Below are 72,089 nucleotides of genomic sequence, written 5' to 3' on the forward strand. Positions count from 1 at the left end.
ACACTTCATATCATAGGGTCTGAGGATAGTCATTGTTTACATGACAATAGCACATTACTTGACAAGAAATGCTCAACATGAACTGACTTACCTTTTGAGCAAACTACTGGTTTTCTGGTCAGGGCAGTATAGCACAATTACACCACGCTTTCTGAACTAACAAATTGATATAGTGTATTGTCACACTGTGCGGTTCTGAAAGAAGGCATGATGATGATGGTGGTGGTGATGATGATGACGACTAAGAGGAGGAGGCTCAAATACAGACACACCAGAAATAAACAGAGGGAGAAAAATTGGATAGAAGTAGGGGAACCCCTCATTCGTATGACAGTCCGATGAGTCACCTCTTGGAATGGTAATAAAAGTTAATTTAGAGCGGTTTTAGTGAAACTCTGATGTGTTTGTGCAGCCAGGGCCACACACTGCAGCAGCACAGCTCAGTCTGCCAAGAGATCACTCCAGAATAGGAAATATTAATAAGAGGCCATGACCTGCCTGTGTGTGCGTGCATGCAAGTATGTTTAAAAGTGTGTGTGCTCGTATGTTTGTGTGTGTTTAGAGCTGTGCGATGTGTTCGGATGTGTGTATGCTACAGCAACAACAAGAGATGTTACTCGGCTGTTGTAGTGGGAGCATGAAGGTCCTGAATGAAGATGAGCTGCGGAGAGTTGTACAAAGACGTAAAGGACAGGTTGTTTATTTTATTTTGCTTTATTACATTTTTCCTGTAGTGGTTCCCTACTTTGGATTCAATCTAGCAGGTTTAATGAAAAAAAAAAGAAAAAAACTGATATGTAATAATTTTTAAGTGTTTGGGTTGTTTTGGTTTGTGTGATTGTGGACAGAGAACACCATGTACACCCTGTCTGAGCTCTTGGAGGGCTTGAGAGAGACTGAAGGCAGAGCAGTGTTTAGCAGTTACAGTAAGTTTCTTTCAGATCTTGGTCACATTTGTTTTCTTTTAATGTGCAGACTCAGTTTGGGTTCTAGGGATGACGATGTGGGTTAATCAGTCGATTAGTCCACCCCTTTGGTCCAGATAATCCAATTGTTAGATGTATTGCCATGAAATTCATTCACTTTCATGGTCCCCAGAGGACAGTCAACTGACTGGTTATCGAATTACCTCCTATCTAGTGGTGCCACCAGGTCAAAGTTTTCAATTATCCAGTCAGGTATCGCCACATATAATAGACATTCAATCTTCCCAGAGGATGAATGCTAGTGACTTAAGTGATCTCTTGACTACACTAACACCACCAAGAGGTCCACATTGGTTTTGGAATGTGTCTCAACCACTAGTGGATGGATTGCGTGTAATTTGTTTCATCCTGTAGCTTTTCCTCGTGTTCTTCATTAGGTCAAAATGTTAATGTGTCTCGCACTATTTGGCAAATCTTAGCATGCTAACATACTAAACTAAGATAGTAAACATTATAGCTGCTAAACATCAGCATGTTAGCATTGTCATGGTGGGCATGTTAGCATCCTGTCGTTAGCATTTAGCTCAAAGCACCACTCAGCATGGCTGTAGACTTGGTTATGTTGCTTGTTAAAATACTTTACTGGTCATCAGAGTAGTTGTGGATTCATTTTCTGTTGATTGTGTACACAATCAGCTATTGCATACACAATCAACTACTAGTTTTAGTTCTAGAGAGGTCCTTCTCTGTTTAACATAAGATTGTGGAGATTTCCCCTCAAGTTGCGTACAGTGACCACTCCATCTATGAAAACGATGCACTTAGTGAATTGTAGCCTTTAACATTTGTGTTTTGTTATATGCTGAGAGAAGCTGACACATGAAGCATGTGAATCTGCACCTTACCATATACCCAGGATCCTGAAAAGTAATTTCATTATTTTCCAGTCTGATGGAGTCTTTCCCAAGAGGGGAAATATTGTTCTAGCACAATGGGTGTGCGTTTGAGTTTGATTTTGAGTGTGGTTTGTCTTGTTGCCTGATAAAATATGCACCGAAACATGGAATTCCTTCCAGTGTCTTTCCTGGTGATAGAGTGAACCCAGAGACCACAGTCAATTCTTGTTGGTCTTATGATAATTCTTGAGACCAAAGCTACAGTTACACTTGTCTTTGCAGTTTGACTTTCGGGCACAGAAATCAGATTTAGCAAAAATGGCTATTGGATCTTAAAAACCAGATGCGTAAGTGGTCAAGCTTGCATTCAACACAGTCTGCATGCAAACCACTGACAGTGCACATAGCAAGCAATAAAAAGACATGGAGATTGAGTAAAAACGTATGTAGAGCAGTTTAAATTCATTCAGTTTGAGATGGCTCAAGCAGAAAGTTATGACTGTAAATTGGAAAATCCACCACAAAACGGGATCACCATGTGTTATTGCTATGATTTTAGACAGTTCTGTCTTGTTGTGTCAATGAGTCAGTCTGTCCCATACTTAAAAACAAGATAAGGATAACTCTGTTGATAAACAAGAATATGATATTACACTGTATGTGGTCATAGAACTGATGTAGTGTATGAAGACTGACAGAGCCAAAATTTGATGGAGATTGTACAAACTCCAAGCCTTTGAAACACACAATTTTCAATCTAAATTAAGAGTGAAATGGGAGAGAAGTTCTTTGTCATATTGTACATTGGCTCACGTGCATGCTTTAATATTTCCCAAAGTGTTCTTGTTTACAAAATGCCATCAGCTATTTGTAAATAGTAGGACAATCAATAAAGGCTAATAACTAATGCGCAAGCCTAATGTTTTTATTTGCTGCCAAATTTTTTTTTCCATCATCTACTCACATCAGTTCTAGATGTTCATTCCAAATTTTTCCGTGTGTGTGTGTTGTAAGGGTACCTCATCTTTGTTTCTGAGCAAAATTGGCGGCGTGTTTTGAAACGTTACCCCTCACACCCTGACATGCACACGGATTGCTCCACATGCCAGCTCATCACCAGGCCGGGAGAATAAGTGTGTGTGTGGCTGAGTGCACACTGATGTGTGGGTGTTCCTTGATTGCCCTGTAGTCTATGAAGGTATAAGGTTAACTACTAGTGCAGCATGGGCTGAAAGACTACCCTGGAAGGTGCATCATCATCATCAAAACTGAGCTGATGACTTCATGATGACAGCACTATGAAATACTGACTTTGTACTTTGACCTGTTTTCATCTGTTTCTGTGCTCTCTCCCACATCCAATGCTGGATGTAATAAAAATTTTAAAAAAAACAAAAACCCAAAAAACCCATATCTATTTATACAAATCTCACAAAGCGATTGTCTATTGGAAATTTTGCCAGAAGATGGACAAACAGGTTTGTAATGCCTACAATGGACAATTTGGCACAAGGTTTTAAGGTTTTTCTTTCCAAATAAGTTTGGCTAACCTGGGGGATTGTTACGATCACCTGAGCACTTGTTGTCTAGAGCAAATGTTTTGTCCGGTCAGACTTTTTATTTCTTGTCACCATGTTTCCAAGTATTGATGGCCAAAACTATGAAAAAAAAAAAAAAAAAGGATAAATCTGGTTATTAAAAACAAAACTGACAGAATGTAGTTTCAGAGAAAACAAGTCCTCAGAGTTCACGCACTAGTTGATCGTTGATTTAATACCAGTGTTCTGATTAGAAGGAGACAGATTCTTAAAAAGAAAAAATCTCTTACCAGGAAATGCTTGAGTATTTAACTAACGTCATGTGTTACTACATTTCCTCCTTCCATTAAGCAACGTCTGTGTTTTTGTGTGTGCAATGTACGGTATGTTTGTGTGAATGGATACAAGAGTGTGTGTTTCCCTGAACAGCTCTACAGAATACCACCTCTAAAACAAATAGAGCAGGCAGAAGGTCACGGTTAAAGATGGGCCAAGAGAGACACCACAAAGAGAAGAGGAGAAAGAGAAATGTCAAATAAACTCGCTGGCCTCCAACATCTTGTTTATCTATCAGAGTTTACTGGTGAGTCACTCTGAATATATTTTTTGTTGCTTGAATGTGTATGTGTTTGCATCTGTGTGTAAGCACAGGCTCACGTTTGCTTGTGCGACACGTGCACATTTGTATGTACATTTGCAATATTTGGTTATTTTCAAGCCTTCTGTGTATGTTGTCAGTGGGTGTCCCCAAATGGAAGTGTTACGAAGTGTACGCGTGCAGCATATCTGTGGTTAACCTGGGGTGGCCTATCTGCCACTGCTGGTATATACAGTATTTCAAAGTGTATGTTTAGGTTTGTTTTCTAGCTTCAGCAACTGCTGCTGCCTGACGTGGTTAAAAAAGAATGTGTCGCTGATGCATTGTCGGTATTCTCTTGGCCTAAGGAGAATAGTGTGGTCTCTTAGACTTCCAAAATCTTTGTGGATAATGGATTTTTTTTCTGAGTCTTTCCTACTTTTTACATTGATTTTATATTTTTATATATCTATATATTTATAATCATAATGTATTATTCAATTGCATACCATGAACACCAAAAAAAAATCACCATAACAACCCATAGTATTAGCTTTAATCTACAACAGTGGTTCCCAACCTTTTTTAGCTAACCACTAAAACTGAAGCAATGTGTATTTGCTTCACTTCATTGTCTGTGATCATTTTTGGAGGCTGCAGTTTGTGGCGCTGTTGAATTGCATTGCGTTATGTTGACGAGTGTTTCTATTACTTTGTGCAACCAATTCAAATCAATGAGGTTAGGCTGTATAAGAACAGCTCTTTTATACTGTTTCAGCACAAACTGAACATGACCTTCATGTAGAAGGATTTATTGTCATATTAGACTGCATTAGTTTCAGGTAGGTGTTCCTATTAAACCACCAACTGAGTGTAAAGTAAATGGATCAGTCCAGTTCCACATGTATTTATATGTGGTGTGAACATCCCAATTGTACAGACTTTGGATATCATGGCTTCTGTAAAACCTATTGGATTTTATACTGACAACGATGATGATTATGAGGAAAATGTCACACTGTGGGTTTGTGATGGTTTCTTCTTCTACTGTAGGTTTTGCTGTAGATACTTTTCTGCTGCCTTCCAGCTTGATCTCTCCTGTCTTTAATTTACATAAGACCTGTTCTCAAAGGTCACGTACTTCAGTGTACCAAACATGTTTTGGGACACTTGAAGCTCATTAGTCATGTGCATGTGTTTCTGAGTGGCACAGAGTTACTTTGGGGTGACTGTGTTAACAAAGGGTGAATCATCCCACCCCTGGCTGGATGTCTCCCCCACCAGGGACTATTGTAAATATTTGAGAGGAACTGTTGACATGAAGATAACACTGACTAATGGATATACAAGCCTGGACTCAGCAACGCACTGATGGCTCTGTGGGAGTGATGGAGAAAAGGATGGGTGGGAGAGATATTGGAAGGGAGATTGAGGGAACGATGGAAATGTTGGAGAGTACAAAGAGTAGAGAAATAGAGAGGGGAGTAGGAAATGTAGAGGGGAGAGGAGCGACATAACGGAGGAGAAATTTGGGGGAAAAAACGGAGTGGAAAAAGATGTGACAAAGCAAAGGCAGGTGGGATAAAAAAAAAAGAGGGAATCACATACACTGAAGAGTGAAATTTGGCACTCGGGGGTGCCTATTGTAAATTTAAAAAACTGAAAAAACAACCAAAATGAATATTGTAGTCTGCTCACCATAGGAAAGTCACATGAACTGAAATCAACTATTTAGATAAATTCTTCCAATAAAAATGAAATTAAAATGAAAACAAAATAGAATTTGTTCAGTTACTGTCTCATTTTCCAAAGTTCTGCCTTTTGAGCGTTCGCTACAGTTTCATTTTGATCAGTCGAAAGGAAGAAGGAAAGGGATAGAAGGAGGCGGGAAGGGGAAAACTTTCCATTCCAGCACTGATGTTTAGTTTGAGATTATATCAATATTGATAAAACTGTCTGTAACACTGATTTCAGGCAGATTACCTTTAATATTCTGAGAAGCGAATAACAGAAAGGAGGTGACTGCTGCTATCTAATACACAACTTAATACTAAGCCTGAAAAAAGTCTGTCTCCTGGATAACAATGCAGAGTCTCATTTGTTTTGATTATGAGATGTAGCAATGTTTGCACTTTTAAATGATAATGATTACAATGACTTCTATTAACAAAAAGGTCAGAGCAGAATTTGGTCTTGAGATTAAGTTAAACATAAACAAATGGGTTTCATCTCTACTTTTTTTTTTTTTTTTTTTTTTTTTTTAGCACAATGTTGGTTTCAGCAGTATTTTTCTGGAAATCGCTTGTGAGAAATGTTTAGATGTTAGTACTGGAGTCAAGTTTCCAGGTGGATTTTTCAAAAGCATATCTGACAGCCTGATTATCTATTTCTGCTGCTGTGCACACGCGTCCACACACTCCATGTTAGACCCCATTCATGCTGTCGTGGTACCAGATAATAAACTGCTGAAAGCCCCTGTAGGATCAATTCAACAAGTCCTCTTCAGGGATGGTTCAGGGAGTTCAGTGAAGCAGCAGGTTCTAGCTCGAAAGTGAAGGAGAATCCACTCTGTCATCTTTGAGCTACAATTATTTGCGTTTCCTCAAGAGAGGCTGTAAAACTCATTTCCTTGCTTCCAGTTTTCTTTTTTTAAAGTATATTTTTTGGGCTTTTTATGCCTTTAATGGACAGTATAGTGGAGAGTGACAGGAAACAGGGAGGCAGAGAGAGGGGGAATGACATGCAGCGAAGGTCCGTCCGATGAGGGATTCGAACCGGGGCTGACTGCAGCGAGGACTATAGCCTCTACACATGGGGCGCCTGCTTAGACCACTACGCTACACGACGCCCCTTGCTTCCAGTTTTCAAACTGAAAAAGTGTTCTGATGAAATGCCAGGCCAAGCACTTGCTGAATGATGCATAAATTGTACATTTAGAAGTGCCTAGTTTGGCACCTCATCAATGAAACCATTCCCTGGTTTTCCTTGATTCATGGCGTTTTTGGCTCAATGGATTCTAGTGCATGTTCTGCAGATTGATGTCCCATAACAAAAACACAGCCTTTGAGATTTAGGATGTCTTCTCCAAGACCAAACAGCAAAGCAAAGTCATTATGTAGTTGGAAACGGGCACAGTGAGCAGCAAAAGAAGAGTCAAAATTTTTCCCTTAAAAGGAGGGAAGAAAAACAGTCTATGCGAAGCAGCATTCTCTTTATCCAAGACTAATATGCGTGACATTTGGATGATGGTGGCTCTCTGTTCTGCATCTTTATTCTTTATGGTGCTGTTTTTGTCCTAGCCTGTTCGTGTTCCTTAATGTCACCGTCTATAACTTGACTATATCCAGGCCTTGATAGAGTATTTGGCTGCCAAGTCTATATTATACTGTCATACACATGCTTTCTTGAAAGTTCAAATCTGTATGTAGCCATACAATTTTGTCGTGCACTGTTAACGTGCATCGATGAAATTGTGTATATCTGCTTTGTATCCTGGTTGAACTAGTAAACTTGCCATCCTTTTCATCCTTTGGCCAATCAATAACAAGATGCAGCATCCCTGTAAGTTTAATCAAAACAGACCAGTGGTCCAGCACCTATGACGATTGTTTTGTTTGTTTTTTTTGCTGTTTTTTTAACGTTTGTCAGGCGAAGAAGCTCGTCAAGATTTCTGTTTTGATCTGTATAGTCATATTCATCAATAAGATTACTAATGGTAAAATCAGCTTATTTAATTATATCATGCCAAAGGGGACAAGACACGCTAGGCTATATTAAATCAGATTTTGTGCCAAATAAGTTCAAACAAGCATGCATTGGCTTTCTCCAACAATGGAAAATACAGTAATTCTCCAATGCTCCAACCATAAAAAGGGCATGTTAAGAATTCAGAATATGAGTAATGCCAAGTTTCAGTCAAATAACCATCATGGCAAAGGGAAACCACAATTCAAGACATGGAATCCCAACAAGCCATGAAGAATGTAGAAAAGTAAGACAGTAAAAAACGTAGACAAAAAGTCTACAAAGAGAAGGAAAGGAATCTTCAGAGGAGGTCTGAAAGGCACTTTGCCCTGTTTTACTCTAAAAACACATATGTTGGTTTAGCAAACTTCTGAGGGAATTGCATTTACTGAGATGTTACTTAATAGCATCTGGGAATTATCCTGACATTTAGCCCAACCAATACCCTAACCAAGGGGTTTTCAAAATCCCACACAGTGGGCCCCCCGAGACAAAATAGAGACAACTGTCCATTGTTTGTTGCATATATGTAAACTGCATATTAGTTTACCTCGTGTCATATTGGCACATCAAAATTATGCAGAATTAGCTATTAGTAGTTCCTGTTTGCTATATAAACATGGATATACAGAAAACTATGAGTCAATTACTTTGATCCTGAAGAAAACTTAAACATGACGATTCTCAGGCAAGTTCTTGACTTATAAGGAGTGTTCTTGGTCTGATTTCGAAGCAGATTTATGGACGTTTATTTACTTAATGAGCTAAAGATATTATGATACCATATTTTTTTTTTATTTCCCCTTCCTTTCGGATACTGATTCAGATACCTGTGTGTATTGGCTGATACAGGGTACCTGGTCCGATACCACAAAAAAGAAAAGGAAAAAAACAGCTGTATTTTACTAACCTTGTATAGATGTGACAATTGTCATCGTTCATATGGGTGCTGGAAATCCTTGAAAATGCTTGAAATTTAATGTGGTGTTTTGAAAAGTGCTTGGACCCGTGTCTACTGCAGAGTTAAGCCCCTTTTCCACTGGTCAAAAAACCAACTAAGACCCACTATCATCGGGCTTTTGTCGGCAATGGATAAGGGTTTAATCGGCATTCACACCCGGGTCAAATGACTCTGCAGTACACGTACAGTATGGGTTTTTATCGGCTCCGGCTCCATTCGGCTTGATTGGGATTGACATAAACACAACACCCAGGTGAACCCGCAAATTTTCACCCCCTTTCTTGCTGTAACAACTTTCAGAGCACAGACACTGTAGACACTGTAGACATACCTGTCACCTGTCCAGGGGCTGTTACAACGGAAACACCACGGCTACACTGCACGGGGATGGAAGAGTGAACGAAGCTTCAAAACAAGTTTTTAAAATAAACAATAACTGATTGAAGGGTCTCACACAGAGGCTTCAACGCTTTTACAGGAGCACCAACCCAGAGATAACGCTTGACAGATCCGTTTTACCAGTTAACACGATGGCTAGCAGGCCCCCCCCCCCCCTTCGTCTGCGTGTGCTCTGCTCCTTGCAGTTGTGTGTTAAAAAAACCTGCTAATTTTGGTGGAAAAGGGGTATCATTTGACCCGGGTGTGAATGCCGGTTAAACCCTTTTCCATTGCCGACGAAAGCCCGATGTTAGCGGGCCTTAGCAGGTTTTTTCACCAGTGCAAAAGGGGCTAAAAGGAGCTTTTTTCGATAAAGAATTTATTGAAAAGTTATTTGTCTAATTATTTTTTTATATTGGCTCGGCCAGGTTTTTATAGGATGCCAAGTCTACTTACAGATGGGTCACTCATTTTGAAACATGAAACTTTGTTTTATTTTTCTTTAATTTGTCACCCTTCTGTGGAATGCAGTTACGAAACAGAAATTTGGTTGTTTATAGCATAATAACATTGGATTTAATGTGAGGAATGAAATAATCATTTTGAGTATATACTATATTTATATAAATATGTAACTTACAACAGCTGTAAGGTGCTTGAAAAGCTTGAAAATGCACCTTGAAATTGCTTGAATTTGACTTTGGAAAAGGTGTAAGAACCCTGATCATTGTTGCGTGGCTCAGGTAATGTCATAGGACCTTACTGTCTAATTTGACTGTCAGTAATAAAGAATAAATAAATAGATAGATAAATCTAGTAAGAAATCCTAACACTAGTGCCGCCCCTCAGAATTAAAGCCGTGCATGCTGTACATGTTTCCAGTTTACTGTTGGGAGTTTCCAGTGTTCAGCGTTCAATTAACGTTACACTATTTACCAGAAATCAATTCTTCTTCGCTGCTTAAAAACACTAGTGGCTGCACAGCGCAACTTCCTGTGTAGGCTACTGTTCTAGAGCGGCGAAGAACTGATTTCTTCGAAAACTGCTTTGATCCGTGTGTGAAACTATAAAGTTTATGAATAGATTATGTGGGGATTGGTGCGTAACTTGGGTACTTGCTGATACCTTATCCACTATTTTAGGCAGTATCGGAGGCGATTCCAATATTTGGAATTGGAACAACTCAATGAGATAATATCATGTCACGCTGAATCTAAGAGTTAGTATCATGTCTGAGATTTGACTGATGGACTGACCCAGAGATGGTGTATATTTTTTGATGCAGATATCAGCAATTGGACGCTAAATGTTTTTAAAATACTTAAGTGCCTCCCATGAGCCTCTGCTGACCCTGCAGTTGGTGGCTGTGTTGATACATGATACAAAGCCAGCAGGCCAGACTACAATAAGTAACTTTGTGTTATTTTCATAACACCAGCATGCACCGTTTTTTTTTTTTTTTTCACCTCACTTTACCTCATATCTCTGTTTTTTACCACATAACACATACATCACAGAAAAACATTTATATAATTGATTAAATCAAGCTCTAGTTGCAGCTAACCAATGGCTGATTTTTAAATCGGTAAAACATACAGTTGCTTCTTCAGTTTCAAACAAACACACACTTTTGGCATGACTTACAAATCATCAGTTCAAGTTCCTGTCAAAGAAAGCTTTGGCACATCATTTTTTTTTTTTTTTTTCACCATGAAATTAAGAATTTTATATGCCTTTCTTGAATTGATCAAGCTCCAAATTTGTTTCAAATCAAAGCAACATTCATGTAATTCACAGTGACTCAGAGAGACGGGGGTTGAGTCAGTGTCTCATTTGCCAATTTAATTGAATACATTGTCTGAGCTGTTGCCCAACTTGTTGTCAGCAAAGTGCCCATGTCTTGTTAAGTGTGTGTGTGTGTGTGTGTGCGCGCGCATGTGCTACATTAAGTGTTCCAGGAATCAAAGTGAAATGAGAGGGGGGGGGGGGAAGCTTGAGCTCCAAAGGACCTTAACTACACCCTGGAGGGCAAGCACCCCCATGTCCTTTCCACATGTACTCACACACAGCAAAATAACCTGTAGCCTGTAGGTGATCCCGTGAAAGAGAAGAGAACAGAGCTGCCAACTGACCTTAAAGCCTGATTGAAAAAGTGAATGAAACACAACGACCCATGCAGAAAAATGGAAGCCATCTTGACTTTCAGTGTAGACCTCAATCAAATATTTTACATGCGGTACTATTATTTTATTATTTTTTGACTGTTTTCCTGACCAGTGGTGAGATGATTGATCAGCTTGCTTTTCAGGAGGGATCTAAATGGTTCATTTCCTCAGCACTACTACACCGTTTGACATTTTGGAAAAAAGCTGTGATAATGTAGGATAAATTAAAGGTGGATGACTTCCTCATGGTAATACTCAGAGGCTTTAAACGTAAACATGAATAATAATGTTGAACATAGTAAGATGTTTCCTGTTGCATAATAAGCAATTATGCAACAAACAGAAGAAAATGACATGAAAACATTTTGTTTTTGTTATTGAATGATTCATTTAACGTGTTGTTCTCCATAACGAAGCATGCGTCAGCAGGTGACATGGACGTCCCTGAAGTCTAATTCAAGATTTCTCCAGGTTTTTTAGTGTTGTGCAGTCGCAAATGTGTGTGTGTGTGTGTGTGTGTGTGTGTGTGTGTGTGTGTGTGTGTGTGTGTGTGTGTGTGTGTGTGGTGTGTGTGTGTGTGTGTGTGTGTGTGTGTGTGTGTGTGTGTGTGTGTGTGTGTGTGTGTGTGTTGTGTGTGTGTGTGTGTGTCTGTCGGTCAAGGTAGGAGTGTGTGAGTCATGCTGTGTACAGCTGTGGTCCAGATGAAGGAGGCCACCTGCTCCCTCCCTTTCCTTCATTTTCTTCTTACCTCCATCATTTACACGTTCTCCCAGACATACAAACAACCTCCAATTAGGCCAACCTTGACTTGCTCTACGCCTGGACTTTACATACACATATGCACACACACTGCCACCTCATATTTGGCATGTGGTCATGTTGATGCAGTTTGTATCTGTATTAGACAGAAAAAGAGGGGCGGGGGGGTTAAAAAGGCAGTGAAGTAAGAAGACATTTGATTCAGTTCATTTGAAAGCGCTACATTCTATTCACTGCTTCATTGTGTTGTTTGACTGAGATTAATCCCAGGACGTCGGGAAAGATACTGCCCAAACTGAAATCCCAGACATAATTCTCCAGAAATCCTCCACACCACCCCGGCTGACACCGTTGTGGTTTTTGGCAGGGCTGGTACTTAAACTTGTGATCCAAGTCATATTAGTACAAACATGCCAAATAGTGGATATCCAACTCGGCAAGGCAGTTGTTTCACTCAGCTGCCCGAAGAGACCTTGTATTTCCAAAAAGTCTGGAACAAAAAAGCAAAAAGATGGAAAAAAAGCTGTTTTTAAAAAAAAAAAAAAAAAAAAAAAAAAAAAAAAGAAAAAAAGATATTCTTGCATTTATGGACAAATATTATGAGGTGTTTTTCGGCTTTATTTTGAGCCGAATTTGAAAGCCTTTGTTACCTACAATATATTATTCTCAAAAACGGTGAAAACTATAAATGCTTGGTACAGTGTTACTACGCAGGATTGAATTTTCTTGCGCACTGCCCCCCGTGTTAAATTTGTGCTCACACACGTTATCCATTCTACCAAATCGACCTTTTGCATGAATATTTTCTCAGTCAGGAATGACTGAATGCTTGTGGTTTGTGTGTTTGTGTCTCATTCAGTCACGGTGGTCGTCGGTTGGACCACACTAGGTGTGTGTATGTTTCTGTGTGTGCGTGAGTTCGGAGGGATGTAATGTGTTGGTGTGTGTTGCTGAGGCAAACAGCCTGTGTACTTGCTTGCGTGCTTACTTGTGTTTGTGTGTGTTGTGTAGCGGAGGACCATGTCAACCAGCCATATCAAATCTGAGGATAAATATCAGGCATCGCTTTGCCTAATTTCACACAACCAACCAATCAACCTGAGTTCAGTCTCTGTCCTGATTGGTGGTGGGGATATGATCTGAAATCCTGTAGTTTATGCTAATTACCCACCATGCTGTTCTATTCATGTTTTATCCTAGAATTGGTGTTCATAGATTGGGTCTGTATTTCAGTCACCTGCTCTGTGTCTTTATGCTCCAATTTAAAAATATTTTGCTTCTCCATGACTTCGGCCATTTTGCTTCCTTCTGCATATTGGATTTAACTAAGAAAGCAGAATGATTTGAGTAAACCTAACAACCCATTTTAACACAGGCAAACATCTACTCCAACTGTCTTCCTGTCCCATCACCTAAGCCATGCATTACCCTTGTCATAGTGTCAGCTCAAAGAACACTGGATAAGTGAAAGAGAAAGTTGTATATTATAAAGTTGTATCATATTGCTCATACTGTTGTAGTTACCCCTTTTCTGTATTTAATCTTCTACATAGTCTTTGCTCTGATTCATTTTATATTTTGTAATATTTGTTTTTATTCCTGTGAGGCTATCATAAATTTCCTCTTAAGAAGTTGTAACACCCTAGATGAAATTATCCATCAGCCATTCCACAAACAACAATAATATTCTTTTGATTATCTGCATAATTGTCTTGTCAGGTTATAGATTGTTGCTGCCATTAACTGAAAAAAACTATGACATGCATTTTTAACAAGATATTTGGAAAGCAAGAGTCGGAGAAAATCTCATGTTCAGAGCTGAATGAAAGTCATAGAAAAGTCATTGCATAATGAAAAAGACCGCCTGGTCTTTTAATCTCGCTCCTGTGGACACAGTTTTTATAAGAGTCTATCAAAATGTCTAGTCTATAAATGGTATTTCTGTGTTTATCCCTGTTCTCCATTTCAGCCTCCATACATTCCAGTCAAATGAGGCCTCCCATTGGACCCAGTCAGTAATCAGCCCACTGGCTGGCTGCTGCTGTTCTGTAATAATATTCTAATAAGCAGTGACTGCTGCTTTGATGAAGGCCTGCTACTCCTACTACTGATCTACTGAACTTACTCCTACTTGGGTAATTAAATATAGCTGAAAACAAGGAAATGGACCACCAACTCTCCTTGTTTCTGCTTTCCCTCTGTCCCTCCCCTTCTTTCACTCATGTTTTTGCGCTCAGTCGTCCTGCTTGTTCTCCAAGTGTGCGCTTTTTATGTGCCTTTTCCTCATGCTTCACTGGTTTCTTATTCTTTCTTCTATCGTCTCTTTCTTCCTCTCTCATCTCTTTAATTTCTTATTTGTTATTGTTTCTCAAGTCTGATAGAAGCCTCGTGCTGAACTGCAGCTCTGATCTCACTCCTACCCAGGCAATTAAATCAAGAGAGGCAACAGTGGGAACATGGACCACCAGTGGGAGGATGGAGACACAGATTTTTCTTTTTTTTTTTCTCTCCCACTTTTTCTTTCACAGTTTGTGTATGATTACCCATTTTCTATAGTTTTTTTTAAATTTATTTTAACAATCTTTTTTTATTTTTTTATTTTTATTTTTTTTTTATCTCTGCTGTCCGCTGCCTTTTGTCTGGTTCACTGTTTTACCCTCTCTTTCTCTCTCTGTCTGTGTGTCTCTTTCTCCCCTCCCCCTCACTCTCTTGATTGACTAGTGTGGGTGAAACAGGCCAATTTGTTCTCTCGGGGTCTAAAATTACCTGCCTGTCTGTTTGGATGTGGCGAAGCACAGATGATTTCTGCTCTCCCATCAGTGACCACGGCTCATGTCGTTCAAATAAAATCAAAATCAGCATTGTTTGTATTGGTCTCTATAAGAGGTCTTTCCCGAGGGTTATTTCCTGAAATGATATCAAAGTTGTTTGCATTAGCTTGTTGCCCCTGAGGCCCAGTTGTACAAATAAGAGCTACAAGAACTGACAGCAAAGATGCCAAAAATGAATTATAAATTTTGACTGTACTGGAAGGATCAGTTAGTGTTTCATAAAATCAATAAAGTATATTTTTGTAGATTGTGTGCTTCCTGATTTGGCATGATTTTGACAGCATTTCACTTGACTACATAATCATCCTCAAAGTGTATTTTGGTCCAGTGAGGTCCCAGTAAAATAGCAGTGAGTGTAATTTGCTCTCTATAATGTGAAGTATGTCCAAATTAAACAGAATATGTAGGTAGGGATGCGTTTGATTGTATTTTTCAAAAGCGGTCTTAGCTCACAGACCACGAGCCTCTGGGGAAGACATTTTGACACAACACAGTAAGAAAAGCACAGGTGTATATAATAAAGAGAATAATGACTGAATTCCATTTAGCTGCTTCAGTTTGCGGCTCCTGGTATTGTGCATGCTGACTCACCGTCACACCACACGGCTTACAGGGATGCTCGAATAGAACAGAGCCATTGTTGATGTTATAAATAGCATGTGTGCTTTTCCTGCTATGACGAATCAAAATGTCTTCCGCTGTGAAAAATGCCTGTCATAGCAATACATGTCCCCTGCTTAGGTTCTTAGATCAGGAGGCGGAGGGCGAAGGAGCAATGAGCAATGAATATATGTCAGAAACCACGCTCTTTTGGAAATGTCAAAGCATTTGTTTAATGATGAATAATTAGATGAATGACATTTTGTGAATGAGGGTTCATTTCTATGAAGTGTTCCGGTAAGCCATGATAGTCAGCCAGCATACACAGTAGCAGGACACTGGCACCAAAAGTGAATGCAGTCCCTTTTTTTTAATGTTATAAATTACACCTGTGCTTTTCCTGCTATGACGTGCCAAATGTCTGCTGTGAAAAAGGGTCTGTTGCGGTTGTATATGATGGGCAGGGTTAGCTAGAATCCCTAAATCACATTGAACTGAATACATGCACCCCCGAGTGCAGGATGAGTCATTGAAAATATTTTATAGATGGAGAATATTAAATTAATGCAGTGAAGCAGGATAAGAAAACTTTTTCTTTTTCTTATTTTTTGGGATATTCTACTGGGTTTTTAAAAACTCTGTTTGTGGGGAAAAAAGAGGGGCCTGTGGACCTGTGCCCAGTGCAAGTACTTAAGGGCACTTCTCCTGAAGAAGGTGAAGTTCTCAAAACCTTGAATGCATTATTAAACAATTTCTTTGGATATAATTTTGCAGAGGGTTTTCTTTTCTCTCTTGGCACCTCATGAGTCATGAGTGTGGTGATCTTCTCGAGTGTGTTTTAGAAGATGTTTTATTTCATACATGAGTAGCTGCTTACTTCTTGATGAGCTTTTTTCCAACAGGGTTGGGCCCGTGTTATCTATCCCTCTTGTGGAAACGTTAAAAGTTTCAAATTATAGTACTAACCTTTTTGTGTGAGACACTGTCTTTTGGCACCAATTACATTTTAATCAAGTCCAAATAATATAGTGTTCTCTCTGATACTGTAAAGGTTACTAGATAATTAATGATTGTTCAAATATTGTCTCTCGTGTCAACATTATCACTTCTGCAGTACAAGGTACGGAGTAAGACCCTAAAACGACCTCTTTTAGTGAGCACCCAGTCCGCGTTCTTCTGTTGAGAGATGGTTTCAAGATTGCTGTAAATATGACAGATGAAGTGCACCTCGGCGGAGGCTTGGGAAGGTGTGAGTGAGTACTTTTTGGTCTCATTCCTGGCAGTGTCTGGCCCTTGTTCAGCTCCTGTTTCACTGTTCTGTCAGCCCTCATACTGGGGGTCTGGAATTAAACAAAACAAAACAAACATAGTACAGATTCCTCTGTGTGTGTGTGTGTGTGTGTGTGTGTGTGTGTGTGTGTGTGTGTGTGTGGTTTTTAAACTTGGCTTTTCAGGGGTCATTTTGGCTGTTCCTAGATGTAATTTTTGCACACACGCAAACACTCACACATACAGATACTCAATATCCAGTTGAAATAACATTGCCTCTGTGTTCTAAGAGGTGTATTAATATTGGACCTGCTGTCTCGGATTCGGAAAAAGACAGCAGATATTTCTAGACAGACGTTCTAATTTTACAACTCTGCATTAAAACTCATCGGGGCAGGTTTTTCTTTTTTCTAGCCTCCAAAGATCAACAGTTATTGTTTTTTGTGTGGTTTTAGAGCCAGGATTTTGTGGCTACATCTTCCAGTCTCCAGCGTGCCTGGCCTTTTGTGCTGATTCTTTGTGTGGGGAATACTTTTCCACCTCACTAGCTGCACTGCTAGCCTGTTTTCCCTTCTCATTCTTTGGATGGAGAGTGTGTTTTCTCTTTGTCAGTGTGAACATTATTTCATTTTTCCCCCGGTCTGCGGAGACTGTGGTGAGATGGGGTGACCTGAACTTCAGTGGAGCAGAGCATGGCTGTGTGTGCTTGTGTTTGTAAGTACATGTGTGCCTATCAGGGTCATCATTTGTTATTCAAAATATGAATTTCCATTCAAACATGACAAAAAAATTAAATATTCGATCTGTAATGATCAGATGGAATTCAACATGTACTCTGTATAAGAGCTGCAGACTGTATGAAGAGTGTTTGTTTTTGATAACACAAAATAGAGGAAACTAGTGACCCTATCCTGAACTGATAACCATCACACCATACCATCATCTGCCAAGTAATGTTGAAGCATTGTCTGTTCAACACCACAGACGGAACAATTATGGATAAAGGTGTGGCTGCCTTAGAGTATAATTACCACGACAACAAATCTGAAATCAAATGTTGGCTTGTTTCGCACCACAAATACACAGAACAGCATCAGCGCTGCAGAGTAGTTTACAATTTGGTTTGTGTTCAAAGTGCCCTATGTATGTGTACAGCGTCCTCACTCAGTAAGAAACTAATAATTATATCTATTTACAATATATCCTTAACCTGACTCTAATCATTGGAAATTATGGTGGACATTCTGGTGTTTCTTTAGTATTTTAGTTACGTGATCATATTGTTTAGATTTCACCTTGTTGAATATCACTTTTGGATGACACTATAACCAGGTATCAGCATTTCATCTCATATCATATTAAGTACTTTATTCATGGTTCTGACAATGTTGTCTCCACCTCTTTCACATGAACGCACTTGTAGCTGAATAGGTAAACTCAGAGTTAACTTACCCAGTTGATAGCCAGCTTCGTAGTACAGGTTATCCAGGACAGCCAATATTAGGTTCAGTTAAGCCCGATAATGAAAAGATAACCTGGGTATGTTGAACTTGCTTCATACTGCAGGACTCTGGTGAAGTGATGAAATGTTCCAGCAGGACTTATCTGAATGGCAAATCCTTGAATTTGAAAACTCTGCAGTCTTCAAAACACAGAGGTTTACAATACTCTCTCTGACTAATGCTTGATAAACACTAGAATCAAGCTCTTGACGTAACAAACTAATCTGCACTCGATGCTTTGTGAGATGATGACGCATTGTATTGTGGCAAAAGTATTGCTGCATCAGCGCCTCTTGTTTACAATAAACTTCGGCTTTCAGCAAAAAACACAACTTTTGAGTTTATAAATAAAGTCTGGTGTAATTGTTGGTGAAACTCCATAAATATGACAATGACGAGCCATAAGTGAGAGTCTGCATCTGTGTGTACGTGTGTGTTTGTCATCCCTCCTGACTCTGCGACACCAGGCAGTCTGATCTCTGTTGTATTCCTCAAGCAAACACCTCCACACATTTCCCCTAAGGTCCCAATAAAGTTGCCCACTAATACACAGTTTATTAGTCCACAGAGCCGCTGCAAACTCAGAATCTTTCACAAGTGACTTGTTATTGTTTTTAAAGCTCTGTTTACTCTGAACAGCCCCTCAAACCAGCCCCTCTCTGGGCTGCGGCCCAAAAGCTTTATTAGCTAGATGAGTGTTGGGTGGCCAGATCTGAAAGCGTGACTGTGTGTGTGTGTGTGCGTGTGTGTGTGTGTGTGTGTGTGTGTTTGTGTGTGTATGGAGCAAGTAACCGAAACAGGGAGTTTATATATTTATATGCTTGCCTGCTTGTGTGTATCATATATATATGTGTGTGTGGGTGTGGGTGTGGGTGTGGGTGTGAGTTGTTTAGACCATTTTTGACCAGCTGTTGTGGTGTGGTTGACTTCACCTCTTAAAATGTTAGTGGGGAGGTGATTATTGCATTATTTGTTTTTTTTTTTTTTTACAGTGTCTGCAGCACAAACAGGTATTTATCTCAGTCAGCTATGTTTTCACCTGCTGACAGGTGCAATGCAGCTTCATTAAAATAGTTAAAACTGTTATTATTAGTGCTTTTGGTTTTTACTTGGTCAGAATAGTAAAAGTATTGCATAACACATGTCTATCACAAGTAGGGTTGGATACCGAAACCCATTGCCGATATGGCACCAGGTCATATACGACCGGTATCGATCTACCAGACTGAATTGCAACACAGATTTCCACTTAAACGCCTGAGCTGTCGATTGAAATATTTGCCCTCTGGTGCTCCAAAAATGGACGTGCCATTGCTAGGTAGCATTATGCTCTGATTGCAGTAGGTAGCTGACCGTTAGCTAGTAGCTAGTGTTAGCTAGCACAGTTTAAAATGCCTAAAGCTGGGCTGTGACCAAATTGGTGGTGAATGGATCTTATTTTTTTTTCCACTGTGCAATCTCCACTGCTCAAATTAAAAAATTAAAGTCATGTGTAGTGCAACAGTTACTGTGCACTACACCAGTCATGGCCACATTAAGCAGAAAGTGCTAAACACCAAAGTTGTGTATGGGTGGCAGACGAAATAAATGACGCCCTGGAGGAAATCCAGATAAACACTTAAGTTTTAGTTGCCACTGTACACAAAGCCAGCAGTATGAAGGTCGCACTGAAGAATCTGACGTTTTTAAAGATGGGGTTCTTCACACATACACCTAAACCAGGCAGCACAGAAGGTTTACAACAGTGCTGTTACAAAGTGATGTGCCAGACTTGGAGCTGTTGAGGTGTAGCTGAAGAGGACTGCCATGGCCAAAGCTGTCCTGCCAGAGAAACAGCGACTTTTCGGTACGTAGCATATCCCTATAAATCTCAAAGTTTTTCAAAAAGCCTTAGCAATGTAGATCCATTTTGTAATTCAAAATGTGTATTTGTGTTCCAGATCTGCCAGTACACAACATGATTCTGGATGAAAATATTCAGAACTCCCTCCAGGAGGCCACTTTGATGCCCCATCGCTTCAAAGGCAAACTTGGATGTGCTGTTGTTGATACCAGGGAGAGGTTGGAGAAAGCAGCACTTGGCAGTGCAACAGAACAGGTATTTTATGCTCATTCTTTTTTCCCATGTGTGCCATGCTACAGTTTTTGTTATGAAGTATTGCTATTTATATGTGCAAAATTGTGCCTATAGCTTCCAATGAATGAATCATGAGGAGGGCAAGGCAGAGGAACATGTAAGTTAATAATCGTGGAATATTTCAAATAATACTTTCATTCGTCTAAACACTACTTTTATGTGTTTTTCAGCCTCCATCTCACAAGAATTGTGCCAAGAAATCAGCTCTAGTGGAGCCGTTTGAGGATGAGGACCGAGAACTTAATTCAATGCTTCTTCCTAATGTGAAATTACTGTAGACTTATTAATGTAAGGTAATAAGTTAGAGTATACTTTGAACTGTTAACAATCAATGTATTGTTAAATTTCAAGTTCAAATTTGTCTTAAGAAAAAGATTAAAGATGTTCTTTATCTTGCCGACCATCATTGTGTTTTCTTTTTTTGTTTATCTGAAATATTAATTCAGGCACTATTTCAGCACGATATCATTTCAAAAGTATCGTATTTGTATCTGTATCGCAAAAAAACCCAAAAGATACCCAACACTAATCACAAGAGTGCACACATAGGAGGAGGAGACAAAAAAATTTAAAAAATGCAATGTTTTTGTTGAGTCAGAAGATCATGGAGCCATCTTTAAGTTCACATATTCCCCATTCCTCCCTCTTTTTTTTCTTTTTTTTTTTGTATATATATTTTTAATTTTTTGTAAACACAGACAACAACAGGACAACCACAGCTTGCTGGCCTGTTAGCATTTTAATGGGTTTTGATGGAGAGGGTATAGTATTACTGCACAGTTTCTGTGTTGGCCAAAATCCCTGAAAGCCATCCCCGAGAACGGTCATTTCAACACTTTTTCAGTATGGCACAACGAAAACTTATGTTGCCTTTTTAAAATCACACATCACATCACATTTTTTTCAGGAGTTTATATAGTCAGATCATCAAGTGTGATTATTTGATTATATTGTTGATAAAATAAATCATAGAATTAGGGGAAGGTGATGATTACAACATGTTTAGCCATGATGTTTGATGGATATCAGCCATTCATGTCAATGGAAGATTAATCATCTCTGGAGAACGTTTCAAATTTAAATACAGCCAACCTAAAATAGGCTGGTGTGCAGCAACTTTACAGTGGCATTATTTTACTGTGAGCTCTACATTCTAAGGTTTCCCTTCTTGAGCTGTTTGCCAGTTAAACATCAACACACCCAGCCTTGCTGCTGGCTGAGGGGAGGACGTCCAGTCTTCTCGATGAGAATAACGTGTCTACTCTGACACATTCCTGCTGTCTCGCAGAGCCGTCGAAACTGATTAATTTTTATCCTCCCTGAACAGTTTGAGAGTGAGCTCAGAGGACATTCTTACATAACTTGTATGGATGGATATATACAGAGATAAGGAGAGAGGTGGATAGGGCTTGTTGGATTTGAGAGATTATTTTGTTTATGGTCTTATCATGATCTCACCTGCAACTTTATTCTTTCATGACTCTGTTTCCGACCACACAGGACCAGTGGACCCCGTTTTTAAAGCTTTATTGCATTTATTGCATTGATGCTTCTTCCTTAACTTCCTTAATTACTTGAGTAACTTTTCATGCACACAAAATAATTATTCGGGGCTTCATCTCAAGCATTGGGTGATTTTTAATGTATGCATAATGAAGGAGTGATTCAGAATTTTAATTGTCACATATAGTGTGAAAGGTTTAGGAAAATACTGATCATCTGCATTCTAGAAGAGACGGTTTCACCTTTTTTTTTATTTTATTTTTTTTTGTAAATTTAATGATAAGGAGATAAAGTAATTAAAAAAATAAAATTCAGTATAATAACAATAGTAATTGCTTAAAAAAATCTCAACTAAAGATTCAATTTCCCAGGCTTTTCAACCACAAGATTTTATTTTCCCAGGTCAAGAATGACCTTTCACACCGTATTCCTTTACTTGCAAACGTGGAATATGAACTAGCAGTTGATCAGAAAAAAAACATGGTTGAGATTTGTTCCCAAATTCTTCACTCTGACTCGTGAACAGCAAGCTGTAGCTTTTCTTCACGTAGACTTTCCAGACAGAGGTTAAACACACTAAAATCAAATTCCCACAAACCTGCTTTGTTTAATTTTAAGTCAAGACTTGCAGACTTTAACTTACAAAGCCAATAGTTGCTCCTTTGACCGATAATGAAAAACTGATTTTACAGGCACTGACAGTACTGAGGGAAATTTTATGGGGATATGGGCACATTCTCTGGTTCAGAGATGTCAATACCACAGTGAAATAAAGGATGCAAAGTAAAGTTCAATCACACAAACACTCGGCCTTCAGTTCTTCCTTAATTTCTCTGGTTTCAAGTTTTGGGAGAGACTTATTCCTGTTCACAATGATTATCTGAGCCATGTACGAGCTGCAGAATAACACATGGCAATTCTGTTTAGACTGGCTTTTCTCTGCAGTATGGAGCTTGTCAAGAGTGATTAAACTGACATCACTTCCGTCCAACAGCTGTTGAGGGATGAGTCTATATGCACCGATTCATTTTTCTTGTTTTATTTGTTGATATTTCAGTGTCAAGTATTTGAGGAAATAAAGCATTCAGTGAAGTATTTTAATGTTATCCGTGAGCAGTCACACACGGTTGTTGTTTTCTACTGTAGTAAGTCACTTCAGCTGTGAGCGTCTTTGTTGCACTTTCAACTTCCTAACTCTACCTCTTTCTCATGTATCTCACCTTCCCTCCATCTTTCCATCTCCCTCTCTGTCTCTCTCTCCCCCTCCCTCTCTCTCTCTCGCTCTCTCTCTCTCTCTCTCTGTGTCTGTTTAGTAGGTCAACATGTCCTACCTCCTCTCCACATTAGTTGTTGTCTTGCTGTATCACGCAACCATTCACAGCTGGGACTCATTAGACCTGTGTCTGTGTTTGTTTGAGTGTGTGTGTGTGTGTGTGTGTGTGTGTGTGTGTGTGTGTGTGTGTGTGTGTGTGTGTGTGTGTGTGTGTGTGTGTGTGTGTGTATGGGTGTGTGTTCATCAGGCCAGGGTAATTCCCCCTCTGTCTTTGATGAGCAGGTTGGTCCAAGGCTCCGGGCTGAGTACTGTAAGATGCTTCACACTTGGACGTTACACTGGTGTTTGTAGTTTTCCACGCATTGCTTCTGTCTCTCATGTGTCATGTCCAAAGAGGGACTGCGAAAATACAGAGAACTTGAGGGAACACGAATGTATGGTTGCTTGGAGACCTGTGGTACATGTACTGGTTGCAGTATGACATTTGTCTCTTTTTCGCTATTTCCTCTACAACTACACTGCATAGTACATAAAAGGGCTGAATGTCTTACTAAACTATCATAGGCGTGCATACACTCACGTACCCACCGATTCCCGATCCAGGATTTTTGACAGTATCAGAGGCATTTCCGATACTGGTGTTGAAATTTGATCAACTCTATTAAAAGAAATTAGTTAGTTGCAGCCCTGCATTAATGGAGAGAATAACAGTAACATGCAGTACAGCTAACCCAGAGCTAGCTCGGGAAATAGCATGTTACTTGCTCTCTCTAACACGAAATATCCCGATTTAACTTGTATTTTTATTTAAAGATTATATTTTGCCAATGTTATCAGTCATTATTATTATTACATGTTATTTTGTCCTAAGGTCCAGTCAAAATTTTGCAGAGCCAAGACCATAGCCATCTAAATGAAACACAACACAGAAACACTCAAGGGGTCAGGTCTCTTCTGTGAACACATGAAATGTAAAGGCTGGGAATACAGCTCCGAAGATCCCTTTTATTTTTCCAAGCAGTTTTAATGCAACCTGAAGGAAAGCAATATATGAAAATACAGCGGAATATCATTCACATTAGAGCTCATGATATCCTTTGGAATAACAGATGTTATTTATCCAACTTAAACACATAAAACAGCATTGTCAGAATTACACAATATTTTCACCGTCTCCCATTTTTACGAAGACCTGTTGCCAAACCCTCCCTTTCATTCCAGCATGCGTACAGGACGAGCCATTACTTGATATTAGATATAAAGTTTCATTTAAACCCACGCAGGTGTACTTGGACACACGCACAAACAGATGCATGAGGTGAATCATCATCACAAAAACAAATATTCTTGGCATCTACCAATTAGGATGACATTGGCCAGCTGGTTCTCTACATTTGCATATTACCACTGCTATATTCAGCCAACAAACATCCCTGTTTAACTATTACAGTCTGCAGAAGTGCATGTGTGTGTTGCTTGGTGCATTAGAGAGGATTTGGGTTCCAAAGTTCTTTAATCAGGCTCCTGGCTCTCATTATTCACATGTGGATGAATATGTTGTAAAACCCTTTTTTAATAATTTTACTGTGCTTGCAGCTGTATGTCAAATATCTACAGATCTAAGATGGTATTTGTAGTCTGTCTGTTATTGTTTAATTGTATCAGTGTTTTATCTTGATGAAGCTTTTAGCGCAGGTTAAGGCAGGAAGACAACTGTCAGCCAGCCTCATCACTCTTTCCCCACTTTTATCTTCCTCATTTGCTGGACCAGATGTGAGACACAACTCTGGTCAGCTAAGAGAAGGTGTAGATGAAAGACGAGTATCAGCCTGCCAGACCCACACACTGCCTTCTCTACTTTCAAATTAGGCTTATAGGACAAGCTGCAATCACTGCTGCTTTATCTGTCCAAGTACAAATTTACTTACAACCCAAGTCATACCTCAAACTGCGCTGCTCTCCATCCACTTGTACAACTGCATGCATTACAGAAAGATGTCCATATGTGACTTGTTGAAATATAGCATGTCATTGAGCAGCAGAATCTGAATGGGAATGTGACAAATCTGTATAAGCCACATGGTGTAAATAGGTTTCTTACTTGTGGAAACAAATGAACTTGCCAGTCTAAGTCTTAGTCTAATCCAATGCCAAACAGTCAGTGGTGCATCAACCTTGAGCGCAAGATAGGAATCAAATTTCAACACTGAATCCATACGACTGCATTCCTTATGGCAGCGTGTGGTACAACCGCGGTGCAGTATGTAAGCTGCAACAGTCACTGTGGGATTCATCCATTACTCCCGTTTTCAGCTTTGCTTCCATTCAGAACAACTTTTAGCTTTTGTTCAAACAGGAATTGGGAACAAGACCACATCACAACCCTGTGGGGGGTGGGGGTTCAGTGTGGCAGTGGTGCTTGGACCATTCATTCACCCAGCTTTGTTTAATTATAGGTCAATTATAGGCTTGTGACCACATACATGTAACAGTCCAACGGGGGAAACCCTCCCAGAGGGTACCTCCCTTATTGTTAATAACACGATCCTACAATTTTTCCCCGGCTGTCTTTTTGCATCGATTTATGGAGCACTGCAGTGATCCATAAATAGTTATGCTGGTGGAGTGTTTTGTTAAAGCACACTTGTACAGACTAATTTAATGGACACCAGGTATCAGGTTATGATGCATCACTCAAAGGCATTTCACAACAGCTTCTGAGAGCCAGCAAATTCCCTCTTTAGTCAGCGTATCATTACTGTCTCCAGTATTTACCAATCAAACAGAAATATGTCTACTGTGTGTCAAGGCATGCTGTTTTCAAATATAGTCAGTTTCGTGTCAGTGTAGTCCTGGTTTTAGTGCGCTGTACGGTGTCATCCAGGTGCTTTCATACATGCTATTGCTTTCGAAATGCACAAACACACACTCATGCAAATCATTTTCTTCTTCGTGCATCTGTGCAGTATTTCCAAAGTGAAGTTGATAATTAATTCTTGACAGTGATAGCTTGACAGTGTAGAGTTGCATCATTGCAGTGTGCACACACATGAAAATAAATGTATCCTCATCATTTGGTGCTCAGTCCATCTCTCCTTCTCTCCCTGAGGTCCCTCATCCCCTTCTTTTGAAGTTTGTTCTCAGTCCCTAACTCTTTTTAATCATGTGAAGGACCTGAGTTTTAAAGCCAAGGTAAGATAAACTCTGACTGTAGAGTACATCTGGCTAAGAGAGCTCCGCTAATAAAACAACGGGAGAGAGAAAGAGGAGATGTCAGGGTGAGGGCAGCTGCAGGCAGAGCAGGATGAGCGAGACGGGAAAGCAATGGAATGGTAGAGAGATGAGGAGCTCGATGTAAAAAAGGCAAGAAAGCAAGATTGAAGGCTTGAAATTTAAACTGGAAAGAGTTTATAAATGTACGTACCATACTGTAGCTTCTGAGAACATGGCCTGATGGCTGCAATCAAAATAAGTCAAAGCAGGGAAGGATAACAGAAACGAACTGTGGGAGGGCCAATGTGGTATCCTCATGAGATAATTGCCATTATCTTTGTAAACCTCTCACAGTTCATCTTGCGGCCTCTATCCCAGTGAGATGAGAAACAGAGCCTTCATGTTTTCTGCTCTTGCTAATTCAGGCTGCCTGCAAAAGTGTCAGTAAATTTTAAGTGGTGAAATACAGGTGAATGCTTTTTTTTTTTTTTTTTTTTTTTTTTTTTTTTCATTTCTGATCTTTATATTGTTTAAGAGAACTATCTGAACTGAGAATTAAAACAAGGCTTTTAAACTCATATCATAGCAAGGAGCATTTCTGTGTGGTGTGGTACAGAAGAGTCATTAGATGATAAACATGGGCAGTTGGATGTAAGACACAGTGAGGTCTACCTTATCAAAGACACATGGACATGAGCACATTGGGGACAAACCTGTAGTAAGCATTGGTCGGTGGGTGTATGTGTGTGTAAAGTCTGTGAATGTACATTTGTTATGTGCGTGTGTGTGCACATATGAAGAGTACAGATATTATGCATGTCTGTATTACTGGTAGTTGGATATAAGCAAATCAATAAGTGTGTGTGTGTGTGTGTGTGTGACGGGAAAACTGTGGAAAAAGCTTGGGCCGTGATCAGTTCTATCCGATCCATTTCATGCAAGAAAAAGCACAACATCTTAACGCCCGCCATATGGAGGTTGTTACTATGGAAAGCAAAGCAAAAGAGGCTGCTTGTGAATGCAGGTCGCACAGACTGGACTCTGCAGGAGAAGTCAGTCACACACACACACACACACACACACACACACACACACACACACACACACATACTGAGGATATTGGACAGTTACCAGGGAGAATCAGAGATAAGGAAATTGAAGAGTCTCTTTCCCCTGTCTCATTCGGCTTGTTTTCTCTCTAAACAAACAGCCGGCAGCAGCACAGCATTTAGGAACCCTTTATGAAATAGTCTGACATCCTTTATTGGACACACACACACACACACACACACACACACACACACACACACATACATTCACAAGTTCTTACAAGCACAACAACAGAGGTTAACTAATTCCAGCAAAATTTCGCTTCCCGCCAAATTCAGCAGCTGCAGACTCAAAACACTTTGAACTGCTGGAGGTCTCCACCAGACGCCACCAGAGTCACTGTAGGTTACAAGCTATCTCACATCTGGATCTGTAGGTGACCTGAGGGGATAGACAAAGAATGCCCGTCTAAACCACCACTGTCCTCACGCAGTCTCTATGCTATAGTGATCAGATGGTGCGGTGGTTAGTTGACGGGTGAGAGACAAAACACACGCATGCACACATACTGTAGATGGTCACAGATGGACAGGCAGCTCAGGCACTTTTACAACACATACAAATGTCTTTTCACACGCACACGCACGCACACACACACACATAGTCTGGGCACAGTGCTGTGAGTGACATTGTGGTTGCCGGTCCTAGTCTCGTTCTGCCATAACCACTGTTCTCTCCACAGTAAAAAAAAAGACTGTGAGGCGGACTGCATTAGACTCAGGCCACAAAGTCTCCAGCGACCTGCGGTTCCTATTAGCGGGCCATCATTTTTGACAGTCTAATAAAGCCAAATCTTTTCAGGAAGGTCTTTTCCTTTTGTTTTCTCTCGTTTTGAGTTTTAGTTTTGAAGTTAATGTCTGGTGCTATTGTCCGCAGTGTCTAGAAAAATATGGGCAAGAATGTACTGTGGAACGGTTTGTCTTTAGTTTTATTTGTTAAAGCTGTAGCAGTGATGATTTGTGTGTCCATGTGTGAACCGGGGTGCCAGACGGTGGGGACACTCTCAGGGCACTAGCCAGCCGGTGTCTGCTAAGGACACAATACTGTGGCAGCAAGCATGCTAACTATAGAGGACGTTCCATGGAAAAATATAGAGTCATTGTTTATTTGTATGTACAAGTCAATATCTGACTGCTTTTAAAAAAGAAAAAACTATTAAACTATTAAGATCAAATTTAAATAGTTTATGTTGGTGGGGAATATGGCATTATTGAGCTCTATAAACTATAAAAAACAATATCCAATATCAGAAAATGAAATTATAATATTGCATTTCGTTTCTCAACTTAAGCCAGTATGGCAGTATGACAATCAACAACTTCTGACAATCATATAATAGAAAAATCAACTCATTACTAAGATTACACTAAGCTTTCACACATGACTCTGATTAGGATTTCAGGCTGCGTGATTAATGGCGAATGATTGTGTGTCGTATAACCTTAGGGGCTTGAAAGCACCATATACTAAATAATTTAATGCAATAAATGTGTTTTGGGCAGTCATCATTGCTATTATCTACGCTCGCCCTGTATGATGGCAGGAATTGAGGACATGGGGCCAGAAGCTGTTTATTGCTTTCATATGGAGCCAACATGTGTTTCACATTTGCCAGGAGAGTTTTTTTTTTTTTTTCTTAACTGTAATATGTACACTCATGGTGCTCTTACCACTGAGACATCATCACCACTGCCTCTAGTGCACAGCTATCATTTGTTAGCAAAACTAAAAGTAAGAGATGAAAACATAAGCCTGTTAAATTTTCTGCACTCTCCGTTTTGTGTTGCTACATTATAAATGGATTACACGGTTTTCTTTAGTAATGAATTGGTGCAGATCAGCTTTTGATACATGCACAGTAAAATCTAAACTGTAACTAAAGAGTACAATTACAATATACTGTGCTGCTCACCTGCACGAAGACGGGCTGTGGTATGTTTATAATTCATCAAATAAATTTATTTGGCTGCTTTTGATTACCATTTGATTATCATTTCAGAATAAACAAATCCAGCACAAGATTTGAAAATAGCCAAAACATTCTTTCCTTGTGAATTACTGATTTGGATGCTTACAAAAGGCCCCTTAAGTGCCGCTGCCCCTCTAAGCATCTTGAACCTGCACCATAATGGAAATCAGTTGAAAATCCAGTCCAGTGATGATAGACTGGCACGGAGCACTCGCAGAATATGACATCAATGGGACGTCTTCTATTGTGCTGAAAGGCAAAATGCATCATTGAAAACCTCATCACTGTTCCTGTGGGCTCTGTGCTGTAGGGACCACATCATCCATGCGCGCACAAACCTTCACAGTACTCATCTTCCACATGATTACCCTCCTGTGAGGCCCAGCAGGAGCATGCTTGGTTGAAATCAGATGGCATTGTATTAGAACTGAAAATATTAGCTCTAATACCTGATATCTGCGATTAGAATCAATGTGTTGTCCTGGCAGTGTATAACTATTCTGAAGCAGAGAAGGGAGCAAGAGAGGAGGGGAGAGAAATAGGTGTAATTATTTTGTCAGGTCCATGTCCTCTTAACCACGGGAGATCAGTGGATTGGCAACTTAATCTTAGGCTTCTAAGGTTTCATCCTAAAACAGATCATATAATCATGGGATACAAGCAGATTAGGATGCCAGGGCATTAAGCAACTTTAATGAAGTTAAGAAGAAGAAATTAATTGACAATATGGAAAACGTTTTATGCAAAGGACTGAAGACATCTCCAATAGATACAACCATATCCAATGGAATAAAAAGTATCCCCAAAGATAGGATAGGATTACTCAGAAAAATACATCAAGACATCCGCCTGCGTAGGAATATTGCTAAAAGTTTCATAGATTCATTTGATATTTTTTCAGTTTTTAATACTGACAGAATACCCACTGTATACATTGCTTTTGTTGTGTAGTCTTCAAAATAAAAGCACCACTTTCCCTGGAATGAAAGTAGTTTTTTTTTTTGTTTTGTTTGGTTTTTTTTATAAACAGTCTGTCAATTTTGGATTATCACCAGGGGTTAAATTGGGATTCATAAGGAGGCAAAGATGTGGGATTAGGAGCAACCTGTTTCTGTTTTAGCTCCTAGTTTCTATGCCAAAGGGATTACTGTATTGCTACAATGCAATATGTATTAATTTTGAACCGAGGCTAAAAAAAAAAAAAAGAAGAAAAATGATCTTTTCTTCAGTGTCAATCTGTGTTGACTGTAAAATTTCATGATAATCTTTGTAATAATTTGTTTTCAGGGATTGTCGCTGTTTTGTCACCACAACTCCAGGCTGTAGGCTGCCACTGTGTGGTGCACCCACACTGACCCCTCTCAGTGCAAAATCACATATTGCTTATTACCACACAGTCTCAGACTGTATATGATATACATAGCAGGATATTTTTCCACCGATTCCAAACTCGACTGACACATTATGAACATCGTGCTGAATCTAAGATCGAGGGGCACTTGGACATCACAGTCTGTGAAAATGACCATGTACAGTGCATTGAGAAAGTGTTCAAACACCTCTACTGTCTCAGCTTTTGTTATATTGCAGCCTTATGCTAGAATTCAGTCATTTTCCCTCATCAACCAAAGCTACACTCAGTACCCCATAATGATGAAGCAAAAACAGAATTATTAAGATTTATTAAAAAGCCTTTTCTCTTGAACATCTTTAAGATGTTTCTACACCTTGATTGGAGTCCACATGTGGTATATTCAGCTGATTGGACATGATTTAGGAATGCACACACCTGTCTATATAAGGTCTCATAGCTGACAATACATATCAGAGCAAACACCAAGCCATGAGGAGGAAGGAGCTGCCTGCAAAGCTCAGAGACAGGATTGTGTCAAAGCACAGATCTGGGCAAGGCTACAAAAAGTTCTGCTGCATTGAACATTCTCAAGAGCACAGTGACCTCCATCATTCTTAAATGGAAGAAGTTTGGAACAACCAGGACTATTGGCAAGAGAGATGACCAAGAACCTGATGGGCACTGACTGAGCTCCAGCAATCCTGTGTGCAAATGGGAGAAATATCCAGAAGGACAACCATCACTGCAGCACTCCACCAATCTGGGCGTTATGGCAGACGGGTCAGACAAAGCCTCTCCTCTGTGAGAGTTGTCAAAAAAAAAAAAAAAAGAAAAGCACCTAAAGGACTCAGACTGTGAGAAAGCAGGTTCTCTGGTCTGATGAAAACAAGATTGAACTGTTTTGCCTCAATCCTGTGGCTAGAGATATCTTTAATGAAATCCTGGTCCAGAATGCTCAGGACATCAGAATGGACTGGAGATTCAGTTTCCAACAGGACAATGACCCTAAGCACACTACCAACACGATGCAGCAGTGGCTCGAGCCCTGACCTGAACTCAGTCTAACATCTCTGGAAAGACCTGAAAATGGCTGTCGACCAACAGTCCCAGCAATCCAACCTGACAGAGCCCGAGAGGATTTGCAGAGAAGAAAAGAAGAAAATCCACTAATCCAGGTGTTGTTGTGTCAGACCCAAGAAGACTGGAGGCCGTAATCGCTGCCAAACGCACTTCAACTAAGTACTGAGTAAAGGGTCTGAATACTTCACTCATTGTGATATTTCATTTTTAATACATTTGAAAAAAAATTTAAATTCTGTTTTGCTTTGTCATTTTTGGAGTAGTGAGTGTAGATGGATGAGGATAAAAAAGTAGCTTAAATGATTTTAGCATGAAGCTGAAGCATAACAAATGTTGAAAAGGGTGAAGGGGTCTGAATACTTTCTGAATGCACTGTATGACGAGACCTGTTGTGCTTGAACCTCTCTTTTTCAAATTTGTTGATTTTCTTGGCGCGTGTGTCGAGAAGTATTCAAAGAGTCTCTCCAAGAATGAGCTCAATTGTAGCAACAGCCATTGGGAGGTCAGCTCAAGGGGGGGAGTAAATGAGAACACACAGAGAAAAGAAATCACTTTAATAACACTCACAGATACATTAGTGAGTAGTAGAGATTCCCAAGTAAATAATATAATTATTAGCAAAATATATGATGTGCAACCTAAAACATTACATTTCATTTTTGGTCAGACGCCAGAATATTAACTGGAACAGGGTTCAACGCGACCTAGAGACTTCCCTGAGTATCGTTTATAGTGTGTGGCAATGAGGCTTGAAACACGCGTACGGCACTTCCTACTGAAGAGATTTATTAAAACAAACCTAATGAGAGAATGTGCGTACCTGTACAGAAACTCTGACCCATGCGCACAAACATTTTCGAGACTGAGGAAATTGGCGACAGAAATGATGAAGCAGTGAATTGAAGCCAGATTTTATGTCGATCTTTTCATGGATTTAATTTCTCTTCATATTAAATGAACAATAATACGTTATATCCACAACGTGATAAACATTAAGGCCAGCTGTGTTATATTGTGTTTGTCCTTTTAAGACACTAATTATTCCATACGCACCGCTATGTTTTAAAAGACACAGACCAACTCAACTCTTAACCATTCTCATCTGATTCATTATTAAACTACTGAGTTCCCATCACTGACTTCACATTCCCAAACCCTTAAGAGCTCAGAGGAGACCGCTGGGCCATATGATACTTGTACTCGGCACCGCTTGGAACTGAAATGCCATGAATGATACTAGGATGCAATATTATCTCTGAATTTCCTTATTTATTCTCAAATAATGATAATGATAATAATGAAATAATGATCAAATTGCATCAAATTTCCCACAATTTGAATTAGTTTTCAGTAGTTTTTTTGTACTGAATAGCTTCAGTGAAGACATGACCGTGCTGTCAGGGGCACCAGGCGTTCAGAGCGCACTGGAGACATCGTGGAGCTGCCCGACACACTCTGCCGTCTTTAAAGTGTTTAAGGCATCCACCTCCATGTCTGACCACTTTGTTTAATTTCGGGGATTTTTCCTGTTTGTTGCTTGAACAGTAGTGAACTGAAGTCCTCAGCATCGAAAGCTTTGTTTTGTTTGACACACTGCCTCCATTCTTTACAGGAGCGATATCAATATTCTTGAGTTCATGGTAAATTGGGGCAGTGTTTTGGGCAGAATATGAGGCTCGCCAAAGTGCAAACATTTTCAAGTTAATTGTGATTTATAAAGTGAAATTTGCATAGTGTGTGTGCATAATTTTTTCCAATCTGATTATTGTGTTCGCATTTAAACTTTTTGTGTGGACCCTATGCACAGTTTTATAAATGAGGCACCAAGACAGCAAAAGCATTTGTTCAGGATGCCGAGGAGAAGTGGATGGGGGAATTTCTGAAAAAGACAAGACTGAATGTTCGGCCTGTGCAAGCAAGTTAAATGAAAATAGATGGCCTAAAGTCATGTTACAAAGTGCAGAATGTTTAAAACTCACTTTTCTCAGATATTTCCATTAAACAGTTGTAAACTTTGTAAGACCAACTCCATTTGATGTAGAGTAAGCCAGTTCCAGCACACACACAAACACAAACACACACACAGTCACTTATCCCCCTTAAAATTGCACACTCCCGCCACAACCCTCTTGTAGGCCTGTACCACAGCAATCTCCCCACACTACCACAAAAAAACCCACTCACTCCTTTTGCCACCTTACCTCGTGTTGAGCACATTCAGACTGTTCTTACTTTACACACTCTCACCACACATAACACACAACCCTCAGCCATACCCACTCACATTTGCCAAGAATCTGACCAGAAAAATTGTATGAGTTGCCATAATTCTCACAACTACATGTGTTATAGGAAAAAATCTAATCGGAGCAAACAAGCTTGAAAGAACTTGAAAGCCGTCACAGAACACACATTTCCACCAAGCCTGCACAACTCTAGTTTATAGTGTAAAATATTTAGAGGTTATTGTTTTGGAACCGCATAAAAGTACAGTGAAATATTTTCCAGAGGAAACATAAATGCGTGATGATGCACATGAGAATGATGGTGCACATTTTCAGACAGGCTAAGGCTTTAATTTTGTTGCACTCAGTTGTAAACACGAAAGCTTGGGAGAGACGTTTTAGCCTTGACAATTTTGTTGGAATTTCTGGGGCAAGGTCTTCTCTTGCGGCATCCTGGCCCAATTACAGTTCAGGGGTTTTGAATAAAACCTTCTTAAATGATCATGTGCTGTTGGCGCTATGCTCACCAAAATCAGTTTTTCCTAAAGTCTTTCATTTAAGTCTGTTTAGTAACTTTTGAGCTAACTAATAAATGTTCTGAAAACAACCTCTTTGGCGACACTAACATGTTTAGCCCTTGGAAAGAAAGTTTGAACCATGAAGTGCTTTTGTTTGATAATGTGGCACATGATGAAGAACAGAGACCACTCCACAAATACAGTGACCTTGTATAAGCTTGCCATTATCACTTTGTGAGTGTATGGTAGTTTTGGTTCACAGCAGTGATGTCTAACTGGATTTAATCCATGCTGCAAACACCTTCACATCAAGTTTGGTGGTCGGAGCAATTAAAGAAGCCCTTAGGGAGAGTGATACTCTGATTTTAATCTTTTTGATAACACTCTTCTACATGAAAATACACATGAATCAATAGCAGATGGTAAAGGTATTCTCTATCATAACAGCTTCTTGTGCTTTGTATCAAACTCGGTACCCTGCAATGTAAACATGACATTCAACCAAAATCCTCCTCAGTTTTTTTGTTTTTTTTTTAATCAGCAAATGCCTTCAAAAAAAAAAATAAAAAATGGTTCATGGTTGGCAGCCATGCTGTCTAAGTTAGATAAATAAGATATTCACAAAAAACACATAACTCTCCAAAATCGCTCAAGTTTCAAATAGTTTTTATGTTAATACCAGTAATGAATGATAATAATGCAAGAGTCACCCCTGGCAGACTGTGATATGTTGCAATCCTGTGTCTATTTGAATCAGTTGCCTGTCCGTCAAATGTTATAAAAATGTATTACAAAAAAATGTTTTTGCTCTGCAGTAAAAAATAACTGCCCCTCACGTTCATCTACTCAGTTCATTTATTCATTTCAGCTAATTTAATTATTACAAAACAAAACCAGGAAAGGGAATGGTTAATGTGGTTTTACTATGTACAGGCACCCAATAAATTAGCCTTTATTTGATCCCATGTCAGGCCCTAATGCCCTGCATGTTGACTCCGCTGTCAGGCAGCCAGTGATCAAGGACTAATAGAGGCTTTCTGCTGCCATAGCTGCTTCCAGCGACCCAGGGTCTAAGGCTAAATCACGCCAGTGGAGTTAGAGGAGAGAAGGCCAACAAAAACAACAAATATATTTTCATTTAGACTGCAGGCATATTCCTCCAGAGAGTAGGGGGGTGGAGGAGTAAATGTGAGGAAAGGAGAGGAGAGGTAAGGCAGAGCAGAGGAGAGAAAGGAGAAACAAAATGAATTAAGTGAGGCAGATATGAGTTTATTTAAAAAAATAAAAAAATTCGATTGGTGGAGGGAAGACGTCAAGAGACTAATTTTGGGGTTCTGGCCCTGCTCTGGCTCAGGCTCTGGAAAATGTTTCATAGGTTTATCAAAGCCTTGACTAAAATATTAGTACAAAATACATGTTTACATTCTTGTTTCTATCTCCATGAAGCAAATGCATTAAGATTAAACACACACTACTTGAGTGACTCACATTTTAGAACACTTGTGTCACAGTGATCTTTCCGAATATTTCTCTCTCCTGCCGACACGCTTTAACTTTATCAGAGGGAGATTTTTTTCCTCTTTATTTCTGTCTTTCCCTCCCTTCCCCGACTCTCTTCCCTCTTTCCGAATCGATAAACAGAGGCCTCACCTCAGTGCAGGCCAAGGCAAATGTTTGAGCCACCTGTTGCAGGAAACTTGAAGCCCTCAGGAGATGTGAAGATGGAGCTGGAGCTAAAGGCTGCGCTCCAGGTACAGGTCGCCTCTGAAACAGGACAGAAGGGGAGATGGAAAACGCAGAGCAGCAGTGTGTGTGTTTGTGTCAAGGGGCAGGCAGGAGGGGGTGGACTACTTGATGTGATAGTGGTTACTAACGGTGTGCGCCCAGAATTCAGGCTTACTTGTGATTCCCGGAGTCTCCAAAAGCACACTGGCAGGGCTCTCCTATGGAACCATCAACCATTTTGGGTCCAGGAGGCAGATACCCCCTCCACGTTTAAGAGAGGGCTTAAAACTTTCCTTTTTGATGAAGCTTTTAGTCAGGGCTGGCTCTGGCTTTCTCTCATCGCCCTTTCCATTTGTATGCATTCATATCCAATTAATGCATGTTATTAACTCGGCATCTTTTATCTCCCAGCGTTCCATGCTTTCTCGTCTCTCTTTTTGTTTCTACAGCTGTAGAGTTTAGATCTGTGATTGCAAACCACCTATTAGTATTAATGTTATCATAATTGTTAATATACATCTCTATGTGGATCTTTCTTTGCACTATGTCGCACTATGCGTTGTTATGGCCCAGTTCGCGGTTAGGGGGAAAAGGGAAGCAACATAAAACCAGGTGTTTTAGGTAAAGCAAAATTTATTAAGTAACCGTGGAGGGTTTAAAAAAAAAAAACAAAAAAAAAAAACTGAAGTACAAACAAGGTGAGAGGACAACTAAAGTAGGGGAACAGGGCAAAACGGATGCTGGTCAACTCAAAAACGAAATATAACAAAAAGAGGACTCATCATTAAAGAGTTGCAAACTCGATTTCTAACTAAAAAGGAAAATGAACCAAAGGAGCCCGAGTACGCTTATTCTGACAAACCAAAAAATACACAAAAAGCAGCACCCCTGTTCCTAATGTGACTTTTCTAATGGTGTGATGCACAATCAGTGTTTAGTTCTAACCCAGTCCACATTAATGGTTACTGGTACCTTCAACAAAATCACAAGCAAAGTTCATAACAAAGAGGTACAGAGGCGAGCTGTCTGACAACACCAGCCACCACTAATGATGTGCAGGCCGTGCTCTTAAACTCTTCATCTTCTTCTCGTTCGAATGGCTGCAGCTGTGGGTCGCACTGGCGGAGTAATTGCCGCACCAATAGGAGAAGCCGACCGACTGCTCTGACCCATCCAATCATGGAGTCCGCGCAGCCTGATTAACATCCTGACACATTAAGCACATGGGGGGCGGATGCAGGGCGCAGGCTGCGACCATAACACTGATACTTGTAGCAATCTACATATTATTTTTTGTCATTTTTAATCTTGAAGTCTTCTGACTCCAGAAACACTGACTCAAATGACATAATTTGAGGCAATTTTTCAGACTGTGTGCTGCTCCCTCTGGAGCTTTATAAGTTTTTCACATTCTCCCCTTGATTCATGTCTTTAATGGTTTACTGTTATATGATTTTTGGCCAGTAGGGGGCAGAGGAACTCTAAAACAAGCTGTCAGACACATAGCTATAAGACGTGTAATTGTTAGGGCTAATATGGTAGCAAACAGTTCTCGATCAACATTACCATCCAACTGGAGTCATGTGTCAGGCTAAGTAATGACTCACTCTTCTTTTAGCTTACTTTTGGTCTCCACCAACTTCTAAGGAAAATATCAGGCTCCTTAGCTGCTAAATGTTTGACTTTCTTCAGCAGCTAATTGCTGCCTCTTTTGTATAATGGGCAAGGTCATTAGCAGACAGTGGCTTTATCAGAGCTTTTTTTGGTGGTAGTGGCTGTTTGCATTTGTCTAAAACAGTGTTTGTTAGAGCTGTGAGACTGAACCATTGAGTAACTGTGTGGTAAACGTTTTACGATAGTTCTCTGTGGGTTTTTAGTACAACTAACCCCATTTCGCTTTACACAGTCATCTGCAGCATTGTTAATATCCAAAATATTGATTAGCTCCACTTTAAAGCAAGTTGTCATGTAGTTAGGTGTCAGTGAAGATAACAGGGACAATGACAGGTAGTTGGGCCGTGGAGGACTAAATGGTGAAAAAAAAAAAAATTAAGTAAAGTACTGAACATGAGAGGAGGAGGAGGAGGAGGAGGACTCCCGGTTCACCTCCTGGGTTCCAGGAACTCCCTTGGTCTGCTTCCAATGATTGCCCCCAAGCCCCTTTGCCCCCCCAACCCTCTTTACCTCTGCAAATACCTCTTTAAACCACCCCCCACCCCCACCCTCCAACCCCAAATTTTCTGGCAACTCCTTTAATCGCCCCCATCACCCCTTCTTCCTCCCAACCACTCACCCCCTCCTCTCACCCTTTGGCATCCCATCCAAACTGCTGCCCTCTCAGCAAACATCCCCCCACCCCCCACCCCCACCCCCTGACTGCTGTAAATGCCCCCAGGACTGTAGTTCTTTCAGTTATTCACCTCTCCTCCAAACCCACACGTCTTTCTCTGATTCAAAGCTCGCAACCTCTCTCTCTCTCCCTCTCTCTCTCTCTCTCCCTCTCTCTCTCTCACTCTCTCCCCCCTTCCCTGGCTTTCTCTCCCCCCTCTCCCCGGGATGTAAAATATTCACAGCTGCTGCTGCGGTCAGGTCGCACGGCCACAAGACTCTCTGAGCAAACAGAGGAGCTGTGAACGTGTGAAGCCGATGGTGTATGTTTCATTTGAGGTCCGACACAGGTCCGATAGATCCTGATGTAGTCAAAACAGAAACCGCATACTGAGCCTCGCCACATGCCTCAACAAACCAAACACTAACCAAACATACCCAAGCACAACACTAAAAAATGACATTGGCAAACAGTTTTTAGAAACATGTTAGGCACACTGTAGAAATGGGAGAAACGATGTGTGGCTTGGTGCCGCTGAACAGACTAACTCAGATGTCATTGGGGTTGATAATCAGTGTGAAACATCTGTCTTGAATAAATGCCCCGCTTTTAAAGTCTGGCCTTGTTATGTATTACGGGTAAAAGCAAGAGCACATTAACTCATGTTAAAGTTGCAATAAAAATACATCCAGCTATTCCAAGAGGTCCACTCGTGATATATATGCAGACTTGATTCCAAGTTTTCTGAATGAACAAGTGGATGAATTTGTATCTAAGTTTGAATCCAGAGCTCCATGCTCTAATAGGGACTTAAATGGGAGGTTTTACATATGTAGATCTCTGAAGTAGTACCACCAAATAATAAAGACATCTTGGCTTAGGAATGCCAGCCCTTGAACTTTATGAGGTAGGGAGAGGGGGAGGTGGGGGGTGGATCAGTTTCTTGAACACATTTCAAAGTAATTGTACTTGATATGTCGTTTACAGAACACCCAAGTAATCATATAAACAAAGGACTAGATGCCCTGGGAGGATGAAAGGAAATTTGAATATCCCCCTGATGCATCATACTTACTCACGTTTTGACGTGAGTGTGAGACACCGAGGATTCCTGAGCACAAAAAGAGGATCAAGGACCTTTTTGTAATAAACACAGCAGGATGGACCAACTCTGGTGGGTTCCATCATACTCGGAAATGAATTTACACTCTCACACACACACACACACACACACACACACACACACACACACACACACACACACACACACATACATACAGAAACAGATGGCAGAGAGTTGAAAGTGATGTATGCAAAGAGCAAATTACAACTGTTGCAGCCCTGGGCATAGGGATGTTTGTGTGTGTGTGTGTGTCTGTGTTGTGTGATAACCTTGCTCTAGGTCTGATCCCGCTAATTTCTGGAATCTGTCTGAACTTTACCACGACATGACAAAAAAATTGAAAAACAGTGGGGGGGAGGGGTGAGCAAAATCGCAGGACCTGGACAGCAACAACACGAGTGAATGAGTGTTTTTTTTTTTTTTTTTTTTTTTTTTTTTAAAAAGGGAAAGCAAGAGAGGAATAAAGAAAACATGACATCATAGTTAATTAGAATCAGGTGATAAACAAGGGAGTGATATTTACGTTATACCATATGCCCTGCTCCATGTGTCTCTCTGTCTCGGGGGGCACAGCAACAGGTTTCAGACAAGTAAGGTCAAGGAGGAGGCTTTTCCCAGCTGCTAGACCACACTGATGCACACACCTCTTTACCCAGCCGCCCAAGTGTGTGCGCGCACGTGTTTGTGTGTGTGTGTGTGTGTGTGTGTGTGTGTGTGTGTGTGTGTGTGTGTGTGTGTGTGTGTGTGTCGGCCATTTCTAAAGCCTGTTTCGTCTTTGTTGTTATCACATAAAAGACAGTGTTTATCCTCAAGGAAGCCATGTTTGCCATGTGTACATGTAAGGGAGAGGTTTTTGCAGTGAGAAATGAAAACCCCTGAAATCATCAAGCAGGCTGACTGCTGGGCTTCTTTCAAAAGGCTAATCTCTTGCAGATTCCTGATCCATGTCTTGGTTTTATAAAGGTACTCCACTGACTCACTCACAGTTTGGTATAAACCCTGATTACTTTGATAAAGGCAGTTGTGGTGCTTTTTGGTTTCCAATATATTTGAATGCTTGCGCATAAAAAAACATTCTTGACATTTTGAAATAGTACTTTGGCAAAATAATCTTTTCCACATACTAGCTCAGTGGCTTTCAACCACACAGTATCCATCATTGAATAATTCTTCTCCATCGAGGCAAAATATAAAATAGTCTATCAATATAATCAGTATTTGTCTTCTACCCTTCCCATACAGTGCTTACGGCGTTTGAATCCAAAGTCTTTTCTCCATAAAATGTGTGTGTTTGTTCATAATGATATACATTATTGCGGGTCTTTGGTCAGTTGATTGACGAACTCCTTTGAATGTTTTATCAATATATGAATTTATTTCTCTCTTTTGCTGTGTATTTACAGTGTGAGCAACCAGTAATTGAACCATGAAAATCTCAACAACAAAAAAAAGATTCAAAGTCAGTCAAACAAGTTAAAGACAAATATATTTTTTATATTTATTCAGGTTTAAATGATTAGTATTCAAAAAGAAAAGCATAAATGGTAAAAAAAAAAGACAAGACTTTGTCTTTTTTGTGTTTTGGTTTTTTTTTTTGTTAAATATTACACAAAATAAATAAATTTAAAGAAAAAAACAGACTTGCTGCTGTGTTGGTGCTCTTTTGACTGAATCCTTTCGACTGCCATTTTTATCTCTCTTGCTTTTTTCTGCCTTTTCTTCTTCTCTTCTTCTCTTCTGTCAGTCAGCTTTCCATCAGTACTTCCTCCTCTTTCTTCTCCTCTTGCATCTTTGCCTTCTGTCATTTCGTTTCATTTTCATTTCTCCTTAGTCAAGCACTTCACATGTACACAAGTCTAGAAATGTGAGTTACTAAATCACATTTTGGCACAGAAGTCGTTTCTTTTCATATTTTCTACTGTGCCTACGTATTTTATAACTTAAAACAGAAAATAATATATACATTGTATAGCAATATATCTTATTTCTTTCTTTAAAAATAGAATTGTCTTTATCCATCAGAGATAAATGTCTCTAGGTTTCCATTCTTGTCCTTCTCAGTGCATCATTCAGATCCCATTCAGATCTGTCCAATGTAGCCATCACTGTAACTCCAAAAAAAAGTCTGATACCCTGCAGTCTGCAGTGTTCTCCCATGGCTGACGTGTCCAATCATCGTGGTTGTACCACAATGGGCAGGAAGTGAGTGGCTGTGTTTTTCCTCCGTGTCTTCCTCCCCTTCATTGGCTTTCCGTTGGCGTTCAGTCCCACAAACATGTGCTTCTTCTTGTTGCGCCACTCTGCTGAAGCGTAGGTGTTGTACTTGTTCTCCTCAATGCGCTCAATCAGACGACAGTCCGGACCAAAGTCCCTCTGTGGAAGAGGAACAAGGAGTGTAAATGGGAGCACAGAGCTGATAGGTCATATTTAGTGTCTGGCATGGCTTAATATCCCTGATGAAGAAAAAAAAAAAGTATGACCAAAAGTTTATCAGACAGTGCGTCTGATAACGTAATTTGTTAAAACATGAATCATCCACACAAGTCTGAAGGCTGATATACTTCTGTGGTTCGTAGTTTACAGACATGAAAGTAAATAATAAATAATGTCAGTAGATTCTTTTCTTCTAATGGAGCAGCAGTCTTCCTGTGGGTTCCTTTTAATCTTTCAGTTTCATTATTACTATCCTAAATAGTGATTATTGATTGACTGGTGACTGGAAGATTACATATTTCCATGCTTGCTTCCATGTTGAGGTTGTTCTTCCGAACCTCGTCTGAGCTCAGAAACAACATGTTGATATTTTCATTGTTGTGATCAACAAATGGTCAGCCGCTGCTTAAGAACACTCCCCCGGGTGATGATGGGGGCAGGGAGGTTAGCGTGAGATTTGACGTCTTAGAGGTTCGGGCTCGTCGCCAGCAAAGAGCATCGTGACACCATGTTTGTGGTTTACATTACCACAGTGACCACCCACTGGTAAATGAAGAGAAAATGATCTGAGAGAGTAACATTTGTCAGTTTACTGGAAGCTGCCCTTGTGCTTAAGGCTAACGTCGCTTAAACAGCCAGTTAACTGGATGCAGTCGATATTCACGAGCAAAAATGTACTTGCCCCCACACACACACACACACACACACACACACACACACATACACACACACACACACACACACACACACACACACACACAAGACACACAACACACACACACACACACACACACACACACACACACACACACACACATGCACAATATAACTCAGTCTCTCTCTCTCTCTGTATCTGGCCACAGCTGTTCAAATTGGTTCCAGAAGTAAAACTGAATGTTCCCAAAGCAAAATGAGAATATTTTACAGACACTGTGCAGCTTTTTTACTAATGCTGGTGCTCGGTACAACCAAACAGCGTGTGTGAGCTGGCTGCCTTTCAATTAAAATGATTAGTTAAGCAGATTTAAAAAAAAAAAAAAAAAAAAAAGATCATAAATTAGATCAAATTATAGCAATGAATCATGAAAAATAATAATGTCAGGAACGTTTGAGTAAGTGACTTACTGCTCAGATCTTAAAAAGTAAAAAGAATATTACTGTTAAATTAAGAGATATGTACAGTGTTATAACCCGGACCACACACTGAATTTGTCATCCATCCTCGGTTTTCTTTGAGAATTTTATACAAATTGAATCACGGTAAAACCTAAAGGCAGTCATAATCCTTACATGTATTAATCTGGTGATAAAATGAAACAATGATTTCATTTGATTACCACTGGATAAAGAAGTCACTGTGTAAACCCATCAAGTGTAATCGAACGCCAGCCCTTCACCACCGTGCTACTGTGGTTTGTGTTGCACCGAGCAGAAGACGTCATGGGAATTCAGTTTCAGGCCATGCAACAGAATGCCTCTTTTTCTTTCTTTTCTACCGTGTGTCATTTCATCTGTGGTGTGGCTCCAGAGAGACACGCTGAAAGTTTGGGTCCTTTCAAAGTAAGGGAAAGAGGAAAAAAAAAAAAAGGGAGGGAGAGAATGAGATGAAGAAAAGGAGGGAGGGAGAGAAAACGGATGAAACAAGGGCCGCTCTCCCCAGAGGGACTGAAGCAGAATAGAGAAACTGCAGGATTGTGTTTCCTGTTTCTGAATGGAGTGGAGAGGAGAGGTAGATAGCAGAGAGGAGAGCTCACATTGACTAACTGCGGTTCCTATTTCTGGAATAGAGTCTTGCAGCCTTGTCCATTGTTTTAAAAGGCATTCAAGAAAAGCCGCAGTCAAAACTTGAAAGAAAAGTGTCTCTTTTGCAAGACTTTGAGTCACTTAGATTGACAACATCATCAGATGAATTCAACCGTCATGAGAATGAAAAAGTGTTTGTTTTAAAAGTAGAGGAGATTTAGGATGAAAAAGTACAAGATACCACACACACGAAAAAAAAAGAAGCGTAGATCGCTGTGAAACTGCTACTCACCGCTCCGTATAGCACTCCCTTCTTGCTGATCGCCAGGTAGTGGTTACTGCTGAGGCCCCTGATGGCCACCACCCCCACATCCACTGACTTGATCTCCAAAATACCTGGTGCAGCAGGGACAGAGAGACAAAGGTGTCAAAACTTTGTGTGGATCATTTCCTCAGATACAGCTGCGTTCATGTACGTTGTGGGTTTCTTTCTGTTTTGCTGTCATTTACATTTTTTCTCATACCAGACAAAATATTTACGCTCCTCAAGAGAGCTAACCATTTGTTGCAAGTGTTAGCGTTGTTACCAAGAAAACATTGCTAATCCTTCTCAGAGACTGTGGGATCTGACACACCATAGAAATAGTATTTGATTGTGTTAGCATTAGCTTAAAATGTGAGCAGGTAAATCTTGGAATGTGAGGGTTTACAAAATGGCTTAAAATTACCAAAATACTGCAGGAGAAACCTGCAGTTCCTTCTTCACAACTGAACTCCAGTCTTGTCTCCCTTTTTTTTTTTTTTTTTGTGACTGTCAGACCTCAGACCGGCCTCTTGCCCCCTGTTCATTTGCTGGTTAGCTTGTGGGCTGCATGCCCTGGGATCGAGGTGTAAGCCAGGAAAAAACATTTCTCCGTTCAGTGTTTGTTTTTCTGACCAGGGGAGCTCAGGCAGGCAGTGCAGGCAGGCAGGCACACGGACAGGACGGAGAGAGGCTTTCTGGCTGCCAGACTGGCAAGAGGTCAAGGCGTCCGTATCAGTTTTCAAGCCTGAACCAATTACTGGTTTAAGCTGTGGTCGCCGGCCCTTTCTTCTCTCATCCTAAAGTCGGTTACACCAAGCCATAAAACTATCAAGGGTTTTGAGAGGCTTAGCTAAAGGGGCCGGTAGGAAGTGGAACCTGGTTGCAGGAGTAGTCAGAAGGATGAAGTGAGAAACAGAGAGAGTAAATCCAAAGAATCTCTAGAGGTCTATTATTGTCATTCTTGAGCTTTTCTTAGACAGTTTCCCGTTTGAGTAATGAGTGATAGACTGCCTTATGACAAGCTGCATTGCTAAAAAACAAACAAATAAACAAACAAACAAATGCACATAGTTGTAGGTTTACCTAAAAAAAAAAAAAGAAAAAAGAAAATATGGAACAAATGGTGATGAGGAGAAGCAAGGGAATGTTTAAAGATCACGCAATGAGTTCGTTCTTTAAGCTTCAGATTCTCATATAAATTATACCTGTCTTTTGACCAGATGCCCCTTCCCTGCCTTTTTTCAAACTCTCTCATCCTTAGACAGATTTGCAACATCCTGCAGCCCTGGTGTGAGTTCTGTGAAGATGAAGGTTGGGGAGCCTTGTTGTAGCTACAGATGGAGACATCCGTGAGCATCTGCATGCTGCCTGCTGTGTTGTACAGCTGTAAATCCTAATTCTGAACCTTTTTATATATTCAGATATATTTCTTTCTTGGACTGTCTCTCTCGCTGCATTTACATATATATCACCACGAAACTGCAAGTGTCACTGTTGTCTCCTAGTATCTGCACTGAGAAAACATTGAGAAATAAGCAAAAGGAGACAGTCTTGCATTTGTTTTGCGGAGCATAAAATTAATTTGTTTTGCACTAACAATTTTCCATCTTGTCTGTGTTGTTGTTTTGGTTTTTTTTTTTTTTTTAAATAGTTTTAGGCCTTGTTTCTTTTTGTTAAATGTTGGTCTTGGCTGAAGAACACTGGCATTAATCTATCCCCTCAGTTCCCTTATTTGGTCAATAAAAGCTTGCTCAACCTCTAAAATTGAAGAAGATTTCCGTGGCTCACAGTGCATCATGTTGGCTCGTTATATTAAGTTCATTACTCACACAGACGTGTAGCACAACACTGATCTATCAAAATAAGATCTGTCTGTGCTGCACTAAAGGCCGGTCCACCTGTTCAAACCCTTTTTCCCTCCTCCCGTTTGATGTGGTTTGTGAAAAACCAAAAGCACAGGGCTCTTTTATGGCCCCTTTACCAGTTACCAGAAGCAGCCCGTCTGCCTGCGAGTTAAAAGGCCAGGCTGCAACAAAAGGCTTAGATTGCAACAACACAGTTTATGGCAACGGAGACGGAGAAAAACAGGACCTGAGCTTGTATCACTGCAGACGCTCACATCAGGACACGGATGCAGTCATGCGAACACATTTAAACAATAAGGTTCGGTCTCTGGTACTGGGCCCACATTGCACTTAGAGCTTTATTATTTTACTCTCTAATTCAACACCTTGTCTTATTGGTATCTTGAGTCTGTTAATGTATTTTTCTCTTTTCTCACTTTTTCCTAAAAAAAAGAAAAAAAGAAAAAGGGAACACTCTGTTTTTCTCCCTCCGTGTGGCCCCTGGATCTCAGCCCAGCATATTAATTATGAATATATGTTTTTGAGTGCAAAGAGAAAAAGTTTTATGACCTAACACTGAAAGCACAAATAGCACAGGGTTCACTTAATATAAAAGGCATGGACATTTTCCGCTATCAACAACCGACCAAGGGCAAACACCTGTGTGTAACAGGGCAACACTACAACTAACATAAAAACAAGCCAAAAGGCGTCTTTGCCAGTCAAACCCCAACCATAACACTGACAGAGCTACAAGTACAAATAAACACAGCCTGGCTTTCTAACAGTAAGAAACTGTTCATTGACCACTTCATAAAGACCACTACGTTGTTTCATGGGTTTTGTAATGAAAGTCCATTGCCTTTTAAAAGTACATTGCAAATCAGACACACACCGTAAGCAGAAGGTAGAGACACAACAGCAGCTTTCATAAATTTGAGCCAGTTTGCAAGATAATTCACTCAGCCTCACTAACCAGCTCTCCATCTAAATGTAGCAAAATTTAACCAAAAAAAAATGCTGAAAGAAAAGAGCAACAAGATGATGTAATTGGAAAGAAAAAAAAAATGCCAGTCAAACCTCAAATGGAGAAAAACAGTGTAGAAAACCAGCTGGAAATATGTTTGTGTTTGTTTTTTGTATTGATTTGTGGAACGTTAGAGCATCTTCATCAGCTCACACAGACCTGAAGTTTTCTTCTGCAGTTGCTTTTCATCTCTTCAGTGGATGTTGAAGCCGCATGTCTCATGTACGTCATGATGTATTTGCTGAGTCTTTCTTTTGAACTTTTGCGCATTTATCTTTTATCAATATGCCGACTTGCCCACCTCTGCCAAGTATAACAGATATTTTGTGATATATCAAGGCGTTTCCACTTAGGCTTTTTTTTTTTGGACAATGTGCAGAGAAACACACTTAGACTTACTGTCTCTCATATCTCTCTCTTGCTTCATCTCCACTGTCTCCTTTGATTTTTTTCTCTCTCTCTCTCTTCCTCACATCAGTGCTAGTTTGGCCTCCATCTTTATTCCTTTTCTTGACGCTCTTATCTTCACTCTTTTTTCCCTCTTGGTTAACCCCACAATTTTTCTCCCTCTTCCCTGTAGACCTCAGTCTTTTAATGTGACTGACGACTGACTGTGTCTCATCATCCCAATAAGATCTGTCGCTTGACAACGTACCGGCAGGAGTTTGAGTTTTGTATAAAACATGGTTGGAGGAGTCTACGGTTCTTCAGTTTGACATGAAGCTCACTTCAGTTCTTTGAGAAATATTTCTCTTTTATTAAAGTATGTTTTGGGGTTTTCTATGCCTTTTTTATTAGAGAGTCAAAAGTAGTGAGATGACAGGAAGTGAGAGAAGAGAGAGGAGGAAAGAGACGCAGTCAGAATCACACCCTAGTCCACCCCACGTTGAAAAATGTTTCTGATGAAGAAGACTGTCACCACTTCAGACACCATCGGGATTGGTCAGTAGGGTAACTAAACGTAACTAAAAGCTTCTCAGAGAGGCTTTCTAAAGAGCTGCTTTTATACTTTTGCTTGGGTGGTTCTCAACACTTACTCAGTCGTGTTACACTGTTTCTACTGGAGCAGCATGTTCTGCTACTCTCTCGATCTCTACAAGTGTGTCGTCAATCCACCATCTGTTCAGTCCACTATCCTTCAGTTGCACCATGCGTTTATTGATATGCTACATTATTTCCTGAATGTAGGTAACTCTAAGACTATACCATACTTTAAAAAGAGCCACAAGTTTCGAACTGTTGCTGACAAGCAGTACATTGAAATTGGATGTGCTTTCCCCCCCAATACTATTCCACAGAAGCATTAAAACATGAATTTTTGTTCAATATGTTCAAAGTGTAACAAACGCAATTTAGGATTAAAACAACTGATCAGTTTTGAGAAAAATGTACAGCTGTGAACAGTAGACGTTGGCTTTGGTAACTCAATTATTTTTCCAGTGACCACACACACAATCGCACGTATATACGTATATACGCACACACAAGAACACCCACGCACACACACACACACACACACACACGCGCAGACCTCCTGTCGACCCCCGGCTGGCCCCTCTGGAAACATGGGCAGTGAGACTCCAGCTGAACCTAAAGGTTAAGGGAGGTTGTGAAAATGTTTCCACTGTTTATCCAGGGGCTTTTTTGAAGATTATACTGCGGTTGTTCACATTGTGACCTCGACGCGGTGACCAGCTGTGAGTGGGTCTACTGCGTGCCTGCAGCCCGGAGAGGTCTCACTCTGCACTGTGAAATATTGTCACTTGCGGACTAGTTTGTGTCATGAACTCCCCTCAGTGCGAGGAATGGAAATGGTTTGGGTTCTTTTATTCTACGTCCAAAGCTCAGATATTTGGATGAACCCTTGACTTTTCCGGTTGTTTTTCTGCAGCGACTAATTCTCTCGCTTTTTTTTTTTTAATGTGAAATATAAATGCGACGTTCAAAAAAACAAAATTTTCACGAAGCAAAAGTGGAAGCACTATTATGTATTGTTTTTAAGATTTAATATCTGATATGCATCAGTTGAGGTCTAAACACTAAGATCATTTTTTTTCTTTGAAACTATGCAACAGACTGACAACATGCTGTATTCACTGCGACATGAGAGTTTGCATCCATGCAACCGCCAAAATCCCTGCCAGAAAAAAATAGATAAATAAATAAAAGATACAAAAGAAGAATAGAGGAATAAGAGACCACCAATGTGTTTAAATCAGATACGAACTGAAAATATTAAACTATTCTGCTCTATTTGACCATATAAATACAAAACACAATGAGCAAAATGCATTTTTTTAAAAAAAGGTATCTCGACCGCTGCTGTATTTGAGACCACTTGTGGTTTTATCATATTTCCTTTGCATTATTTTTTCTTTCATGGAGTTTGGTTGAATATTTCTTTGAAGTCTGAGAGAAAACAAACATTTCTCACTTGTGCAGTTTGCTTGGCGAGTGCCGGTGAAGATATTGGGTTGGAGTAGAAACTGCTGTGTTGTGAGGAGCGTTGAGGTATTGGTTTGGACTGATGTGGTTGACAACAGTATCATCCTGTGCTAAGTGGCCACATCAAAGCGCGCCTGGCCGACAGTTTTGACTGAAGCTGAGAAAACAGAGGCCTGTTTCTGATTTGCAATATGGCCAAAATTGTTTTACAAATACAGTTCTTGGTAAATTGTTTTTTTTTTTCATAATTTGTTTTGGATGTCTTAAATTTCAGGATTCTAAATCCTATTAAGTCGATAATAGTATGCTCTTTAAATAGTTTTTCCATTAGTAAAAAATTGCTCTATTTGACCTGCACTCACTTTATTATTTAGCTTATTCTTGCCCCCATATTGGTTTTATTTCCATCCCTGATGGTAACACTCACATCACTGTCTTCCTCAAAAATAGCCATTTCCGCACAGTGTTCAAGCTGTGTGCGATTTCAGGCCTCGTTTATCTGAAGTGCCAAAAGAAAAACAAACCCAGATTATTCCGAAATCGCACAAAGCGGATCACCTGAGTGAAAACCCTGTTTAAAATACCAGAGGTTTCAGCCGCCGATAGCATTAAATTTCATCTGCGCGGCTCGTCATTCCAGTAGGCATAATTCGAGATCACTTTACCGAGCGCAGCAAGACCCAAGCAAGTTATGTCACACACGTTTAAGAGCAGCTGGGAGGAAACCAACAGAAATTCACAGTGATGTTAATGGTGATTTGAGCGAAAGGTGAAAAAAAAAAACGTAACCACCTGAGATATTGTGATGCCTTTCACACAGTTGACTTTGTAACATGATAAAGTGCCAAAGCTGCCAGTTTCTGTCAAAACATTTCACAGGCCTGACACGGCAGGAGTTATGTTTTCAGGCAAAGTGCTGTGACGGTTGTCTGCATTTCGCACATTTTTCATTTACAGTTCAGCTGCCAGTGCGATGTTTCCCAACTGTTGTGGTTTGCATTGTTGGCATTGGACTTTGAGCTTCAGAAATCTTGTTATTTTACACCACAAATATTATGCACCGACATGTACAAGTATTATTCAGTTTGTCACATGCAGCTTTCTCTCTTTGTAGCATCTTTACTTTCTTTGTCTTTCCTCACTTACAGTACACGCACACACACACACGCACACACACACACACACACACACACACACACACACAGAGAGAGTAATTAGCTGGCATTCCTGCCTTCTCTGTTCAAACGGCCAGGCTGTCCAGATGCCTCTCTGGACTCTACTCTGAGCTCTCAGCTTTACCTTTGATGACTCCATTAAGAGCCTCACTTTCATGGTGTGTGTGTGTGTGTGTCATGGTGTGTGTGTGTGTGTGTGTGTGTGTGTGTGTGTGTATGTGTGTGTGTGTAGCAGGGTTGGGGGGAGTGAGAGAGTATGGAGGAGAGCAGGAACATGAGGTGTGTGTGTGTGCACATGGTCTATCTATATGGCAGCAGCCCTGGATGTTATCTGTCACAGATGCTGTTCTTCACCTCCCACTGCTTTACTGACCATGAATTCTGTCTGTTCACATGCACCAGGCCAAAATGACACTTTCAGTATTAGGCTTCCAATGCATTTTTCAGCATCGCTACTGGAAGACACAAACATTTGATGTTCGTTGTTTTTAGGTTTGTAAAAGACGTAAATGGAAAAGGGCTTCGGTGGCAGCTATTATTTTCTTGATTAATTGATTGGTCAGTTTAAAAATGTGAAAGTGAAAATGCCTGTTAGTTTCCCATGGCTCAAGGTGGCACTCTCAAATGTTGTCCTTTTGTCTGATCAACTGTCCAAAATCAAAAATTTACAATGATGTAAAATATTAAGGTTTTATATAAAATGTGACTTTCACCTCGGTAAAAAGTTGCCGTTTGTTTTTCTTCTGCAGGAGCCCAGTTTAAAGTATAAAGGGTTGTGTCATGGACTGCTTGGATAAAGCTTTAAAGAACATAGAGAGGAAACCTGAAACGGCCTCTGATAATGTTGGAGGTGAAGCAGTTAAACTACAGAATGTTTGCATCATACATTTTTTTTTTTTATGAGTTTAATATTTATTATACATTTATTTTTGCTTAAGTTTCTATCAGAGATTTTCTTTACATTCACAATGAAATAATCTGTAGAACAAAGCCGTACTGTCTCCACTCTTGGCTGACTACACAGTATTACAACATTAAGCCGCGGAGATGAGTGTACTGCTGACATGGCAAATACTGCACTTTCCAGTTCGTAACTGTAAATGATGCTAACAACTTTCCTGTCACTGTTTACACCAGAGTGAACATTGCTGTGATTCTGTTTTGCAGTTTGTTGTCAGATGTAATCACTTGTTATTTAGACAACAGCAAACTGTTGGATTATTGTTAGGGACATCCCAGAGATGAGCCAAGAACTGGGCTGAATGGGCAACATTTCGGCTTTCATACAGTAAATACCTCTCTATGTTAATAATATGGACTCTGCAGGCTTGTGTAAAACCTCAGGAATATGACTCCGTACTCCCAGATATTTCATTGAGATGATGATTCACACTAAAGCTTGATAGCTGATAGTTTAGTATCTCCTCCTGTTCTCTCGTTTTCTCCCCCGCTCTCCTGGATCCGTATGATTGTACTCTGCAAGAATCCTCCACATAACATAAACAATGAAAAAGGCCGTCCATCAAAACAAAGATGTCCAACTCAAGATTCTTTGCGGATAGTAATCGACTCTTGATGTCTGGAGCCATTTTCTCTTCAGAGAGCCGGAGCGCTCCAGAGCGGCGGAGGATCTTACGGAAACATGATTTGCTGCTGAAAGACTTTTGTTTAAGGTGGTGCCTGAGTGGTGGGGTTTGTGGCAGGGCTGCCTTGGTCTGCCTACAGAAATCTGGCTCCTATTTCAGTCTTGTTGTAGCTGACACATTAATGGACAGGGGAGTGAATTGATGGGAAAATATCAAGCGGCGATGACATGAAATATGTAAACAGTGATGGAAAAATGAGACGGATCCTGTCATTGTCCTCAGTGACTCCTGGCAAAAACACAAACATGGCTTTCAAAAGTCTAGAAACTGCACTTTAGCAAGGGAGAAATATCTTCAGCAAATGTCTTGATGGGAAAACTGTGGATGGTTGTTCTGACTAATTCTAGCTCTGCATGTGTCTTCCTAACACATCCAAAGCATAAACACACACGTGCTCTATGAATGACCCTGTAAGGGGCTGTAATGGGGTCAAAGGGCACTCATACATCTGGACCTCTAGACCTTCACACTCACCCCTGTGTGTCAGATGGAAAATAGTGCTGACGAAGAAGTGCAGGGAGAGGCGAGAAGTAGAAATCATTGTCTGTCCATTTTGGAGATCAATTATTTTAGCTAATCATTTTTGCGAGGATTACGTTTTTATTATTACAGTTATTTACAATAACATATAGACCATCGATGAAATAAACTTAGCAGTCTCGAGATGAAAATGCCAAAGTTAAATGAGCCCAGAGAATTTGTGTAACAACTCAAACTGGAGACTTAGAACGTTTCTGATTTTGTGTTGTTTTTTTTTTTTTTTTATCAAAGACAACAAGTTGATAATTGTGACAGCAGAAAAAACAGAGGAGTGCTTCCTCACTTGTATCATCTGTTTTAGGGTGTAACCGCCACCTCGACACATGTATGTTTCCTCGGTGCAAAGGCCTGATTTCTGGGACTCGCATTAAGTTTTGTCCCAAACTGAGAATTCCAGACTCGAGGCATCAAAGATCCCGCAATAGCTTATGTGAAAGCTTGCAGTTCGTTATTGATGCTTTGGCTTGGTTTATTTCTAAATGTATGGGGCAAAGCTATCTGTCATTTACAGTAAAATACAATTGCTCTTATGTAAGATGATCAATATTATGTAATGTTTCTGCTGATCCTAGACAGCTCTGTTTGCTCCGTAGATTCCAGTAAAGAGAGTCGTGAATCAGAGCTGACATGATTTGATCCAGACTCCTGCTGCACTTCAGATATGAACAAAACATCACCATGAAGAGTGTTGTATGTAATGAAATATGTTTTATCTGAATTCATCAAAGCTGTTCCCCCCATATGGGCAGATTGTTGCCTATTAGATGATTGATTTCTCTTTACAACTCATCAGGGCTACTTCCTGTTTGTTTCAACCACAAGCAGAGTTAATGTTAGTGTGATCACAGGAAAGTTCACAGAAGATCAAATATAGGAAGTGTGCAGGTAGTATATGTGTGTTGTATTGTTGTATCCAGAGTACAGCTGAATGTAATAGTTGATGTTAAACTTGGTTCTGGCGGCTTCGGGAGTGCTCGACGATAAGTTCAGCATTTCCTGAACAAGCTTGTGCAGTGAAATTTGCTCACCACTTTTATTTACGGCCGTTGGAGATGGGGAGTCCATGAAGATGTCAAAATAACTTTGAATGAAAAGCAACACTGACACTAACCTCTGGTGCATCCAGTACCTCCTCATAACTCTCTTTTATGGGCCACACTGTTACCTTTTCCCACGAGAACCCTAAACGCGCTCATCAAGGAAAGAAACGGGGAGAGTAAGGCAGCAAAGTAAAGAGATCTAGGAACAAAAAAGGGGGAAAAGACTGGGAGTAATTTCAATAAAATATAAAAAAAAAAATCCGAAAAGGCGAGCACTTGCTATATTTTTGGTTTTTTTGTGTATTTTTGAGTCAATCTTGCTGAGTCACTGGAGGTTTATAAAGGGAGAGGAGAAAGATGAAGAACTGGTTGTGGTTCTGAAAACATAATTCAGATGTTTCAGAAAGACAAATACATGTATTAGAAGACAAAGCGACTGACATTGACATTTCTTTTTGCTTTTTTTGTTATTTGGAGTGTAACTTAACTCTAAGTTGGTATTTCTTTTTGTCCTAATAGTCCAGTTTTCTCAAAACAAGTAGAAAAATCTGTCAGTTGAGTGAAATAATTTTAACATTTCCAATACAAATCAACTCTTTCCTTAAATTTTGTAGAAACAAGGGTAATTTGTCTGTAATTTAGAGCAGTGATCTGCCTTCTTTTGTTTTGTTTCAAGATTTTGGCGCACACCAAACTGATCTTGTATTGGAAAGAGGCTGAAACAATCTTGCTGAACTGAAAGATTTATTTCTCTTGTTTTAAAGAAAAAAAAAAGTTGTATTTATTGGAAATACAAATGTATTTTTTCATACAAGAATTATTAATCAGAAATGTCGACGTTAAAGAATGTGAAATTTGTATCCACAAGCTACATCACATAGCGAGCAGTGGCAGAGTAACAGAAGAAACAGCCAAAAGTGATGCACTATGTGTAGTGCTGACCTTTCCATCAACAAAGCTTCCTGACTTGGGTCAATAGGTAGAGGTCAAAGTAGAGGGGGCAGACCTGTGTAATTAGCCTGGACATGGAAAACCTGCACTAAATCAGAATAACGTCCCATGTATTAGACTATCCATAAATTGTGGAGTGTTTGATTCATTCACGTGAGTGGGTAACGTGTTCACTGTGATTAATGGTAACAATAAGTATGTGTGGCAGCTTTTACAATCCAGGTGGCCACAATGAGAATCAAAGCTCCTACTATAGTCAAGTTGGCACCGTTCATTACTAATTGAGCTGCGCACCACCACAAGTCTGTGGTCCAACTGCAAACACATGTCCATTTCTTTCATTGCTTTATTCATTTGTTTGTAAACACGATGTGACAGTCTGTGGAAAACACGGAGGAAAGAAAACAAGGACAGTTTTGTTGCTTATGGTCAGTGGCAGGATCAATGCTAATCACGTGACAGCCCAGCAGGATTTCCATATTTAGACTCGGAGCGCCTCATCTTGAAGGACTTATGATGTGAGATGGATAGATGGGCACTGATCACACAAATAGACAAACACTGGCACGCTAGCGAGCACAGATTCACAACTCAGGCCCTAAACCTAAACTCGGAGTGACGCGCCGCCCGCAGCTTTGACAACATGATTAGAATGGCTCGGCTGTGAGGAGAACCTCGACCCCAGAGCCGGACCTAAAACTTCTTCATCACCTCTGACACCATCTAATGACACTCATTTGCAATCTGACCTCCTGAACATTACCAGACTACTAGACCATGACAACCACACTAATAACTGCTCCCTCACTTTTTTTTCCTTCAATTTATTGCTTTCCTAAAACATTTCTGAAGAGCTGTTTAGCCACATTCTACATATGCAACTCCTGAGTTCGCTTTGACACACTGGAGCAATTCTAGCACCCTGCAGTATGAAGGTATAGAATATGGATATTGCAAGCTAGCTATGCTTTATCTCAAAAGAGCCTTGTGTCTCTGATAAGCACATAAAGGCCTGAAACCTGCATCAGAGAACTAATCTGTGCAGTTGTTTCCGTTGTAACACTGTTAATCCTATACAGGATAAATGACCAATGGTTGTAATCTGTAGCATATAAGAATAATCCAAAAAGCACATTGAAAATTAAGACATTTACAAACACATCAGGCGCCTGAGCAGGAATGGTCATGCAGGGAAAAAAAAAAACATGATGTCAAATACCACATCAGTGTTCTCAGTTAGGGGAGGAGAATTTAATTATGTTCCGGTTGGTTTAGTTTGAAGGGTAGAATTTGTTCTCTGCTGATTTTAAAGCGCATGCAAAATAGCAGGAGGTGGCGCATTAGTATACGCATACAAACTGCTGTACATGCAAGCTTGTGCACAGATGCAGACACTACAAATGCAGGATGTGGGCTATAGTGCGATGGTGTGCGGACACACATGATTTAATCATTGTTTCATCAGAGTTTGGCTCTGATGAAACAATGACCAAATATCACCAAATTTCCTCCCATCTTTTAATCTGACACATGTTTTACATCTGCACTTGCTGTCAGGTAGATGCAGCTTGATGAAATGTCTGCTAAACATGCTGCCAGGCTAAACTATGGCCTGAAAGGTTTGGCTTCCATGGCCGAGTCCTCATACTTAAGATTTTTTTTTTTTCCTCTAGAAAGTTCTTACCTATTTCCCACAACAATCACGTGGCCAGAGCTGTTGAAATTGATGGATTGTGCCTCTAATGCCATGACCTGATGCCATTATAGTTAGTGACACGTTGCACCCTAATGGTTGAACTCTTTATATGCATGTGTGTAAAAGTGTGCGCGCATGTGTGTGTATGTGTGTGTGTGTGTGTGTGTGTGTGTGTGTGTGTGTGTGTGTGTGTCAGAGAGGACTGCAGGCAAGGGGAGGGAGGAAGAGACGCTAATTGAAATTCCTTCAGCCATGTCTGGCAGAGCCTTGGTGTCTGAGTGGCACACACACACACACACAAGCGCACGCACACACGCGCGCACACACACACACACACACACACACACACACACACACACACACACACATATTCACACTGGCCCTGGCCCTAATAAAAGTGGGCTTTGCCATATGGAGGCCATGTGCAAGACTGGCCTCTCTGTGCTCAAGCGTGTGTGTGCGTGCGTGTGTGTGCATGCTCTCAGCAGGAGAGGCTTGTACAGCACCACAGACCCACAGACAGATGCATACAAACCTACGACATGTGTATGAAGGTGTGTGAGTGATAAAGATCCATTTATGAAGATTACATTCCCAGACGCTCATGCAAATTAAAACACATGCAGTAGACATAATGCAGCAGGAGCCTGTTGTATAATCTGAAAGAAATTAGTTCGTGTTTTGGACGTCACCCATCTCATTCTGTGAACTGGGAAACTCTGGGCAGGTAAATGTGGGAGTAATGTTCTGTTCTCCCTCAACAACTACTGTCAACGTGCCCTTAGGCGATGCAGCTACTCTGAGCTGCTCTGAGGCCAGAGGACTGTGGCAGTCCTGGAGAACTTCCAGATGTGTTTAACTAGAAGATAAAGATGTGGACTACAGAATGATAACAGCTGATTTTCTGTTCTGGATCAGTCATAAATGATTACGATGACCCTTACAAGCCCTTAAACATATTTGCCAGTTGTTTGCGAGTGTACAGATTGGATTCTTTGTTGAGGTTTGCATGCTATCATGCAGCATGCTCCACAAATTTATATTGATGCATGTTCAAAATCTGCATTATAAGTCCATATGCCTTATAAAAGATTTTGCAAAATGTGTGCTTGTTGCATTCATTCATGTAGAAATATTCTTCTCTCCCTCAAAAACTACAGTTCAGGTAGCTCCAGGTGCTTTAAAGGTACCAGTGGAGTCTCTTAGTACTCAGCGGTGGAAGACTAAGCTGGGAGTCTACCCAGTGTGAAAGAGTGTAACTGTGTGAATGTAAGGCTGAGTGGTGCTGACAAAAGAGCATGTGTACTAAGTGACCTTTCTCAGGATAAATAAAGGTTAAAATCATATTTCCCAGCCCGCAAAATGCACGACCAGAAAAAGGAGCCGGAATCGCATGCTTATTACTTTACATCTGAGTCCGTATAACCTCACACTTAGCATATGCCCACTGCTATTATAGCTGCAGCACAATAGCAGCAAGGAGTAAGTCTACTTGTCATTCTCCCCAGGGGTTTGGTAATAGCTATGTTTTAGATATTTCCTCAAAGAGGAAGAACCTTCTCTGGGCAATTTCTAATTGGTTCCAGTAGATCATCTCTCTTTTTTTTTTATCTGCCTGGCTTACTCATTTTGTTTTCTCCTCTCCTCTCCTCTCCCACTCTCCTACTGTCATGCTGCCTTTTCCCAAACTCTGTAGTCTGGCAAATATGCCTGCTTCTACACATGGTGTAAAGGCTGAAAAGCACGCAGCTTTGTTTTTTGTTCTTTTGCCCAGTCACCTGTCTTAATGTGCACTGTTGCCTAGGTGGGCAAAACAGAAACATTACTCTCCGCAGATTAACACATGAGCCGGGATGGGAGGCTGAGGTGTGTTTTCCTTTACAGATATGGGCATAAAGATATTTAAACCCAGTAGAGTGGACTTCCCTTTGCGTTTAACTGCTCTCCTAACAATTTTTAGTGCAACTAGATACCCAGTAATAGCCTGCTTTCTCGTTCTCATAAATTGCTGCCCTTTTTTAAATTTGTAGAACAAATGAAACGCATTCAAACACATAACAAGGTTGACTTACTGTATGGATCGTCCTCACTTTTGGTGCCATTAACTGTTCCTTTCTTGTCAATGCGAAGGAAGAATTTCTGGTAGGAGAACAGTTTCCTCTGGCGCACATCTCCTTGTAGATGGTTGTAGCTGCTCCGCACGTGGCGCCCGACGACTGTCGCCGAGGACGATGATACGTTGGTCGCCCGTGGCAACCTCGCAGAGGATGCGTGCAGAGGTGCGAGCGATGAGGAAGGTGACGGGTGTGGAACGAAGAACTGAGGAGGCGTCCCTCCCGGTGCATTGTGGTTCTTTCCAGAGACTGACGGCGATGATGAAGCGGACAGGGGCGAGGACGAGGAGGGTCCGAGCAGGAGAAGCAGGAGAAGGAAGGTGAGGGAGAGAAGGAGTGAAGGAGGTCTGCGGCAGGGGCAGGAGGAGAACCAGGCGACCGGTGCACCTTGTGTCACTGTCCATCTACACATGGTAGTGGAGCTGGGAGAGCTGTGGAGGTGCTCAGGGGCTGGGGCATGCTGAGCTGGGTGCGGGGAGAGGGAAAGAGAGTGGGAGAAACTCCCCCGACCGACCGACTACACCTCCTCTGTCTGGGGACCCACAACCTCACCGGGACTGTGGTATGAAAACCTGTAGAACGGCTGGGTCGGAGGCTGACAAGGTTGTGGCAGATGTGATCAGAGATTCTTGGTAGCAGATGTAGAGTTGTCAGTAATGTTAATGGTGATGGATGCTGTTGCTGGTGGTGGGGAAGCCCGCAGTGTTGTGGCTGACTCTGCTGTGGTCCCCGGTGCTGGTTATTCCTCAGAAGCGCAGCAGGAATGCGTCAACATCCATAACTCAGATCACCTCGCAATGGGAACAACCAGGGGCTTGCCTCAAAGACCTCTCGCCTCCTCCTCTCTCTCCTCCTTAGACCGCCGCTTTTTGCTCCTGGTTCACACACACACACTTGCGCACACACACACACTCTCACACTAAAAATCCCTTTTTTTGAGTCCTAATGTACACCTACAATCTCGCATCCAAAGACACACACAGTGAAAATGTCAGTTCATTCATATATGCTACTAAAATCTACTCCACACACATGTCCCTAACCATGTATCTCCTCCAGTCCTGGGAGGGGGATAACAGGAAGGCGGAGGAGGTCTGGATAAAAGATGCCAAGTGTGTTGAGTACAAAATGAATAAATAAAAACAGGAAGTCAAAAAAAAAAAAAAAGGATTAATGCTGCTTCTCATAAAATGTCCAATGTGAGAAATCCACGCAAGGAGGGCCACAAAAAGAGTCAGAATCCAGACTTTCTTCTCTTCTTCTCTGTCTTTCTCTTTGTTTCTCTTGTTTTGTCGGAGCTGGTTTGAAGTCACTTGAGTGTGTAACTGAGCCCGGGAGCTCTCGTCTTTCTGCCCTCTCTTGTTGTGCGTCTGTCAGTGAGCTGAGCTCCCTATCTCTCCTCTGTCCTTGCCTCTCGGAGTCTGAGCGCTGGAGCAGTGCGTTGCCTCTCTTCTTTCCTTCTGTGTGGCTCCCTCTCCTTTGGCCCCCTCCCTCTTGCCTTTGCCTCTCCCTCTCTCCTATCTCTATCAGCAGTGCTCCCTCTGGTTATCTGGTTAGTTTCTCTGAGGTGACTGAATCTTGTCTTTCCTTTCACCTTATTTATCTGCTGCAGTTCGCCAGATGTCATCTCTTAGTGTAATTGGATGTCTGTGAAAACCACTTGGCTTTGAAGAGCTGTGTGCATTTATGTGTGCGTGCATGTGTGTCTGCACATGTACGTGTGTGTGTGTGTGTGTGTGTGTGTGTGTGTGTGTGTGTGCGCGTGTGTGTGTGTGTGTGTGTGCGCGCGCGTGTGTGTGCGCGCAGGGTTGGGGGGGGGGGGGCTGTCCCACCCCATTTTCTCTTTCCCTCCCTCCCCGTCGTTTCTCTGTCTCCTCCCCTTTCCAGACCAAACCCCACCAGTTGAGCAGAGCAGGTCCAAAAGAAGGAGAGAGAGTCTTTCCTTCATACCTCCCTCCTGTTGCAGTACTGTTTGGCCATTCTTTCTCATGTTTTGTCTTCTTGACTAGGGCTGGGTATTTTTTGAATTGTTTCAATACTAGTGCTGATAATATACCTGATTTTTGGATCTTCTGTTACCAATATAATACTTTGTGTCTATTCACAAAATACCTTTTTGATTTAACAAAAGAAGCCAAAATTGTGAAATGTTACATTTTTAAACTCAAGCACATAAAATCAAGAACGCTGCAGAAATATGATGATACTCACAAAAATTCATTTGAAATCAGGAGCTATTTGAAGAGGAGGATGAGTAAATAAGATTGACTGTGACCATCCATTTAATGACACCTTTGGTGCTTGACAGTTTTCTATATGCAGATGGGCAACAAAATTATATTAAACCCAGCCCTGCTTATTGTAAGATGTTTATCTTTGTCTCTGCTACTGCTTCAGCACATATGAATTCCCTAACTTAAATGAACTGCATGAAGTTCGCCTCACCTTAGCATTCGTTGATGAGCTGATTGGCAGCAGCTGCTTTATTCATTCAGCTCCACATTCACTCAGCTGTGCGGCTACCAGCTGACAAGTAACATCCAGTGATATTCCTGTAGGTGTACAGCATGGCTTTTTTAAACCGACACGACTGACTATTGCTCCCCTGATATGTCTGTGCTGACACCCTCCACCACCATGGCAACCGTCCTGAGCTTTTGGCATTGTTTATTTAACTAAGATTTCATATTCGTGTATGTGTTAAGGAGGATTCAGTCTCTCAGCAGAGTCTTTTCTGTCCAGATCTTAACTGTAAAACCATTTGCTATAAACTGTCAGTTAATTTTTGGAAGTGTCTCTCACTGAATTACAGTCAAATAAACAACATTCCTGTCATTTTTTTTTTTTTTTTTTGTGATAACCAAACACTAAATCAACTAAATCAATTCCCTGATTACTGTTGGCCGCTTTTTCTGAGGGTATGTTCATCAGTGAAATTGCCCTCTGTAGTGTTAAGGAGTGAAACTACTGACTCTCTGCCATCCTTGCCTATCCCAAGAGTTTCTTTTATGCACAGATGCAGAGAGTAGTTTTGAGCTGAGGCGAGTTCCCTGCGGCTGTTTTGACAGATATTATCTAGCGATTTCTTTACCTGTATCGTTAGAGCTTAATGTTTAGATAAACATCTTTCTGTGTTTGGATGAAAGAAGTTGTACCTTACGTGTTTTGCTGCGTTTCAACCTTCAAGAATCTAGGTCTACTGTCTGGTTTCAGCATTGTTTAATTTCCTTTTCACATTGTCAGACAACAGCCATATCTCCGCCGCTGCCTCATCTCTTCTCTTCTCTTCTCATTAGTTTTTCAGTTATTACTGGAACTACTGAATCCTGTCCAAGTTATGCTGCAGACAGATGTGAGTTATGATGTTCTACTGTGTTTCTTTCTGCATTTAGTTCCTCACTGTGAATCCATCATGCATTAGTACCTTTTGGATTTTCAAACTATTCCTTTTGGGGATTCATCAACTGCACAGAAATAACCATATAAAAAGAGAGAGCTGTGCACCTACAGTCAGCTTGAATTTCCCCTCTGAGGTGGTTAACATAGTGAGATTTTACAGATGTTGGATGCTGCCAACAATCTGTCATTCACATCAGCTTTACAGCCATCTGTTTCCTGCTGGGGGCCTGGCTTTGCAGATGGCAAAGATTGATTTGATGGGGAGTATTGGTGAAAGACCAACCACTGTGCAGAATGTCATGATGAAATGATGATCAATGCATAATTTTCTGCAAAAAAATACTGAGTGCTTTTTTTTTTTTCTCTGGTCTCAATATCTCTAGGGCTCTGGGACTCTCAATGAATCGATGAGTCATTTGATCCATACATGTCAGAAAATTGTGAAACATGTCAGTAACTATTACCTAAAGCTCAGGATAATGTCTTTATGTCTTATTCAGTTCACATTTGGAATTTCTGTGCGACAAAATGACTTATAATCATGAATTTATTATCAAAATAGTTGATTTACTGTCTACACGCTGTATGTTCATATATTCAGGTAGCAGAGGACCATTTACATGTCAACACCTGCTGATAAAATTCAGCACCACGGACAGCACTTTACGATGTGGTTCTTCAACATGCCGAAACTGAAGGTCCTCGGCTTGGAAATCGTAAATATTTCTTTGCATCTTGACGAGTTCTTTGTCATGCTTTATACTCAGTCTTGTTTGAGGAGAATCTCTGAGGCAGACATGTACAGTACATGTACAGACAAGATCCTCTCTGAAGAAGAGCTAGCAATGTTGATACACTGTGACCCATGAATGCATCAGGGTAGAACAAACCCCAGCAGTGTGGCATTTTTAGGTGTGATTTAGAGCTCATTAAACGTATGCGAGATGATATCACTCTATTGCAATGAAACAAAAAACATTCTTTTGTTCATTGTTATTCTTGTAGAAAATTAGACACAAAAATAATCAGCAATGTTTTAGATAATCAACAAATACTTATAGTTAGTCATAGTTATTATTGCCAAACATTCATGGGTTCTAACTTTTAAAATGTGGATATTTGTTGCTTTTTTTACATTACGACACATTATTTTGTTGATGTTAATAAAACGAGATTTGAATACATCACCATCACCTTTTTCAAGATTCTGGCACTTTATAAAGAAAAATATGAATTTTAATCAGGAAAAGGATCTGCAGAATTATCAATAATGGAAATACTCAGTGGCAGCCTTAAAGTTTTGTACTTTTGCGATCTTTCTTGGTCATATTTTAGAAGTCATTCTATACTTTTAGCGGGTCTTCAGGATTGTGTTGATCACAGCGGGTTATCGATGAGCGTACTTTGCTAAGTGTAGGTACAAAGGCAGAACTCCGGCAAAGTGGATAAAGAAATGGGAACTTGCAAAGCAATAAAAAGGGAAAGTCTAAGGAGTGAGAAGAAGAGACAGAAAAATGCCAAGAGATAGAGTGAGAAGGAGCAAGAGAGAAAAAACATCTGGTCAGTGGCTCTGTGGCTTGAATTTGGGGTGTAGAATGACAACCCACATGACACACACCCGCACACATGCACAAACACACAAACAAATACATATAGTATGTATCTGACCCTCTTTTTATTGCACTGAAATTTTTTAAAAAAAGGTTTAATCATGGCTGTCTTGTACTAGTAAACACGAATCACTATTGAAGTAATTATCAGTTACTGATCAATTACTGACTGATCTCTTCATTGCCTCGCCCCGCGGTCTTGTTGTTCTGGGTAACAGTCCTAACAAGACTCAGATGTTGGAAGTCAGTCGTCCAAGAGGGAAAAAATGTTTCGTCACACCAGAAAACAATTTGTTGGATGCAGTGAAGCACCACATATTGGGTTTTTTTTTCTTTCTTTGAACTACTTAGGAAGGCTGTAGGGGCTTCCCTCTCTGGAAAGGATTGTCACTCAGATGGTATTGGCTTTATGTTATATAACACTTGATTTTAAAAATTTGTTTATGATTCACTACAGTTCATTTTATAGCCACTGAACAAATATTTTGGAAATGTTACACCATAGATAACATGAATTAATAAAAAAAAAAAGAAAAAGATTTACCTTAATTACGCTGATATTAATGCATTGTTACAGTTGTAAGGTGTTTCTTATATTTAAGCCGTGATGTAAAAGTTGTACCTCGCTAATAATGAATGTTTTTTTTTATATTTTTTTTTTAGATGTGACCATTTTTCTCAGCCACTCCCCCCCTCTTGTAGGAAAGAAATGAGTCAGTCTCATTGTCTCGTGGTTTTGGCTTAAACTGCCGATGCAATCTGAGGCCATACTTCAAAGTCCCGCAGAGTGGTAGTGCTGATCTAGGATCAGCACCCAAAACAAATGGCTAAGAGCTACACAGATTTTTTTTTTTTTTTTTTTTTTTTTTAGCTCAACAAATGTGCGAGGCTTTACGGATTCCAGCCTAGATGAGCGGACACAGGTCCCCCTCTGGCTCCGCTGGTCATGCCTTGGATAAGTCTTGATTGCTCATGTCTAGGGCAGAGAACGCCATTAGGGACCAGCAGTTTGGCTCAGAGATTCTAATTGTTTCATTGCGGTTGAGCTGGTGGCTTTGAACGCATTATGGTCTTCAAAACAGCTCTGCAGAAATGGCCCTGGCAGTTAACTTTAATTACAGACACATTAAAGCACTTGGAGACAAAAAGGAGGCCTTACGATAAGCTAACTTAGCGATACACTCCACTTAAGGTCAAGCTGCTGGATAGATAATTCTTGTTGAATGCAAACCATGAGTGACAATCCAGAGCCATTTGATTTCAATCTGTTTTTTAATTTCAAGCATGAAAAATAAAGTCACGACTTTAAATAAAGCAGCACTGAGTCCTTTTAAAGCTCTGTTTTATTTCCCTTCCCACTGAGTGCATTATTTTTGTCATTCCATTGGAATCTACTACATGCACTCCCAATGGAAACAAACACGGATCAGCGTGTTAACTGCAGCAATAAGAGAAACACGAGTAAACACCTCTTTCTCATGCAGCCTCAGAAGGTATGCCAGACTCCTGAGCAAAGAGACACGACCTTCACATTGCATAAACAAAGATGTTCTGTAACGGTGACATAGAACAATGAGACTGGTGCTTTGGTTTAAGGGAGTTTTATGATTCACGCATCAAAGTATTTCCAATGGTCTCCTCATGTAAGTTTAAAAAAAAAAAAAAAAAAAAAAAAAGGCAGGTTTATAATCATGAACAAGTCTCTCCTAAAGCTAAAAGACAACACATAAAGACAGCACTGTCCTTAAGTTACAATTTCTTTCAGTCAATGTCATGATTGTCACATAGTAGAAAGTCCTGATGTTCTGGTTTCTGTCTTTCAGGGGAATGTTTTATTGTTTAGAAATTAAATTATGAAACATGAGTATTTTTTTGTGTTGTTAGCATTTTTGCCATTGAGGGATGAATATATCACGATCAATCTTTCTTAATAAATGCACTAAAGGGTCATTAACCAGTGGGAACAACAACAACAACACAGAGAGCAGTCTGGTGCAGGGCTGCTGTTCTTCTTCATCCACAACTGTCCTCTAAAATCGACAGTGAGAAGGAATAGTTTATTTATTAGGGCCATGCAGAAAATCATGACTCAATATGAAGTCATAACGGACCTAATTATACATTTGAAGGAAAGTGCTGCCATATTTTGGGTTTTAGACACCAAACCTCGCATCTGTGAGGCAGACATAACCCGCTGACATCTGCCTTACAGATATATCCATACACCAAGAGCACTGATGCCATAATGAGCTATACAGTCAAACAAACAACACTCAGAAACATGAACTTCACAGAGCACATAGGATGTGGGTGCAGCAGGTGTTGATTTTATTAATGGCTGTGGACCTCCATGATCGGAAGTCATTTTTTGCTTGTCTTGTGTGTTGGCTCAGTGAGGTCAGTATAAACTAACATTGTCATTAACGCTTGATGTGGGTTAGGATAAAGAATTACTGTCAGTGGAGACACAGCGCCAACAAGGCAGTTTAATTTAAATAGATGAAACTGGCGCTGGCTTTTTACAGAAAAGCTTTTATGGTAAAGTGGAGAGTCAGTTATCGTTAAGCTAAGAGTGTAGTCTACGTCGGAACATCTAACATCACAAAACCTCTTCATATCGGTCTGCAGCCAGTTTCATACTTAATTTGTCAACTACTGATTTGAATTCCAAACCGTTTCCTCATATCAGACGGTGCCGGTTCCTCGATTGAGTTTACATTTTGAAATGTAAACCCAAAGTTTTGAAAGGCTACACCACTGACAGCTTTTTCTAATAGTGCTTCTACAAGCTGAGATAGCTTCCATATTTTAATAATATTAACTACATGGAAGTAATTATTGTGCGCCCCATGTAGGACACTGAGACACAGGAATGTTAAACACAACTGCCACTGGAATGCTAATTCTCATGATGCATTTGCCATTGGTAACGAATTACATTTACACCAAAGCAATGGTCTTTTCCATCACTTGACTGGCTCTTAACTTACTGGCAGCCTCCTTGGTGTCGCTGAAATGGACTCTGTGGCCTGGAGAGCTCCTTTCACATCTATGAATGATGCCCATTTTCTCCATTTGTAGTCTCGTTCAGTGTCTGTTCTCTTCAGCTGAAGAGTAGTTACAGTAGACGTCATGTCATCTCTATTTTACAGTTGGAAAAATGTAATGAGAAAGGCAAATTGATTTTTTATTTTTATTTTCTATGTTATCTCTTTTGAAACACTCAACGAGGCATTTCTCTAGTTTGATAGCAGACATTTATCCTCTCATTGTAATTTCTGTATTTACTGTTAGACTTAAGTCCCGCTATTTAGCATTTATACGCACTGTATAAACAAATGATAATGACTACACACTATACTATGGTTGTAAGCAGATATAAGCAATATCAATATTAAGATATATATCAACAACTATAACTGCTTCATACTATACATGAATAAACACTTCAAATGTTCATAGTGTGTATTAAATGTTTGTCTTATAAGTGTTAAATAGGGGAACTTAAAATGTCACGAGTATTTGACATAAAAAATAAAGGCATTTAGAACAAAATTTAGAACAAAATCCCCCGTTGACTACACTGTGTCCACCATGTAACTTACCAACTTCCACCTCTATCTAATAACACTGTTTGGGCGAAGCCCGGTGGAGGTGCATGATCTTCACTGAAATATTGATGTTGGCGACTGGAGTGTTGGTTCCGGGTGAATAATGCAACAGGTGGATTAGTTCTGGTTTCAGAGAAAGCGAGCGGATGGATAAATTAATGATTAAAGCTGCTTCTCCATCCAGCTTTCTGAGAGAATTAAAGCCAAGAGAAGGAAAAGAGAAGAGGAGAACACAAAAGTCTGCATTCACTTACTGGCTCGAACATTACAGAAATATCAAACACATACCTTTATTTTGACAGCAATTCTTCAAAAACTAGCTGTACCCTAGTTTTTTGTGGGTTTGAATTGATATGAAACATTCACAGTATTCTGTTCTTGGGCTGCACAGTGTTATTTGATGGCATATATAACTACGAAACTTTAGGCCTGCATGCAAAGTACCAAGGACAAGTCATATTAAAGACCTAAATACAGTGTAGGTTTCCTATTCTTAAATCTGTTGTAGTCTATTGCTTTAAAAGCCCAGCAGTATTTTTTTTCTACATTACATCTAACAGACTTGAGTAAGCACCTTTCATGTGATCATGATGAAGTTTGACATTCAACATAAACCGGCACATCTGTCACAGTCCAGACGCGCATGTATTTTAAGAGACACAGAAAGAAAAAGGTATACAAGATGAGGGAGAGGGGCTAGAAGGAAAGGAAATTGTCTTTGATGATTGATGATTCTCATGGCTTTCTTGTTTATTTCACTAGGCGGGAAGTTGAAAGCAGAGTAGGCCTGTGACCAATCAGTGGTCATCATTAAAAGGCGGGATGAGTGCCAGAACCAATCAAACGATAGTTCATTAGAAGGCAAGACAAGAGCGGAGGCAGAAATGTTGTCTGAAGGCATGCAAACAGATGAGAGATGTTTAAGTCTGTAAAACTCTTCCTCATCCGTACACGTTACATGACTAATTTTAGCCACGCTAGTGACACGGCTCTATGGGTGGCAGTGGGCCTCTCAGTGCACCACTTCTTCACAACAAAATATCTCGACGACTTTTGGATGGTTTGCCATAAAATCTGGCACATTTGATATAGAATTTTTTCTGTTTGTCAAGTCAAACTGATTACAGGCATCCCGACTTCTTGTTATCAGCAACAGAAGTGTTAATACTTCAGCTACACTTGCTTTTACAGAGTTACCAAAATTCACCCTGTAGGGGACATGTCTGTGGAGTGACTTGCCATGACGTGAAAGATTGCGTCAGGCAGGAGGTAAAATGGAGGCCAGGTGTGTGTGTGTGTGTGTGAGAGAGAGCAAAGGCTCGAGGGTTATTTGGCCAAAATGCTCCCAGACCTTTTCTGCACAAAGACAATCCGGGTTTAGATAAACACAGAGAGGAAGCTAGGTTCATTTTAAAGACAGCTTTCAGCTCTCTCTCCTGACATGATGCTGCCTCAAATGCCCACAACCTCCAAGCTTACACACTAACACACAGTCATGTACACATTTGCATAAAGGTCAGATGAAGGTGAAAGGTCACAGGAAAGAGTGAGACATGGGAAGTTCCGTCATCACACACACTCAAACACACACGCACACACAAACAAACCAACCCCCCGCACCCCTTTTGTCCATTACTCTGGCCATAGTTGGAACCAGACACCTGTCCTGTTCCATGTACTGAGGTTGGATTTCAGGTATCAGGTTTAAGTGGGTCAGTAACCCCACCCCCCACCCCCTCCTTTTTTCTAGCCTTTCTGCACATGCTCATTTAGCAGGTGAACAGTTTACCTGTAGCTGTAGCCTATATCTATGCACATCAGGTAAATGCAAATGTAAACCACACAACATATTAGTGAGGAGAAGAGAGGGCAACTGGAGTTGAAAGTAATTATGTCTGGTCTCTGATGAGACAACAAACTCAGGCAGACAAAGCCGTGTGATGTGGTGAAGCCATCCAGCCATCCGCAGGTACACAGGTAGACAATAGACGACCAGCTCAAAGTCCTGCAGAATGTTTTCTGTCTAGACACGCGAACAAACCAAAGCTAAAAGAGTCCATACACACAAGATGAAGACATTTGTCAGTCTGTGAGACAAGGGCAAAAACGTTGAGCTGAAAATGCTTTGAAAATACTTTGAAGCACTTGAAATGCACTTGATTTAACCTGTTAAGCACTTGTCTCAGTAAGGGGGTGCTTCAGTTAAAAGATCAATCTGGAGAGATTGTTTTTCAGGTGTCTGGTGTTTGATGGTACTTGTTCTTTTTTTGTTCTAAGATCCAAAGAAGTCTCAAAGCCCCAAGTGTACTTTGAAAGCATGTTTAGTGTAACGGGAGCCAAAACTGCGAGTAATCGCCCCCAATTCTTCTTCCTCGAAGCTGTACAAAAGCCACATTTCTACAAGTGGCAAGAATTTGAGACTCAAATTTTAGTGGACTATTTCTTTATTGCATTTACAAATCAAAATATGTTAAATATTTTGACATTCACGTAAACACCTGTACTCCAGTCTCCCTCAGTCTAAATTTGTTAGTGATGGTTGATTGATGGTATAAGTTGTCATTTGTCTGTAATTACTGTGTTGCAAGTTTTTACAAGGCCTGCATGAACACCTGCGATCATGTGCTCTGACTGGCTTTGATTCCACGCTGGGCCTCACAACAAAAAAATGCATTTACAGCGTTAGAAGAAGCGCTGCTACCAGTGATGGCACAGACACACATAAAACACACACATGAACCTGCGGTTTTCAAAACCACAACAAACACTTGCTCCAGGACTAATCCCATGTCTGTATGTAGTGTTTTCTCCTGTTTACACTCTCCAGTAATGATAGGGCCATTAGACATGAGACTCGGTCTCACATAAAAGGAGTCATCATGCTTCATCATCACAACGTTCTGTTGCCTACAGTGAGGACAGTGCGTCAGGGCTTCCCCTCACTGGATTCCCACAGCGGTTGTCCCTCACATGTCCTGACTGAAGATAAATCCCTCCTTACTCCACCTCAGTAGTTCTCAGCCTGGGGTTTGGGACCGAGATAAAGCTGAAGATTCCCATGGTGATGAAAAAGTTAGCAAAAAACATAAATCATAATTAATTTTTTAGACTTAAATGTCCATCATCCTAATACATTTTCAAAAAGCATCAAACTGTAATTTTGCTCTTAAGTCTTTGGACATAAAAACATTTATGTCCAAAAACTATTAAAAACACAAACGCTTAAATGAGCCACACTTTCTATGGGCGCTGTAGTTCATTTTGAGTTGATCCCACATACACTCCTGTACAGTAAGTAGTCAATGCACTGCTGAAAATAGATGCACTGTTTATTTCTGTTTGAATAACACTTGTTGACAAATAACTCTAGAGTTGCAGAAAAGAAAATGTGAAAAAAGACTATTTCTTTAATAATATATGTTATATATCTTTAATAATAAATGTTAAATGATCTGACCAGCTCGAAGATAGTAGGCTGCTACAGATCAGCATGTTTTCTTACAGATATGACATTGACATACAGTATTTGGAGCTCCGGCATATCTTTGTGATTACACCCTGTGTGTGTTCAAAGGGTTTTGTCATATGGTGGCCAGTGCAACTGGCATGTTGACTCCTCTGTCATCCCCGTCATGTGTCAACTTTGGCCAAGTCTCTCATATGGAGGCAACAAAACATGAATGACAATATGTTCTCTCTGGGTCCGATTGATTCTCTCTGACACACACACACACACACACACACACACACACACACAGAAAGAGTCTACAAAAATCCTTCTTCAGTGTGTAAAAGAGTGTCTGCTGAGGCCAACTCCCTCATATGGAGGCAGCAACACACAAAGATCTTTGATGTTTTGGATGCAGACCCAACTGAGTCCACATGTTTCCCAAGGAGATGATTAATGGCTAATAGAACAGAAAGGGATTAATGAAAATTGCCGCAATACAGGTCATGAACTTTATACACAACAAACATGTTGTGTCACATTTGTTTGTATAGTGGTTTTGATTGTTTGTCTCGTCTGAGATGTTGATGAGTGATGAGGCAACTCATATCACCGCTGGGCTCTTCACAAGGGACTGTGGCTCTAAACAGTACACGTGTTACTGATTTTGAGGCAACAAAATTACATAGAATTCTTTGTTAGGACTAATGGACTGTATTAATTATTATATAACCTTTCATTTATACCCTGAGAATCCTTGTTGGTCTTCCCAGAAATTGAGATTATTCAGGTTGTTTTCCCTGTTCATTTCTTCTTTCTTTGTTCCTAAACTGCACTGCAGACAAGCAAACAGCATTATAGTTATTTGATGAATATATTTTATTTTTGAATACAAGATTTCACATGTAAAATTTTATTTTCTGTCATTCTTAACTCTGGACTGTTTTTTTTCTCCTCCATGTAAGGCTGTGTCTAGACTGGGAGTGGCAGACGCAATTGAGTTGAAACTGTGCAATGACAATAAGTATTCATTCATTCATGGAGCAGTTTTTGCACCTGTAATTAGGCAGTAAATACTCTGAAATAGGGCTTGGGTTGTTCTTTTGACATTTTTTTTATTTAGGCTCGTTCAGTTGACATGTTTGCATCAGTAACTGTATAAGACGATAAGAAGTTCACTTAAAGCTTGTACGTAAGTGTGTCATTGGTTTCCCAAGATTGTTAGAACTTCACTACTTTTACTGTACAATACATTGTACGAAATACCATTACGAGATGCCAAATACATAATATATCTTCTGGACCTCACAGAGCCACCTCTGACTCAGATAAGTGAGAGTTGCTGTACTGTTGCTTCA

General features: G+C 40.4%; 1 protein-coding gene and 1 long non-coding RNA gene across 2 annotated transcripts; one reads left to right on the forward strand and one right to left on the reverse strand.

The window, feature by feature from the left end:
- Positions 1 to 19,831: 19,831 nt before the first annotated feature.
- Positions 19,832 to 20,668, forward strand: LOC130187013 (uncharacterized). The gene is made up of 4 exons (XR_008830373.1): positions 19,832 to 19,992; positions 20,087 to 20,244; positions 20,338 to 20,380; positions 20,454 to 20,668. It is a non-coding gene; the product is annotated as an uncharacterized LOC130187013 (long non-coding RNA).
- Positions 20,669 to 41,155: 20,487 nt separating this feature from the next.
- Positions 41,156 to 60,164, reverse strand: fgf10a (fibroblast growth factor 10a). The gene is made up of 3 exons (XM_056404426.1): positions 58,622 to 60,164; positions 44,174 to 44,277; positions 41,156 to 42,078 (listed from the first exon to the last, which is right to left on the reverse strand). The coding sequence occupies exons 1-3, from the start codon at positions 59,073 to 59,075 to the stop codon at positions 41,878 to 41,880; spliced, it is 759 nt and encodes a 252-aa protein (XP_056260401.1). The 5' UTR covers positions 59,076 to 60,164; the 3' UTR covers positions 41,156 to 41,877.
- Between the last annotated feature and the right edge of the window lie 11,925 nt (positions 60,165 to 72,089).

Source organism: Seriola aureovittata, chromosome 18 (genome assembly GCF_021018895.1).
Source record: "Seriola aureovittata isolate HTS-2021-v1 ecotype China chromosome 18, ASM2101889v1, whole genome shotgun sequence".
Lineage (NCBI taxonomy): Eukaryota > Metazoa > Chordata > Actinopteri > Carangiformes > Carangidae > Seriola > Seriola aureovittata.

Coding starts and splice junctions, on each gene's coding strand:
- fgf10a (XM_056404426.1), bottom strand. CDS start 59,075: ATGTGTAGATGGACAGTGACACAAGGTGCACCGGTCGCCTGGTTCTCC. Junction 44,278..58,621: donor AAGTGAGGACGATCCATACA/GTAAGTCAACCT, acceptor CTGCTGCACCAG/GTATTTTGGAGATCAAGTCA. Junction 42,079..44,173: donor AGGGAGTGCTATACGGAGCG/GTGAGTAGCAGT, acceptor CCTCTTCCACAG/AGGGACTTTGGTCCGGACTG.